Source organism: Prosopis cineraria, unplaced genomic scaffold (assembly GCF_029017545.1).
Source record: "Prosopis cineraria cultivar Desert tree isolate PC_DT_omini unplaced genomic scaffold, ASM2901754v1 PC6, whole genome shotgun sequence".
NCBI lineage: Eukaryota > Viridiplantae > Streptophyta > Magnoliopsida > Fabales > Fabaceae > Prosopis > Prosopis cineraria.
Window position 1 is genome coordinate 15,628,191 of NW_026555337.1, and position 64,264 is coordinate 15,692,454.

Sequence of the window (64,264 nt, forward strand, 5' to 3'; positions counted from 1 at the left end):
AAAATAATTTTTCATTGACGAACTTATTCCAAGATTACTTCTCATCACTTGAGTCTTTAAATATTTTTTTCCCCCTTATTAAATGAAAGATATATTTAAAAGTTTATATGTTTTTAGCAAATAAGATTCACAATTATATTTAACACTCCCTCCATTTAAAAATATAAAATATTTTTAATAAAATCACACTCCTCTAAAAAAGTAGTTTGTTGTTTCTCAAATAACACCATATTTTTATTTACCTCTATTTAATAAAGTGTCTTGCTTTAAACTAAATAAAAAAATAACTTATTTATTAGAAGCACTTCTAATAAAAAGCATATTAATTATACTTTAAAATACTATAAATATTTTATATTTTTTTAATATTTAAATTCTTAAAAATGTTTTACATTTTTGTTTTAAGGGATTACATTTTATAAAATGTAACATGGAGAGCGAGCATTTTCTTTTGGCGAGTGACACCCACGTCCCACATGGCCAGTTGATCAATTCAAGAAATGTCCGCGCTTACCCATGTAAGAAATTAAAAAATAAATTATAAAAGAGCACATGATAATGTAGTTTTTATTAAAATACTTTATAAATTAAGAATGATCTGGAATATTATATATAGAGAGAGATAAGTAATGGGGCAGCACCGTCGCGGGGAAGCGAACAGCGCGGCGATCGAAAGCAAAGGCGATTTTTGGGTGGGAACTCGAAAATGGCGGATGCTCAGATCGAAAGCGAAGGCGACTGTTCAATTGAAACGGCGTCGCATCAGGTTCGTATTTCATCATTTCACGTTGGTTTGTTTGCTTACGTTTTAAAACTTAAAAGGTGAGCATGTTTCTAAATTCAAAAAGTGTTTATAGAAATCTACAAATTATCTATGAATAATGTTGTTATAATGATAGCAGAATCTGATTCCTTTATTTTAAGAATTATAAGTTAAATCTTTACTAATTAAATTAATATTTATTGGTTATTTTTTTATTAAGGATAAATGAGTAAATTATTTCATAAATTTGTCCAATAATTCTATAAACCCTGAAATTTTTTATTGTATAAATTATTTTCCTAACTTTTAAAAGTAATGTAATCTAACACTTGTCATTAATAAAAATTATTTTTATTAGTTAGTTGATAAAAAATGATAAAAAAGAGAACTTCAAAAATTTAAAAAATAAACCAAAAGTGTCTTGTAATGAAGAACAAGAGATATATTTGTCATAAAAAAACGGAGTATTAATTGGCTTTTTTTTAATTTCTATTTACAGTTATTTTAAATCTTTTTTAAATTCATAATTTTAAATAGGGATAAATTAGAAAAATCATTTTTATTCTTAAATAATTTCAACGATTTAATTGGTTTTGGTGATGTAGTTAAAAATTAAAATGTCTTAGGATCCTAGGGAATAAGTTCTAGCTGTTTGATTTAATAAAGAAAATATGAGGGAAGAGAATTTTAGGAACTGTTTGATTTCCTGTTTTCAAAATATTTTTAAGCAAAAATGATAATAACATCTCACTGAAATATATAAATGACAATTAGGTTTGTTAAAATGCTATAATTTGTTTTAAGTTTTTGAATACCTTTTTGACAGTAATGATTTTAGGTTAAATAATTAAATTATCTTTTTTTTTTAAATAACCAGTCCTAATTATAACTTTTGTTTAATTAATTACAATTTTTATTTTATAAATATCAAAAATTGAACAAAAAATCATGATTCTCATATGAAATTTCTTCAATTATTAAGATTCAAGTTTTGAAAGTAACTAGTTACAATTTTTTTTTAGCAATTACAAATTTTATTCACAAATATTAAACAAAAAATCACAACTTCTTAAGTGAAATTTTTTTTATCATTAAAATTCAAGTTATAAAAATCACCAGTCACATCACAACTTTTATTTTGAGTTGTAAATATTAAACAAAAAAAATCACAACTTCCTATGTAAAATTTTTTAAACAAGGGTAATTTAATTATTTAATTTAAAATCATTAATGCTAGAAAGATACTAGGGATTTGGGAGGAATTATTGCATTTAGAGAGATCCAATTGTCATTTATATAGCTGTAGTCATGGATCAGAAGAGTATTTACTCCCTCCTAATGATAATGGAAAACATTTTGTAAAAGTTACTGTTAATCCAAACTTTCAACTCATTAACTGTAAAAAAAAATGTAATGCAAATTTAAAAGTTTTCATTGGTAAAATTTGAAATTTATTTAATTTCTAAATAAAATTAATAACTTAATAACCTTTCCTTAATTTTGGTGAGGTGTTCAGAAATATCTTATAATAAGTAACAGTTGGTTAGAAGTAATTGCATTAAATGGATTTCAATATGCAAAGTCAGTATATTTTGAGAATTGAAGGTTGCTATTGAATTGATTGATTAATTATTGTTTACATTATTAGGACATGAATTCATCTACACCATTAATGCAGCGAGAGATCTCGATTCACATCCCACCAGATTCATTGTCAAGAGAGTGTTGCGGCAAGATTCCTGAGATTCTTCGGATGCTTAATCAAGAAGCTTATACTCCTTTGTTAGTATCCATTGGTCCTATTCACTATGACCATGCTTCTTGTAGGGAAATAAAGAAGCAAAAAGTTAAATACAACAAATACTTCTTCAGTCGTGTGCGGAACATGGAAGCATTGCAACATAACTTTAAAGATTTCATTGAGAGTAATTCTGAAATGATTTTCAATCAGTATCCACATTCCAGTCTTTGGCGCACAAAACTAGAAATTTGTGAAATCATATTGGAGGATGCTGTCTTTATATTGGAGCACTTTCTGAGGAACTCATCACCAGCAGCAAGTCCCAAAGGAGATGATTATCCATTAAATACACCTTCTTTTTCTCATAACATCCAGCGAGACTTGTTACTTGCTGAAAATCAACTTCCGCTTTTCGTCTTAGAGGAGCTATATCAAAGATTTATCGGTCATGATGGTACACCCAAACCAAAAGATCAAGAGCATCCAACGTTTCGAAACCTCTGCCTTGACTACTTCAGCAATCTGCCAATATGTTTAGGGAACCAAAGGGAACAAGAACGCGCAGTACGCCATAATTCCATCAAACACTTCACGGATCTCATCAGATACCTTTACCTTCCAGCTTATTTTCTTTATTTTCCACATGAATCTAGTTCAAACAACAAGAGGGGTCAACAAATCCATAGTCTAAAGAGCGCAACGAAATTGAAGAAGGCAGGGATAAACTTTAAACAAGTCAATGACAGAAGCTTGATGGACATCAGATTCAAGGCTCGGTCTTGTCAACCATGTTTGGATTTCCCGAAAATAATCATAGACGACTTAGCAGAAGTTATTTTCCGAAACATCATTGCTTTCGAACAACATCACTACAATCCGACTCAGCATCACTTTAGCGCCTATGTTCGTTTGCTTAGAGATCTCATTGACACTCCAGAAGATGTGGCTTTGCTTGTTGACAAATATGTTTTGGTCCATACACTGGACACAAATGAGGAAGTGGTCACTTTGATCAAGAAGCTAAACAAAGGATGGGTGATAAACTCAAGCACTTACAACGAAATCATTAGAGCAGTCAGAGAATATTGCGATAGTGCATGGAAGCACCTCAAGTTTACATATTTTCGTGATCTTTGGAGAACAAGTTCGACTATTGTAGGATTCGCTGTCTTCGTCTTCACTACTACAAACACTGTCCGTGCTTTTGTTGATGGCTTTTAGGATCATACTATTAGTATTATATTACTGCTATAATTTTTTTGTGCTTAATTATATCGTCATGTGCTAAGTGCGAATATTAGTTGTTTGGTTTTATCATGTGGCTACTTTGAATTTGGTTTCTCTGCGTTTGGTTTGATTTGAATTGCTTTTGTTCATATTATGATAATCTACATTATATATTAAGCATGTGCTTCTCGCATTTCCATGATTTAGCAGCCAAGTTATGGAAATTTCATCATTCCGGTTTAATTATTTATAACCTAATATTATAATATGAAAATTCAATTATTTGGAAAATTTATACTTTCAAAAATATTAAACATGTACTTCTACATTTCCTACTTCCAAATTTAAAAATCATTGTTGTGTGTCAATATTTCTAGTCAATCGATTTGATTCGGTTTGTTTTGGTGTAATAGAAATAAGAAAACATAAAAAGGATAGAGCAGGCACAGAGATACCAGACAAGAAGGAAATAAGTCATAGAAGGTAAGAGAAGAAAAGCTCCATAATCAATAGATTATGGCCAGAGGGAAGAAGAGAGACACTAAGACAGTGAGATCCTTTGACATCCTTTTGAGCTCGACCATTTACTGCACTCCCAGCCCATACCTCTTTTATTCCAAAAAAGCCCTCTTTCATGACATTTCATTTCCTTTCCCCTCAAAACTAACCTTATCCTCAAGGTCAAAAAAGCATGAATAGTAGAGAATAACAATGATTGAGCATAAATGCATTAAAAGCACCAACGTAGTAGGTACCACAGTAAGCAAAGAAGTGCCAAGATACCCAAGCGGCTAGTAGGTAGTTGAAATATTGAATCGCAAGTCCATTGTTAACCATGCTTTATAACTGCCATTCAAAAAGGTTGAGTGAAAGGTAATCACGAGACAAATAAGTAGAGAATGAACATTAAACAAATCTATTATGGTGTGGCATAATCATGGAACTACCACCTATCAAGTCTCCAATTTTATTAAAGGGCCAGCAATGGTATAAAGTAGATTATAATGACATTTAGTAGACCGTATGGCATTCATAGTGAAAGGAATTAATTTAAAGATCATAAAAAATCCTTCTTGAGTGATTAAGATTGTTTATCTTTGGAGCAGCTGCCTGAAAAACAATGGTTGGATATATGCCTAACTCAATCAACTTCTATAACATAACTACTAATGCAAAAAGTAATTTTCATTATAGTTAAAAATTATTTTCATACCATAAGACGAAGTGTAATAGAAATAAGTATAGTATTAATAAAAGAATTTTTGCAACAGTTTGTAACGAAAATGTCACAAAAATTAAATCAATTATGGCTATAATTCAAGCTCAAAATTGTCACTGTAATTGATACTCTTTGAATTGTCGCCATGATTGGTAATAGTCACCATTTATGGCAACAGTTATAGCCACAACTGTTATCATAAATAGTTATTTTGCTAACAGTTATTTATCATAATTGTTGTGGTAATTGCTATTTTTTTATTTAAAAAACTCACATTTTGTGTGCTTTACATCCCTTACTTATAAAACATACATTTATATAAACAGTAGCTCCAGAGACCGATACAAATATATTCAGTATGGACATATCAACTGAACATCTACATTTTCAATATAAATATCTATCTAAACTATAGTCAAATCTTGTTAATTCTAGGAAGGAACTAGACAAAATATTGCATGTGTGTCTCAACTTTTTCTCAAAATATGGCTCTAAACTGTTGAAATACTACAAATTTATTAAAAATATGTGCATGAATAATAATTCAAGCATAGGGAGAGCTCCAAAATATAAATTACTATTAACAAATTATTACTCTATGAAATGAGTGGATAATACCTTTAGTGATGATTTCTTATATAAAAAGCATCGTATAATAGCCACATTCTACATTTCATGATTATCGAGCACATTATTAAGAAAATAAGAATAATTAAATTCATAAAACTAATAATATAATCTTTATTTTAATTAGGAAAAATAAATTTGAAATACTTACTTGTATATGCACCCATTTGATTTCAGTTCTCTTCTAACCTCCAATACATCATTAAAGATCTATTTGTCAAATATGTACACTTAAAAAAATATTAAATATATGTTAATAATTTTCACAAAATAGAGCTATTTAAAAACTTAAAATTCAAACAATGACTTCATATCACCACTTACTTTCCATTGTAACAAATAGAACTAATATATAATATTTTCATATAGGTAAATAACAGGAAGTATCCAATAATTTCTACACCATATTAGTTTACATTAATATCATATCATTAAGCAAATTTTTTATAAGTTAAGAGATTAATTAGAAATTTAATACTTTTTAATAATGGATGAAAACCAACACCTCTTGTTTAACCCATGCATCGACCTTTCAATATAAGATGTTTTTAGATTCATTTTGCCACATGTAGTTAAAAGTGGAGACAATAATCCATAATTATGATCCACATTGAGTTGGGTACACATATTGTGGAGGTACCTTTGATGATAACAAATATGTTAGCAATAATATAAAAAGTATTAAATATTAAATTAGAAATAAAAACAAACATTTATATGATAAAAACTTAAATTATTAATAAGTCTAACTACTCTAAAATAATGAGATCATTGATATCATTTCTAGCGATTCTATAAGTAATAGACTTCCCTACAATTTTTAGGCTTACTTATATTTCATTGGTAAAGTCATTCATATCAATAATCATCAAAGCCAATTGTTTCAAGTTATCTCAAATCAGTTGGAGATAGAAACTTAGAAATTCTTTTGATTGTTGGACTTCCTAATTAATATATAATGAAAATTAGAAATATCTACCATGTTAATTAATATATTTTAAAAAAATAAATTTTCATATTTAATATGTTGGATTAGCCTTTTCTAACAAAAAAAAAATTAACCAAATATCAGGCTAATAAAAAGATTTAAACCAATGAAAATAATTACCATGGTATACAAGTTTAAAACTAATTTTTAAATATTTTTTAAAAGGTAATCATAGTAGAAAAGAATTTAAATTAAAGTTTAGAGAGCTACCATGGTTATAAAAATATTCATCTTAATATAATTAACATGAGTACCTACTATCATAGAAAAAAGGTTTCAAAACAGCATTACAAGCTATTATAGTAGAAAAGGCTAAAAGTTTTTTTTTTTCCAAACTTATATATTCCAAAGTAAAACAAAAGCAAATGTATTAAACAAACACTCAAATAAAGGTAATTATTCTTATGAGGTGCGCGCGCGCACATAAAAGCATGCTAGAAAAGTTTAAATCATAATTCAAGAAAGCTAGCATGGTTGGAATGAAACACACGCACGCACGCACACACAAAAGCATTAGGTCTCAAAAACAAGCACAACAAGCATGCTAGAAATGTTTAAATCATAATTCAAGAAGGCACAAACAAACATATTAGAAAAGTTTAAATTATAATTCAAGAAAGCTAGCATGCTTGGAAAGAAATAACACCCCACACACACAAGCATTGTATCTCAAACAAGCATAACAAGCATGCTAGAAACACACGTAATCATAATTCAAGAAAGCAACACACACACACACAAAAGCATGCTAGAAACACACATAATCATAATTCAAGAAAGCAACACACACACACACAATATCTCATGGAAATATATATCATAACACTTAATATTCAGATAACAATTATATGATTTCATAAAACAAGCCAAATAAATATCATAACACTTAATATTTAGATAACAATTATTTTGATTTCATAAAGCAAGCCAAATAATATCTCAAAAATTCTTTTTAACAATAGTTATATTTTTATCATTTCTTTATTCCAAGTCAACTTACAATTTTCACAATAAGTATGTCTCAAAATTTACAACATTTATTATTCAATAGACACTATTAAATTTCATATATTATATCAATTCAAACAGCTCAACCAATTCTAACCAATCAAATTATGATTAATGCAAGTCTGTCTGGTCCCAAAAATTTCAAACAAGTAATTATAAAATTTTCAAGGGCTTTCCACTAACCATAGTTTTATATAAAAGTTCCAAAAAATTTACTTTATTAACCATTAGGCCGAGTTTCCAAATAACATTATTATAGACATACTATTTAGGTTCAATTCGATGTTAGCATACAAAAAGATTTAGTTATTTATCCATACTAGCATACAAGGTAACTTAAAAAGAAGTGATCTGAACTCGAATTTATTCAAAGAACCGGAGGTCTCTCAAATCCTTCAACTAATTCAAATGTCGAAGTAAAATTAACGAATCCTTAAGGAAACTCCTAACAGTGTTATAAAATCTCAATCCACTCTTGAAATTACTATGACTTTAAAAATTCCCTCGCCTTGAACGGTCGCTCACGCTCTCTCTCGCGAACCTGCCCCAGTCGCCACGCGCCGAAGCATGCATCCTCGCTGAAGCAACATGGATGAGGGTGTTTATAATACCCTCACCCAACCAAGGGTGGGCCATGAGCCCAACGTTGGTATAGTATATATGTTTATATATATATATATATATATATTATTGTTTTGTTGCTTTCCTTTTCTTAATTTTTTTAAATACTAATATTGCTTTTATATATATATATATAGGTATGTATGTATTTATTTATTTTCTTTTTTATCTTATTTCTTTTCCTCTTTTTTTCACATTATATATATATATATATATATATCTACCTATCTACATATCTTTCAGAGCTTACTTTCTCTCCATATTTTTTTAAATACTTTTAATCCTCTAGTATAACTTATTTACTATTAATTAAAACTCTTTTAAAAATCAAGAATTAAATCTTAATTATATTTGGTTTCAATATAATTTAAATGATATTTAAATAAATATAATTTCTTAAATAAAATATTTAATATCCTATTTGTTTAATCTCTCTCAACTTTATAAATTTTCCCTTCTTCAAAAATATTTTTTATATTAAATTCTCAGAATTTATTTCATTTTGAGTAAATTCTTCTTACTCAAACAATTACATAGTAAATTCAAATTTTCATGGAATAATTTCTTCATAATATTAATTAAGTCATAAAACTTAACATGTTACAATTTTTTCCTCAGCCTAAAATATCTTAAACACGATCTTATATTATCCTTAAATCCAAAATAATCTCAAGGAACTTCTCGAAGGGGGAGGATATTACACTATATGAAATGTTCATGAAATCAAGAGGCAGCATAATACTAATCTTATTGCCCCGAGGAAGAAGCCAACAGTGAGACCATGGTAACAATGCATTGTCCACAATATTATTCATGACGGCAAAGCAGTATGTCTCTCTGTAACACAACTGTGATGTGAAGATTTAACCTAGACTTAGAGAGATAGACATAGATAAATAAATTTGAAATAATTAAGGATCTATAGTGTCTAGATTGTAGCTTCATGGTTTATTTAAGGTTTCAATAGGATTAGCGAGAGCTTATTCAACCTAGATTAGATAAATAAGCCCTAATATACTAAAAGATAATTAGGATACTTTAGTAATAGTTATCATTATAAATAAGTGAAGATATTTAACTGAATTAGAATAAACATCTCAGTAGGTGAATCCTAATCCCTATCACTTTTCTAATTAGTTAGTTCATCACTTTTATCATTTTATTTGCCTTATTTAATTAGTTATTAAATCATTTTCAAAACTCTTATTTGTTTTTATAAATAACAAAAATCACTATCTTCCTCCAAGTTCAACTTGAAATACTCCAGATTTATTATTATATTGATCTTGTAGACTTGTGAGAGTGATCACAATGAAAATTGGATGAAAAACCTTATAGTAGATATATTGTTCTAATACAATTTACAAATGATACAAAGATTCACGCCTAAAAAGAGTTCACATTTGTAAGTGAGAAATATATCCAATGATTAAAAACTTTACTGATACGATATGTCCTTGTAATGTTTGTTTGATGTAATGATTTGCTTGTTATATATACAAGCCTGATATGTCTTGTTAACAAAGAATATATATATATATATATATATATAACAGCTGGTAAAAGAAAATTCCCAATTCAAACTTTTTGCAAATGTTTATTACGTAGTCAATATAAAAAAGAATAACTCCAAACTTGAATTATATATGGAAAAGGATTTTAGAATCGAAAGGTTTTTACTTGAATAGGAGTAAGACGGAGTATATATACTGTAATTTTGATTAAGATGTTATGTAGTTAGTAGTAATTTGAAAGTAAAATTGAAAGATAAGATTTTATCACAAGTAAAAAAGTTTAGATATTTGAAAGCAATTATTCAAAATGATGGTGAAAAATTAATGGAGATGTTACACATAGAATACAAGCTATGTGTGGTTCCAATGGAGAATAAGGCTAGAAGAGTGAAGATACATAATAGATCGAGCACAATGGTATAATGCAATCCTTAATTGTAGTTCACCCACATAGTGGGACAAAGCTTCTTGTTGGTATATAATGGGTGATAAATGTTTTTAATTTTATGATATATTATTAATTATTAATATATTAATTAACTGTGATACCATGCTCTTGATTTGTAAATTATAGAAAGGAGTTTAAAATCAGATAAATAAAGGATGAGAACTATCTAAGCATACAAGGCAATATAGTACTTTCAAAAAATGAGTGAAAGATGATGATATACAATACATGACTCTATACACTAGGACTGGTTCAACAACATTATTCAGAACGTGTGGCTAAGTACTTTTTGGTGTTAATTAAACAATTTAATTACTAGAAAACGCAGGTGATGAGCATTATATTGACGATAGTGTGCATTACAAAACATGGTCAAGCGAGAGGTGTTTATATTTTGTATGAGATATATAAATTATGTTTTGGTGAGCTCAAAGACAAACATTTAGAATTGGTTTTGGTGAAAAAGTTTGTTTTGATGTTAGTTGTTATTGATGAACTTTCCAAAAAATCATGAAAAAATTAATCATTTATTCATTATAATTTTGAATTAGTTATAACTTAATTTCTAAACTTTAACTCATTGTAACTTAATTTTTATAGTTTTGAATCGGTTGTAACTTAATATCTAAAATTTAACTCCCTGTATCTTAGTCTCTATAATTTTAACTATTTAAATATTGGTTCATATATTTTAAAAATAAAATTATTTTGAAATTTATGAAATAATATTTTAAATTACTAAAAAATTTGATCTTTATAAAGATTATAAATATTAAAATTATTTTATATTTATGATTTTAATGTTTATCATTTTATTTTCTAAAATACTGGGCCTAGTATTTTAAATGATTAAAATTAAAAAGACTAAGTTATAGCAAGTCAAACTTCAAAGACTATGTTACAACCCAACCTAAACTAATAGAAATAAGTTATAATGAGTTAAAGTTTAATAGTTGAATTATAATTAAATCAAAATTATATAGACCAAATAATTAATTTACCTTGTAGAAAGTTACTTCCTTCAGATCATAATATATGATATCTTCTAAAAATTTTACTTAGTTCAAAATATAAGGCATTGAGTATTTTTTATAATTGATTTTCAACCATACCCCTACTTCATTTATTACTATTTTTGAAAAAAATGATGTATTGAAATTTTAATTGTTATTACAAGACACTTATATAGGATATTTACTGAGTGTATTATTAGAAAAATGCAAAATTTTCTTAAGAAATTTACATTTTAACTTACATTTTTTGAAAACCATGAATTAATTACTAATATCCTATATTGTGATCCAGAAAAAGTACTTTCAATATATCATTTTTAAAATAAATAAATAAAATCACTATTGATGGGGATTTTTCACATAAACAATTCTCAACCAAAATCAATTTAATAAGTTTGGGGACGTGGATAAATTTTCCCTGTGATTGCGGAGGTTCTAGCTATTATTCAAGGCCTCCAACTATGCTGGTTTTACAAGTTTAAGGATGTGGATATTTACAATAATTGCATTGAAGCTATTTAATTTATTCAAGAAGGTTGTGAAGATGGTCACCTCTTCAAGGATATCATCGATGAAGCTAGGCTGCTATACTATAGAGAGTGGAGGCTAACATCCCATCATTTTAATAGAAATTGTAATTCTTATAGTGATAGATTAGCAAAGCTATTTCATGTATAATTTGAATGTTAATTTTTGTATCTTTAATCAACCTCCACTTCCCCACAGGAGGCGATAGTTGATGAAAATGTAAGCTCGGAGATGATGATCCTGCTTTGAAATTGCTTTTGACTAATGTATGCTTTATTAAAAAAAATTAATGTAATAAGTGACTTTATTTTTTTGCAAGTTGAAACACCAACGCAGAATTGTTCACATATTACATCCCAAGTTTCTATGTCCCTTCATCAATGTAAAAAAATAAAGGCTTTTTGTACTAGCAACATCAACACCCTGAAGATTTGACAAATTCATGTTCACACATCTATTTGGATATAGTTCCTCGCTCCTTCCCAATTAAAAAGATGCTTCTAGATGATTAATCAAATTTATAGTATTATATTAAAATATTATATTATCCTTTTTCACTCATCATAGAGTTTCAATATTGATCTGGTGACTGGACCAACCAAGGTTTTGTGGTCTTTTCTTCAAAGAGCGAAGATGAATAGGGTTATAATTAGAATAATTGAATGCTTTTGGACAAATAAAAACCATGTAACAACTTTTCTTAACCCATATAAAAATGTACGAAACATCTTATAATAAAAGCCAGGGAGTAATTCCTTAAGGTCCCGTTTGGTTAATGAAATAAATTAAAAAAATTAAAATAAAAATGAACTAAATTATTTTTTCATAATAAGTATGATAAAACTCATATTATATACTAAAAATGTGAGAATCACCGTATCTTTTAAAATTCTCATAAATTATGACTCCTAAAATTTCATGAACTAAATCACTATTCTCCCTTAAGAATATGATTCACTTATCTCTCAACACATTTTAATTATCTTATTTTTACATTTATTTTCTTAATCCATTCATTTAATTTTTTTTAATAATCAAAGGAAACCTAAAAGTCAACTATTAATCATGGCCCCCAGAGGTAATTTTTGAACTTCGATAAATAGCTAAAAACTGAAAATTAATTTCTGTATGAATTCTATATATTTATACTATTTTTGAAAATATTATTGATAGGTAATTTATAAATATTTATATACGTTTTTTTTATTTTATTTTATAAGCATGTACGGCCCCTCCTGATGAGTCCCAGGACCCACTTCCACCTAAACTTTTCAGACTACTATTATTATCATGGACATCTCGCTTATCACCATTAATAAAAAAAAAAAATACAATTTGTAGAAAAGTCCAAGACAATAATGCACTTACAAAAAGACGACCCGGGCAGTTGGCAGGTGTGTAAGAAATTATGTAAAATAATTTTATAAAAAATAAACACAAAATATAAAATAAGAATGTCGAGGTCATCATAATCATAAGCTTTTGAAGACTTTTGTTTTCCCACTCCTTGACTTTAGGGATGGAGGTCGAAATGGGGGGGGGGGGGGGGACATTTTCTTGAGATTTTGACACTCATACATTACAAAGATTCAGGCCTAAAAAGTGTTCACATTTGTGAGTGAGAAATATATCCAATGATTAAAAACCTGTACTAATATGGCTATGTTTTTTGTGTCATACATTTCACATTGATGAGGTATATTGAAATGAGGTTTACATGTTCAACAATTCTCTCATTTAATATGTTAGTATTTTGAAATATGTTCTCTCTTTAAATTTATGCTCATATAACACACTTACATTATTAAGAGGCCTACCCACGGAGCTGTGTTTTATCAACAGGAGATTGTTGTCGGCTCTCGAACGAGCTTTCTCCCTTTAGGATTGATATATCTTCTTAATAAAGAATAAATATTATATTATATATATAATATTATAATAAGACAGGTGATTATGTTTTTAAATTATTAGGAAAAATCAATATTTTTTTTTTTTAATGATACATTATTAATCATTATTATTAATATTTATTAATTGTGAGACTTAAAAAGTACCCTCCTATTGGTTTGTAATTTTAGATAGGATATTTATGAAGAGACATCCGTTCAAATATAGATTCAAGGTTTTTTTTTTTTTTCCTCTTAAAAAAAGTGTAGTTTAGATTCTTGTGAAAACAATACTTACCATTATAAAGATATTTTTTTATAGTAATTTGATATTTTATAATATAAGATATTTTTAAAAAATAATTTTTTATTGATGAACTTTATTTCAAGATTATTTCTTTTTTTTTTAACGAATATTTCAGACTACTTCTTATTATTTGATTCTTTAAATATTTTTTGCTCCCAGATTAAACGAATGATATATTAAAAGTTAATATGTTTTTAAAAAATAAGATTCACAATTATATTTAATACTCCCTTCATTAAAAATATAAAACAGTTTTAATAGAATCAAACTTTTTCAATAAAATTATTAGTTGTCTTTTAAATAACATCATCTTTTCATATTTATCCTTATTTAATAAGTTATTTTACTTTAAATAAATAAAAAAGTAACTATTTATTATGGACGCTTTTAATAAAAGCACATTAATTATACTTTAAAATAATAAAAAATCTCATATTTTTAAAATATTCAAAACCTCAAAAAATGTAAGTACATTTTAGTAAATGTAACACAGAGAGCGAGTATTTTCTTTTGGCGAGGGACACCCACGTCCCACATGGGCAGTTGATCAATTCAAGAAATGTTCGCGCTTACCCTTATAAGAAATTTAAAAGTGAATTACAAAAGAGCACATATATGATGTATTTTTTATTAAAACATTTTATAATTTAAGAATTATCTGGAATATTATTCATAGAGAGAGAGAGAGAGAGAGGCAGAGGGGAAGCGCAGTCGCAGGGTAGCGAAGAGCACGGCGATCAAAAGCAAAGGCGATTTTGGGAGGGAACTCGGAAATGGCGGATCCTAAGATCGAAAGAGAAGGCAACTGTTCGTTGGAAGTGGCGGGGCGTCAGGTTCGCATTTCATGATTTCACTTTTGTTGGTTTACTGTTGTTTTAAAATTTAGGCGAGTTCGGTGTGGAAGTTGATGTTTCTAAATTAAAAAGCGCTTGGGAATAAATCATCTGTCAACAAGAGCTTCACATCCTCTATTTTAAGAGTTAAGAGTTAAATATGAACTAATTGAACCAATTTTTTTGGTTGTTTGCTTTATTAAGGGTTAATGAGTAAATTGTTTCATAATTTTGTTGACTAGCTGTATAGATCTTAAAATTTTTTTTATTATATAAATTATTCCATCAACTTTTAAAAATAATATAATATAACCTCTATTATTAACAAAATTGACTTTAAATGTTAGTTAATCAGAAAATAAAAAAAACGAATTTAAAAATTATAAAAATGGATCAAAAATATCTTGTAATGAAGATAAGAGGTATATTTTTTATTAAAAAATGGAGTATTAATTGGTTTTTTTTTAAGTCATTTCTATTTACAGTTTTTTTAAATTCTAATTTTAAACAGGGATAAGTTAGAAAAATCATTTTTATTCTTAAACAATTTTTAACGATTTAATTCATTAATTGCTTTTGGCGATGTAGTTAAAAATTAAAATGTCTCAGGATCCGAGGGAATAATTTCTAGCTCTTACAATTGTTTGATTTAATAAAGAAAATAAGAGGGGAGAGATTTTTGGGAACTGTTTGATTTCCTGTTTTCAAAATATTTTTAAGAAAAAATGACATTAAAATCCTATCAAATATAAGAATGACAATTAGGTCTTTCAAAATATCATAATTCTCTCAAGTTCATGAATACTTTTATAATATTAATAATTTTAGGTTAAATGATTAAATTGCCCCTTATTTATAATAACCAATTCTAATCACAATTTTTATTTTATAAATTATAAAAATGGAACAAGAAATTACAATTTTCACGTGAAATTTGTTTTATCATTAAAGTTTAAATTCAAAAAATAACTTGTCACAACTTTTGTTTTAACAATCATAACTTTTATTTTGTGAATCACAATATTAAACAAGAAATCATAACTTCTGACATGAAATTTTTTTTATCATTAAAATCCAACTTCTAAAAATCACTAGTTACAGCTTTTATCCTATGAATCACAAATATTGAATAAGAAATCATAATTTTTCACGCAAATCTTTTAAACAAAGGCAATTTGGTCATTAATTAAAATAATTAATGCCAAAAAAAGTACCTAGGGACTTGGGAGGAATTATAATATTTTGAAAGATCTGATTATCATTTATATATTTTGATGGAATTTTATTGTCATTTTTTTCTTATTTTAATTTTGAAAAAATGGGTTTGAAATTTGTTTTTTGTTTTATGTCTCAAAAAATAAAAAAAATAAAATTTTTCATGTTTTATTACATAAAAGGTGAAAAATATTATATTTTATTGTTAATGATAATTATGTTAATAAAAACAAATTATTTGTTCACGTTCACTTCACCAATTTAGATATATTTTTAAAAATGATAATTGAAATATTTTTTCAAAAAATATTTTCAAAAATGATTTTAAAAAAATACTCTACAATAATTATATGAAAACATAAAAATAAAAATGACAATATGATAAATTAAAAAACTCCTAATCTCATATCCATCCGTTCGGTTTGGTTAATTATCTCTTCCAATTTCCCATTTGAGAGGAAAGAGGTCCTCTCCCCTCCATTCTTTTTACCAATTAAACAGAAAAATCCTCTCGAATTCAGATCCAATAACTAGCGTAAGTTTACTCTCTCACATAGTAGGATAACAATTATTCAATTGAATCAAACAACTATCAATAATTTTTGTATATAATATTTGGAAAGTATTCAATTTAAATTTTTTGAAAGGACAATGTGATTTATTTAATAGATGTAACTGAAATACTCATTAAGTGAATGGCTGCAAATTCAATTTCCTTCCATTTTGTTGATCACACATGTCTCCATGCAGTCTTTTATTGTTTGATAATTTTTTTGTTTTAATTGTCAATTTCAATTGGATTAAAATGTTGTAAAAAATAATATCTCAAAAAAATTTAAATTATCATCTATTATTTTATCAATGACAATATATTAATTAGGATATGCAATGAGAGCACTCAATTCACATTTCAACCAGACACTACAGAAAAAAAAGACTTTCAACGACGACAATAAAAGCACACTTTCAATGACGACAAGATATAGTTGCCACTGATTGTCAGACTTTCAGTGGCGACATCAAAGTCACACTTTCAGCGATGACTTTTACTGTCGTCGCTGAAAGTTGAGAATCAACGATGACCTTTTAGTGTCGCTGCTGATTGTCAGCATTTTTTAAAATATGTTATAATTTTTTAAAAAAATTATGTTGCAAGTTTCAGCGGCGAAATACAAGTCGCCGTTAAAAGTCAAGAATCAGCGGTGACTATTTAGTGTCGCCGCTGATTGTCATCTTTTTTAATTTTTTTTAAAAAAATTATGTTGCAAGTTTCAGCGGCGACTTGTATATTGCCGTTGAAAGTCTACTTTCAGCGACGACTTTTTGTGTCACCGCTAATTGTCAGTATTTTTTAATTTCTTTTAAAAAATTATGTTGCAAGTTTCAGCGGTGACATACAAGTCACCTCTGAAAGTCGACTTTCAGCAGCTACTTTTTGTATCACCACTGATTGTCAGCATTTTTTAATTTCTTTTAAAAAAATTATGTTGCAAGTTTCAGGCGACATACAAGTCACCACTAAAAGTTGACTTTCAACGGTGACTTTTTAGTGTTGCCATTGATTGTCGGCATTTTTTAATTTCTATTAAAAAAATTATGTTGCAAGTTTCAGCGGCGACATACAAGTCACTGTTGAAAGTCGACTTTCAACGGCAACTTTTTATTGTCACCGCTAATTGTTAGCATTTTTTAATTTTTTTTAAAAAAATTATATTATAAGTTTCAGCGGTGATTTGCATTGACTTTCAGCGGCAACTTTTTATTGTCGCCGTTGATTGTCAGCATTTTTTATTTCTTTTAAAAAATTATGTTGTAAGTTTCAGCGGTGACTTTTTAGTGTCGTCGCTGATTGTCAGCATTTTTAAATTTCTCTTAAAAAAAATTATGTTGCAAGTTTCAGCGGTGACTTTTTGTGTCACTGCTGATTGTCAGCATTTTTTAATTTCTTTTAAAAAAATTATGTTGCAAGTTTCAGCGGCAACATACAAGTCACTGCTAAAAGTCGACTTTCAGTGGTGACTTTTTAGTATCGCCATTGATTGTCAGCATTTTTTAATTTCTTTTAAAAAAATTATGTTGCAAGTTTTAGCGGCGACTTTTTATTGTCGCCGCTGATTGTCAGTATTTTTTAATTTCTTTTAAAAAAATTATGTTGCAAGTTTCAGTGGCAATTGTATCGACTTTCAGCGGCGACTTTTTATTGTTGTCGCTGATTGTCAGCATTTTTTAATTTATTTTAAAAAAATTATGTTGCATGTTTCATTGGCGACTTTTTAGTGTCGCCGTTGATTGTCAGCATTTTTTAATTTCTCTTAAAAAAATTATTTTGCAAGTTTCAATGGCAACATACAAGTCATCACTGATTATAAGCATTTTTTAATTTCTTTTAAAAAAAATTATGTTGTAAGTTTCAGCAACGACATACAAGTCACCGCTGAAAGTCGACTTTCAGTGGCAACTTTTTAGTGTCGCTATTGATTATTAGCATTTTTTAATTTCTTGTAAAAAAAATATGTTGCAAGTTTCAGCGACAACATACAAGTCACCGCTGAAAGTCGACTTTCAGCGGTGACTTTTTATTGTTGTCGCTGATTGTCAGTGTTTTTTAATTTCTTTTAAAAAAATTATGTTGCAAGTTTCAGTGGCGACATTTTAGTGTCGCCGCTGATTGTCAGCATTTTTTAATTTCTTTTAAAAAAATTATGTTGCAAGTTTCAACGGCGACATACAAGTCACCACTGAAAGTCGACTTTCAGTGGTAACTTTTTAGTGTCGTCGCTGATTGTCAGCATTTTTAATTTTTTTAAAAAAATTATGTTGCATGTTTCATCGGCGACATATAAGTCGCCGCTGAAAGTTGACTTTCAACGGTGACTTTTTAGTATCGCCACTGATTATCAACATTTTTTAATTTCTTTAAGAAAATTATATTTCATGTTTCAGCGGCGACATACAAGTCGCCATTGAAAATTGACTTTCATAGGCAACTTTTTACTGTCGCCGCTGATTGTCAGCATTTTTTTATGTTTTCAAAATTAGATTAAAGTATTTTTCATAAGAAAAAATATATTTTTGTTTTACCAATTTCATGATGCTCTTTTTATTTAAATTTCAATATATTTAACCAAGTTGTATGTATGTATGTATGTATGTATGTATGTATTTATGCATAGATACACATACATATCTTGTAATATTACAAGTGGAGAGAGATTTATGTTAAGAGATAGAGAAGGGGCCATTTAACTCAATGCCTGCAAAATCAAAAGTCTTCTGATTTTATAGAAGTTTAGAAAAATTATGGTTAAATTAGCTCTTTTGATTTGTTTCATTTAATTACCTTTTTTGTGCTTAAATTATTTTTTGACAAGATTCAACTCTTGTTTTTCTTTTGCTTTTTCTTTTTCTTCTTTTGTAATATTTGTTTTTCACCCGTGATTTCTTGTGTCTTTTTTTATTTCAAAAGAATTTGGATATTCTACACGAATATCTCTTTCAATTTTTTCTCTTATTTAATTTATTCTATTTTCTATTTTTGAGATTTCTATTTGTTTTTCAATTCTTTTATAATGTATTGCTTTATTTCTACTTCTCCTACTTTTCTTTCAGGTTTACTATTCCTACTATAGACTAAGACTCTTAAGACTTATCTTATTCTTCTTTTTTGACTTAAATCCTAATATCTTATCGAACCATCTCATATTTCTATTTCTACAAGTTTTATTTTCTATTGATATTATTCTTCTTAGGCTTAATAGGAACACCACTGCCTAACTTCCCTATTTTTTCACAGGATTTTTGAATATTATATTTCTTAAATATTCTCTGTTTGTTACTAAACTTACTTAGTAATATCATTTTTTTATAAGTTATATGTGATATTATGTTCATGTATCTTTGTTGATTTATTTCAAAAGGGGTGTTATCTATTTCATTTTCTATATTTTCTTCTGTTTTTTTTTTACTAGTTATAACGAAGAACAATAAATTTTACAGTTTTAACATGTGGACAAATAATTAATATTATAAAACCTTTAGAAAAGATAATTTTAAAAAATATAAAATATAAATAGTTTGTTATAAATGTGAAAAATTTGACCATTTTTATAATTTTTTAAAAAATTATGTTGCAAGTTTCAACGGCGACACTAAAAAGTTGTCACAGTGACTTTTTAGTGTCACCGCTAATTGTTAGCACTTTTATTTTTTTAAAAAAAATTATGTTGTAAGTTTCAGCGGCGACACACAAGTCGTTGCTGAAAGTTGACTTTCAGTGGCGACTTTTTAGTGTCGCCACTGATTGTCAACATTTTTTTATTTCTTTTAGAAAAATTATATTGCAAGTTTCAACAGTGACGTACAAGTCATCGCTAAAAGTTAACTTTCAGCCGTGACTTTTTAATGTCGCCGCTGATTATTAGTATTTTTTAATTTCTTTTAAAAAAATTATGTTGTAAGTTTCAGCGGTGACATACAAGTCGCCGTTGAAAGTCGACTTTCAACGGTAACTTTTTAGTGTTGCCACTAATTGTCTACATTTTTATAATTTTTTTACTAATGTATAATCATTATTATTTTTATTATTTATTCTTAGATATTTTTATATTATAATTATAAATATGAATATTAAAATAAATAATATAACAACCTCAAGAAGTAAAAAAATTAAAATAAAAAATACAAATTATATTGTATTAATTATATTTATAGTTTACTTTAAACAAAATAAATAATATAATTTATAATTTTATAAATTGAAAGAATTAAATTGAAGTATTTAAGGATAGTAATGATATTTTATAATATTTAATATTTAATATATGTGTGTGTTTGTATAGTTTAATAATCTGTGTGTGTGTGTGTGTGTGTGTATTTAATTATGCAATAATAGATTATAGGTTCATTCCAGCTTAGTGGCAAAATGGTTAGACACAAAAGGAAGAGGTCACAGTTTCAAACTTTGGAGGAGACAACTTTTAAAATGAAAATATAAATTGATGACATGATGACACGTGGCGTATGGTGAGAGCGACACATGGAGAGTGACATAGGGCCACATGGCGTGAGGTGAGGGGCGACACATGGAGGATGACATGGCGTCACATGGTGCGAGGTGGGGCCTATGTGGAGGGTGACATGGAGTCACGTTGCGTGTGGTGAGAGCGACACATGAGAGTGACATGGTGCCATGTGGCGTGAGGTGAGGATGACACGTGGAGGATGACATGGCAACACATGGTGCGAGGTGGGGCCTTACGTGGAGGGTGACATGGCACCACGTGGCGTGAGGTGGGGCGCCACGTGAACGGTGATGTGGTGCCATGTGTGTAAGTGAACCAACATTAATTTTTAACGACAACTTTTTGGTAGCTTCAGCGGCAACAACTGTCGCCACTGATACTTAACATTCAGCGACGACAAAAATAGTCGTCGTTGATGCGTGGTTTCTACGGCGATAATTGTTGCTGTTGATTCTCAACTTTCAATGGCGACTTTTATTATCGCCACAGATTGAATCAGCGACAAGAGCTCTCGCGGTGACACTGTGGCGTCTTTTTGTCGCCACTGAAAACTTTGAGGGGCAACTTTTAGACTTTTGGCAGCGACAAATGTCGCCACAAATTCTCAACTTTCAGCGGCGACTTTTTTTGTCACCACAAATTGAATCAGCAACAGAAGCTCTCGCGGCGACATTGTGGAGACCTTTTGTCGCCGCTGAAAACTTTCAACGGCGACTTTTTGACTTTCAGCGGCGACATAGTCAATTTTTTTTTAGTGAGATTTGAAGTTGATAGAGCATTTTGGCAATGTTCCTGGGATTTTCCGGGGTCCGAATTTAAACGCCTATGATCCTTCTTTTTTCCATTAGTCCTAATAAGTTGGCTGGTAGGGAAAACATGAGGATACATAAACTTCATTACAATAAATACTTCTTCAGTCGTATGCAGAACTCGGGTGCACTACGCCGCAACTTTGAAGCTTTCATTGAGAGTAATTCTGTGACAATTGTTTCTCAGTATCCAGATTTAAGTTATCCATTGACAGAGCAAGTTTTTTCTGAAATCATCATGGAGGATGCTATCTTTATTTTGGAGCACTTTCTGAGGAACTCATCACCAAGTCCCAGAGATGATTATCCATTAAATACACCTTCATTTTCCCAGATCATCCACATGAAGACTTGTTACTTGTTGAAAATCAGCTTCCATTTTTCGTCTTAGAGAAGCTATATGAAATATTCATCAGTCAAGTTGATACACCCAAACCCAAAGATCAAAAGTATCCAAGATTATTTCTGGACCTCTGCCTCGACTACTTTAGCTATTTGCCAATATGTTCAGCCAAAGTAACCCAGCATCTAAAAAGACATTCCTTCTTACATTTCACAGATCTTATTAGATGTCTTTGCCTTCCATATTATTTTGATGATACTCCATATGAATATGGTTCAAACAACACCAGGGGTGAAGAGACTGAATCCCGTTCAACCCAAATCCGTGGTTTAAAGAGAGCAGCGAAATTGAAGGAGGCATGGGTAATTAACTTTAAACCAGTTCATGGCACAAGCTTGATTGACATCAGATTCATCTCTCGGAATGTCCTCTGTGGTCGACCATGTTTGGGATTCCCAAGACTAATCATGGACGACCCAACTGAAGTAATATATTATCCAAAACATCATTTCTTTCGAAAAGTATCATTGTAATCGGAATCAGCATCACTTCAGCGCCTATATTCGTTTGCTTAGAGATCTCATTGACACTCCAGAAGATGTGGCTGTGCTTGCTTCCATGGACTGGATACTAATGAGGAAGTGGTCACTTTAATCAAGAAGCTAACAAAAGGATTCTTGGCAAAGTCAAGCACTTACAACAACATCATTGAACAAGTCAGAAGACATTACGACAGTGGGTGGACTCACTTCAGGTTAACTTATTTTCGTGATCTTTGGAGAACAAGTTCGACTATAATGGGACTCGCTGTCTTCATCTTCAGTACTACCAACACCGTCCGTACTTTTTTTAAAGACTTTTAATAATTAGGATCGTGCTATTTAAGTGTTATGCCTAATGTTTGTTTGAGGCTAATAAATGATTTCTCTTGTCTTGGTTTGATTGTGGTTGCTTTTGTTTCTATTAAATTAATATGTTTGATGCTTAATTATATCGTGGAATGCTAAGTGCTAATAAATATATTTCCTTAATTGTTTGGTTTAGCTCGTTTGATTTTGATTTCTCTACTTTTGGTTTGATTATTGGATTACTTCTTTTTTTTTAATATTAATCATCTACATTACATATATAAGCATGTGCCTATTTCATTTTCATGATTTAACAGCTAAGTTATGGCAATTCTATTATTCGTGTTTAATTATTTATAATCTAGTGTTATAATATTTTTAAAAATGTTAAACCTACACTTGTAAAGTTCTAACGGTTGAAACGAATTTCCTACTTTATTTATTGTGTACCAATTGATCGCATATGATGCGTGATCAATCATGAAGATAATTTCCAGAATGAACGAAGTTAGATACCAAAAATTTAATTCAATATCAAAAAACATCGAGTTAAAAAAATATTAATTTACACAATTACAAAAATATAAAAGTCTTAGACTCTTGATTGAAAACATTGATAGTGTTATGAAAATAGATATTCAAAGGAGGAGAGAAGAGAGAAAATTATACTGAGACAATAAAAAAATAAGATAATGAGAGAATTGAGACTTTTCTTATTTTGATGTATAAAATACAACTAAGGTGCCTTCTATTTATAGGCACAAATATATTAATTAAAGAAAATAAAATATACAAAATAATAATAACTACAAATATTATAATAACTGAATGATATTGGAGAATATAAGATAATGAACATCCACATCATATATTAATTTTCATAACACTCCTTCTAGGATGTCTAGATATTAGCCTTATTAAAACCTTACTCGGAAAAACTTAATGGAACAAAAACTTAGTGAAGGAAAATAAGTACATAATATTGTCATATTTATTGAAGTTGCATCATTAAAAACCTTACCAGAAAAGCCCACTGGGATAAAACTTTGCTTAAGGAAAAAATAATATAGCATAAGTTTTATATTCCCCTGATGATGATATCACTCATTGTTTTTGAATTTTCTTGAGTCATTGTATCTTAACTTGTGTGTCAATTTCTTAAATATTATTTGTTGTCGATGCCTGTGCAAGCTGATATTTTCTTACAACTAGACTATATATATGAACCATTGGTTTCATGTAATATTTTGAAACATCTTCCATATACATCTCTTTTGGATATGAAGACATTATCCACTTGTCATATATTTTGTGGGAGAAACAGTAAAAGTCACTAATAAACAATTATAACATACAAGTATTTTCACTAGTAAATAATCTTTGGAAGGTCAACTTGTATAGTTCAAACTATGCATAACAAATGTATAATCAATTAATTTTGTTCCTAAATAAGCTTTTTAAAGCAACTAAACACACTAAAAAAAATGTTGCTATAGCCACAAATAATTGCTACGTTTTTTCTTAAACCGTTGGATAATCCTGCGTTTTTACAAAAAAAACTGCCATTATTAATTTTTTTTCAAAAAAAAACAAGAAGAAGAACTAAATCCATGGTTTTTGAAAAATCATGGATTATTGAGCCACGTTTTCTGTGAAAACCGTGGTTCAACGAGCCATGGTTTCTCATCTGAGAAACCGTGGCTTGTCTGACAAAAAATTAGAAACCAAGCCATGGTTTTTACAAAACCATAGCTCAACGAGCTCGGTTTCTTCTTATTTATACCCACCCATGCTATTTTCAACTTCATGCAGTATATTCAGCATCTCGAGGTATGCATGCTTCATGTCTTTTCCTCTCTTTTTTTCCATTTATTTTATATGTGTTTTTATATTTTATACATTTTATTATATATTTTCAGGAGTTAAAAAAATTCTCAAAGTCATTATAAATTTGACATTTCACTACACATTTGAGGTAATTCATTTTTTATTTTATGTTATATTTCGTTTTTTAATTATATAAAATTTTATGTATGATAATTATTAGTTTGTTTTTAATGTACATTGAATATCTATGAATAGGATAAGATAAAATTAGATATTTAATTTTTTAGGATGAAATATGACATGAATTTATGTTGTTGTATTTTATTAGGTTTAAATTTTTTATTATAAATTTTTATTTTTTATATAGGATAATTTAAATGTTACATTAATGTTAAAATTAAATTTATTTGTTGTGATTAAATTTATGTTGTGCATGTTAGGATTTTTATTTTCATTGTTTATATTTATTCAAATAATAAAAAATATGTTGAAATTTTATGCTTAAATATAATAAATTATAGATATTTTTTTATTTTATATAAAAAACGGATAAACTTTGGATATCTAAACTTCACAACACAAGAGAATATATGAATGGTTTGGAAAGATTGTTAAATTTTGTTTTTGCAAACAGTGGCATTGAGGGTAAAATAATTTGTCCTTACCCTAAGTGTAATTTTAGAAAATGGAATGTTCGGGAAGAGGTGCAGAACCATTTAATTGCTAAATGATTCCCTCTAGATATACATGTTGGGTTTTTCTTGGTAAAAAACGCAAATTCAAAGTAGCTTCTTCCCATGGCCCAGTTAACGTAGGAAATAGAGAACAAGGCAATGAGACTAGTGATTATATTCATAAATTAATTTGTGATACTTTTGGTGTGCAAGATGTAACACACCAATTTTTTTTTTAATAATTTAACTCAACCATAGTTGGGTTACAGCCACCCAACACATTTTTATATCAATAATTTTAATATAAAATATTTTATAATTAGCTTCAACTCACACAATATAACATTTCAGATAAATTTTTACCTCCCACATGCCATTAGGCTAAATCACATTTGTCCATCCTTATACTCCCAACAAGTAAAATAAGTAATTTAGTCAATTTTCAACACAAGCCAGTTATTTGGCCTTATAATCATGCCATTTTAATCAATCCAAAGTAAACCAAATATTAAAATTACAGTCATCCAAATTGTACCAAAAATAGAAATAGTTTGAAAGACATGATTACATTTATATATTTATATAATTGACAATAAATAAAAAGCCCTAATATTGGCAATATAAAACATTATAAATCATAAATCAAATACCTAAAAGAGACAGTGGATCTATGCCACTAAGCCTCTGGGACTCCTCCACGTGTCACTCGTGGCTCTTTTCCTGAAAATTGTTAACCACATAATGAGACTCAAAAGTCTCAGTAACCATAGCCAATTTATGATAGTATATACAAACAGTTAAGTGTGTGCTTACTAAGTGAAAATTAAAAATAATATAATTCCAACAAAATATAAGAAATATTATAATACACACAAATAACCATCCTTATATCCCTCCATTAACCTCGAGCCGTAGCCCTCACTCGGTGCTAAATTACTCAACCAAATATAGATTAGCCCAAGCCCTTACAAGCCACCTATTGAGCTCCAATAGGGGCGTACCACATGGCACATAAATACAATAATAAAAGCAAGTCTCCCAACACCTCCCACAATAATCAAACAAATTCATAATAATATTGCACAATTATACAATATTACAAAATTCATAATTTTCTCAATAATCACCCAATTAACATGAAATAACACTAATCACAAATTAAAAGCATGGTTACCTTGTGGCTTTTTCAATAAATTATTCCTTACAATTTCTCTCCCACCACAATCTTTACCAATAATACAATCTACAAATAACATATTATTTATAAATATTAGTTTTAATTTTTGAAACTAATAAAATAATTCTAATAATAGAATTAAAAATGTAATATAATTTCTCATCTTAATCTTAATACAAATCTAGAGTTAATACTATTAAGTAAAATTTTTAAATTCTCTTTTAATTATCAATAAATATTAATAATCTAAAAAATCAACATCTAAACTAATTTCTATTATCAAAATTTTCTTTTTATTTTATAAATTCACACCTAAAATATCCAAAAATTAAAAATTAAATCTCTAGCTTAGAATCATAATCCTATAGCCATAATAATTCATTTCTCATCCTAAATAATAACCTAAACCTCAATAAATCAATATATATTTTCAGATCTAGTTTAGAATTTGATCCTATAAGCCACAAATTTAAAGATTATCAATAAATTTATACTCTAGAACATTTATTATACTACTAATAACATCAAAAACTATATTTATTCAACATAAATTCATCCCTCTTCCAGATCTTAAATTTTCTACTACTACAAACTCAGAAACCAAAGAAGAAGGATGATTAAGAAAAATTTTCAGAATACTTACTTAATCTTGAAAAGCTTAAAATCACACCCTAAATATCCTATTAAAGACTCTTACCTTGAAAACTCAGATCTTCCGCACCGGCGACTCACGCTCACTCTGCCTCAGCTCACGCACGAAGGAATGAATGAAGAAACGAAGGAAACAGGTGAGTTTTTATAAAAATTCAGTGGGTCTCATTTTTTTTTATTTCTTCTTTCCTCTCTCTCCCTTTTTTTTATTATTATTATATATACGTAATGATTGCAGCACGCGGGGGACGCCGAAAGTGCTTCTCTTCTTCTTCTTCTTCTTCTTCTTTTTTTTCCTTACCTTTTCTTCTTTTCTCTTTTTTTTAATAATAATAATAATAATAATTTAATAATATTTTTTAATTAATTAATTAATAATTTTTTTAAAAAAATTTAATTTAGAATTATATCCTAAGTTAGATTTAATAATTATTTTCTACTAATTTGCTTACCTCTAAATATTTTTCAAAATTTCTATTAATCCAAATTAACTATTAAAATTTAAATTGGGATGTTACACAAGAAGAAAATGAAACTTCAAATCAAGTTGAGGATTCATCACAAAATTAAAATCAAAGGATGAATGAAGAGATCAAAGAATTTTTTAAATTGGTGCAAGATGGACAAGATCAATTATATGATGGGTGTGAGAAAAATTCAAAATTATTATTTTTAATTAGATTGTACCATATTAAATGCTTGTGTGGTGTAAAACAAAGCTTTATCTATGATTCTAGAATTATTAGCATATGCCTTTCCATTTGCTAAAATTTTTTCTTCATTTTATGAAGAAAAAAGGACTATTATCAAGTTAGGATTGGAATATAAAAAAATTGATGTTTGCCCAAATGATTGTATGTTATATTGGGGAAAACTTGCAAAACACATAATACATCAAGATGAAAATTGATATCCAAAAAGTAAAAAACAAGTGAAAAAACCTACAAAAATTTTGAGATACTTCCATTAAAGCCACGATTGCAATGACTGTTTGTGTCATCTAAAACTACAAAGCATATGAGGTGGCGTGCTAATGAAAATAATGTTGATGGTTTGATGAGACATCTAAGGGATTCTAAAGCATGGAAAATTTTTGATATGACTTATCCAAATTTTGCTTTAGAACCTAAAACGTGCAATTGGCATTAGCTACTGATGGTTTCAATCCTTTTAAAACTTTGAGTAGTACTTATAGTATTTGGCTAGTGGCTCTTATGCTTTATAATCTCCCCACATGGATGTGTATGAAACAGGATTCATTCATACTTTCAATGATAACTCCCAAACAAAAAGCTCTACAAAATGACATTAATGTGTATTTGCAGCCCTTAATTCAAGAACTTTTAGATTTGTGGAATGTTAGAGTGGAAACATATGATTCTTATTCCAATAAAATGTTAGAATGTGTGTAGCACTACTTGTGACAATTAGTGATTTTCCTGGCTTTGGGACATTGTTTGGATGGAATGTTCATACAAGATTAGCATGTCTGACTTGTAATTTTGATTGCTCGTCATTTTGACTATCTAATATTCAAAAATGGTGTTTATAAGTCATCGACACTTTTTAGATGGTACACACAGATTTAGGTTAGCTCATGCTTGATTTTATGGAAAATCAAAGTTGAAAATGCCACTTGAGGTTCGGTCATGGTGAGGAATTTTGAGCCAAGTTGAATTGCTAATATGATTTTTAGCATGGGCAATGGTGAAAGATCTTAAAAAGGGGCTCAAAATTCAAGTGGTAAGGATTCTCAACAGTGGCGTAAGAGAAGTATATTTTTTAATTTACCTTATTGATCAAATAACATGCTTCGCTATTGTCTAGATGTGATGCATATTGAAAAGAATGTTTGTGATAATGTCCTTTTTATATCATTGAATGAATCTGATAAATCAAAAGATCATTTACAATCATGAAAAGATTTGAAAGAAATGGGCATTCAACCAAAATTGCAGCTAGATGATAATGGTAAATTTCATCCAATCAAGTTTACATTGAGCAAGTCTAATAAAGATGTTTTTCTTAAAACATTAAAAAATATCAATATACCAAATGGATATTCAAGTAACATTTCTAGATGCATTAATTTGAGACAATAGAAGATTGGGGGCTACAAAGTCATGATTCTTATGTTTTGATGCAGTAATTGCTTCCATTAGCAATTAAAAATACTCTTCAAAAAGAAGTATCAATTGTGCTTATTGATTTGTGTTTTATTTTTAAAAAATTGTGTGAAAAGGTTGTGAATGTGGGTGATCTTGACGAGCTTCAAAGCCGAGTTGTCATCACTCTATTTAAATTTTTGAAATTTGTAATATTTAAATAACTCAAAAACTTTATGAAATATTTAAATTTCCAAAAATTTTTTATTAAAATAAGCCAGTAGCTATGTTTTTTTTAAACGTGGCTTTAATATAGTAATATTTAGCTTTTAAATTATTGAAAAGCTTTTTAAAATATTTAAATTACTAAAAAAATTTATCAAATTTTTTTAAATATAACCCAATAGCCACATTTTTTACACCATGTGGCTTTGAGCCTACAGAACTCTGACAATCTAATAACTAAACAAGAGGCACGGTTTTTATAGAATGTTTTAAGCCATATTTTGTTTTACCATGGCTATATTCTTCGCACGATTGATATAGCCACGCTTTCCTACAATTGTTGGAAGAAAGCTTTGCTACGTTTTAAAAACATGGCTACTGAACAAGTAAAACTGTGCCAACATATTAGTTTTGTTGTAGTGACATAATAATTCCTTAGGCATATCAAGTATATAACTTCATTGTAAATCAACAGAATATCATAAACTATAATATGAAAGTATTTATATTTGGTGCTTTGGAACCTTATTTCAATATCCTCTTGAAGAAAAATGACCTTAATTCACATCTAACTATGCCCAATATTTTAACATCTTTTTTGAACAATCAAGTGCTCATATAAACTCTTTAGAATATTCAATGATGCTCAATCAATAAATTTTTGTATATAATCATGTGAACAAAGGAAACTTCTCGAGAATCTTTATAAGCCTTTGTCATATTGAATCCTTTGAAATTTTCAAATAAATGCTATAGTATAGAGAGCCATATCAATAAGCTAGCATTTATGACATGCATATCAGATTTCTATACTACCAACCAAATAATGTCAAAAAATCATTTTATCCATCATAAAATAATGCATTAATCCATATTTTGAATTTTTGCAAGACATTTTTATATTAAAAGTCGAGATTTGCATGTGACATTTCATATTTCTCTTTCACATAAATGCTCATGTATAATATTGCACTTCACGTGCTTAAACAATAAATTCATAACTTTCATACATTGAACAAGTGAACTCAATTCTAACTATATCACGCCTTTTTCTTTAAATTTGATTAACTTTTTATTCACATTCTATCAAGATCCTTTTGATTTCAATTTTGTTTTCATCCTTATTGAAAGTGTTGTTGACAACTCTTATTTTTTCAGTCTCATCATTTCTCATATTGATATAACTTTTCGAGATATATTTATTGTTATCAGGCACTTGATCCTCTTTGGAAAACTTAATGTCAGTTATGTCTTAGACTTTTTTAGAATGCTAACCTCCTTAATATGATCATTTTAATAATTATCTGCTCCTTTTTTTCTTTTTGTAGTATTATTTTGTATTTCTTTTTGTAATTGTATATTTGATTAGCAACTCGCATCTAATTTGTATTGTTGTAATTCTACTGTAACGCTATTTCATAACAATAATAGTAGGAGTGTATTTTCAATTTTAATAGTTCTATACTATTGTTTACTGTTTATTTTTTAATACAATTTCAAATTATAGTTGAAATAGATTTTATTTAATTTATTTGATAGGGAACCAGAAGTACATTTTTCATTATTACAAAACTATACTAATTATTTTCTAGTATATGAACACGATCATTTTGAGATGAGAGTTAAAATGATAAGTTCGTTCAAACAAATAATCTGATCAGTTTTGTCAAACACATATAACAAGAAGTCTATATACTTGTAATCGATTTGTTAGCGCTAAAAATCAGGAGATTTTATTGGCATAAAATCATGAAATGATTATAAATGTCTATTACTTAAGGCTAACCAATGAGATCTCTTAGCTTAGAAGCTTGGCAAAATCGAACACACACACACAGAGTTAGCCAAAATTGCCTACTTTCCCACCAAAGAAAGCCCAATAACATGAAAGAGGGCCTGTTGGATCTGTCCAAATTCTATCAATGGCACATGATGTTTGTTAGTCAATTAATTATGACATCTCCATGGCAAGTGATCATAAGAGAATTTTTTAAATAAATTGATTGTATCATATTATTCGTAATTTATCTAATAAAAATATAATATTTAAATAATATTAAATATAAATTGATTATGAAATTAATGATAATATTAAAAGAAAACGTAATTAAATATGCATTATGTTAAAATTAATTAAAATAATATTATATAAGATTTTATTTAGATAACTTAAGGTATTCTAATTAAATAGGCAAAAAATGACGTGATATATTCTGTCTATCTAAAAATTTCTGGTGATGATAATTATGATTAGTTGGTCATCAATTTTTAAATTTTTATGAATGAAAAAATTACGTAATAATAGTTAACTAATTTAATTTGACAGTGCTTAGATCTAACTTGATATCATTGGAGATTAGACACGTGGGGGATAAGAACAATTTATCCTTCTTATATACTATTTTAAATAATTAATTAGTAGCAAATGAAACAGTTTGGGAGAAAAAAAGCAAATATAACAGTTAACAAATCAAATCCAAAGCATTAACAATATGAAACCAGTTTCAACACCCATCATACAAAGAAATACTAAATGCTTATTATATTTGGATCATTCAAATCTAATTTTTATGGTTTAGATTTATAATTTTTCAACTGGTATTTTTATTTTTTTGGAAAACTGATAGTCAAAAGATTGTCTTTATTTTAAATTCTATATCAATTAAAATAATAATTTTAAAAAAAATAAAAGTAAAAAAATTGTAACTTTGGACCATCTACATTAGATTTGAACGGTCCAAAAGTAACGAGTTCTCAATACTCATTTATATGATGAGAATTGAAACTGATCTCTTAGCAACACAATGAAAACGAGCTTAATTAATTATGATTGAGTTCAAAGCCTATAGATAAAAGAATAATGGGCCTTTTGGCTTTTAGTTGCATTGCAAGATAAATGTCTCTTTTTTCTTTTTGCCCCGATTCAGATTTTGTTAGTAATCTAAATTTACTTATTTAATAAATGTCTTATGTAACACAATAACAATCATCTGATTTAATTAAAGATGTTTTCATTTAATATTAAAAAAATACATGAGATTTAATCAAATCTCAAATTTTTTAAAAGGATAATATATGAGAGAAGCATTTAGATGGTGAAAATTGTTTTGAATACTTTGAGAAAAAATACATTTTATTAATTTTTACGTAATGATAAAATTTAATTATTATAATTAAGATATTCATTAAATAAGTTAAATTAAATCACTTATTGAAACATATGTTTCTTTCTTATGGCAAAAAAATTGGATATAAAGCTAGTTTTGAGCGTATACAAATAATATACAAGCTAACTTTAGTTTTAATTAATGATAACCTAACAAAGTGGGTGTGACACTGGCGTCCACCCTTGTCCGCCCACGTCGGTGATCGAGTTCTCCCGTCACGCCTTTGCCTTTGTGGCTCGTGTCATAGCCTCTGTCTCTGCCGCCCGCCCGTGCGTCCCCTCTGTCCGTGTCGCCACCTTTGTTCACCAGCCGGCCCACCAGCTTCTTCTTCTACTTGTTTTTTTTTCCCCAGAACACCATCAATAGATAGAGTCAAGAATAAAGATTGAACTTAGAGAGCCAAATTTAGAGGCCTTATTTACATAAGGGTTTGAGTTTGAAAAATTGATGATTTTTTTAGAAAATGGGATTTTTAGGCCCAGCCTTGATAGGCCCTGAAAAAAGGACTCGACTTGGGTTCAGGCAGCTCTCCAAACCTTGTTTTTCAAAAGATTGATGATTTTTCAAGTATTGTGTTATCAAAATAATTAATGTTGGTTCTTTTGCCATATTTTAACACAATATTGATATATTTTTATTATTTTTTTAAACACGATTACTTTATAAGGTTTATTTCTTGGTTTTGATAAATGTTATACTCTATGATACATAAGTTTTTATATTTATCGGATTTGATGAGGTTGATCTATATTAAAAATTTCAATCTTCATTTTAAAACTTAATTAAGATTCTATATCTTTATTTTTATTTTTTTATTTTATTAAATTTTTTATTATTTTTTAATTTTTTTAAAAAATAAAACAAGCTTATAAGCCCAACTCTAAATCTTTCAAATAAAGATCAGACTTTAAAAATTAATTATTTTTTAAAAAATAAGTTCAAGAATTTAAGCTTGTAAGGATCGAGTTTATAAAAGACAAGCTCTTCCATTTTTCCACCTCCATCAATAGACTTTGTGAGAAGTAGTGAGGCGAGACATCTGATTTTCATGCAGGGGCATTCAAGTCAATTGACATAATACTTAAATTACAGCCAAAAGTCTAGGGATCACGGGCTCATTTCAGCATTTGGTGAGACTTTTAGGTAATAAAAATGGTTATAGGAAACTTAACAGTGATTTTTGCAAAAAGACAATTCTACTTAAATTTCTTCTATCACTTTTCTTTCTACCATTAGTGTACTGTTCCCTACCAACAAGCATGCTGACACAAATTGCAGTAACCAACAAATCGGTTGGTTTGAAACATTGTGACCCTCACATGTCTTTACTGTATATCGTTGTAATGAAGTAAATGAGGGGCCACTAAATCAAAAAATTTATGAAAATTTCAAGTAACGCCAAATTAAAGGAGATACTGATAATATATTGATAATGATGTTGCAACCAGAAATTTCAATTTCTTTCAGTGGATGTAAAGAGCATTTCTCAGAGCCTATATATATATATATATATATAGATGCAATCACTAGGTTTAAGAACGAACGTATATATATGTCATGTCAACCACTATAGTAATTTGATGGGTCCCGTAGGATTGCATATTGGCGTGACAGCATTTTTGTTGTTTTATAAATTTTATAATTCTCAAATGCGGATGCGGTGCTTGGTTAAATTCATCAGACTCATTATTACTTTATATGGATGCCATTGTTAAATGGGAAAACGTCACTGGAGGACCACTAAAGGCATTTTATATCGAAACAAGACCTCAATATTCTAATTTTTCATTGCACCCTCTTGGTCTTTAGCTGAATATAAATTTTTATGAAAAATAACTTAATTGCCTTTCTTAATGAAAAAAAAAATAAACAAGAATTGATTATTAATGTTTAAATGTATTATTGTCAATAATAAATTAATTACTGTCAAAACTCAAATACCTTGTTGTTCATGTAAAGTTAACAAATGTTTCATAAAACTAATGTTGCTAGTTTTTTAATCTTGTTAAAATTTAAATGTGTTGTTATCAATTATAAATTGATTATTATCAAAATTCAAATTGCTTGTTATTTATACAAGGTAAACACTTATTCTATTAAACATGTATTGTCAGTTTTTCAATTTTTTTAAATTCTAAATGTGTTGTTAGTCATGAATTGGTTGCTGTCAAAATTTAAATAGTTTGTTGTTTATGTGAACAATGATTCTATTAAATCTATTACAAATTTATTATTGTCAAAATACGAATGGCTTGTTATTTATATAGAGTGAACACTTATTATTTTAAACTTTAGAGATAATTCGATCATTTTCTACAAAAATTTATTTTCAACCAAGGATTAAGGGGTGTAAAAGTAAGAATTTTAAGGTCTTTCTTTGATATAAAATACCCCCAATGATTCTTTAGTGATAGTTTCCCTTGTTAAATTCTTTAGCCTTCCGTCAAAGTACGTAGATACCTTTTTATTGCTGGTTTAACTTAGTATTTTATTTTCTATATTGCACGGTTTTTATAATCATGTATTTCAATGAATTTGTATTTGATTTAATAAATATCTCAATTACAGTCATTAAATTTTATCAATACTTCAAAATTATTAGGATATATTTTTCTATAAAAAATTAAAATAATCATCACTATTAGAATACTCCTCATATCCCCCTCCAAAAAATAAATCTGATAATATCTGAATATTATATATATACACAAAACAAAATTTCTTATAACTGTTTGATTAAATTGAACAATTATTATCATACCACATGATATATTTATTAAATGAGTAAATTTAAGCTACTCGTTAAATTTAAATCTGTATTTCAATAGTATGTGTGCACATGCACACCCACTCTTTTTTTTTACATTATAATCAGGAAAAATGCAACTCTCATAGTTTATATATTCATCTATTGAGATAAGGAGTGACTCAAGAAAATATAATTATACATGAATTCTTATGTCATTACTATGTTAATACATTTTTACTTTGAGCATACTGCATACATACATATTATATCTGACTGAATTGAAAGGAGTAATATCTGTTATATAATTGCTGGCCAAAAAAAAAATCTATTAGTGTGTGTATAGAATTTATCGTACGTAATTTTTTTTTTTTTGGCTTTTGACCTTTATTTACAAATAAATATATAGAGTTTCTTTTGAATCCTTTATTTGAGGAGGAAAGTTGTAAAAAAGTAACCATAGAAAAGGTAAATCAGTGTTCCCGCAGATTTTTGTCTGGTTTGGTCGGTTGTGTTAAAATCATGAATCTTTTGGAACCCAGGCGCACCAAAGAGACAAGGATTAACGTTGTGCTAAAATTTCAAGCCATAGTTGACTTATCCCACAATTTTAAATACTTGATCAGTCTAGCAATACATGAAGGACTGGATGCATATGATGAATGTTGTTATAGCCTATTTATTTGGCTCACTCAATAATGATGTTTACAAGAAAATTATTCAAATTATCAAAAGCATACGTGCAATTCATATTCTTGAAAACAATATTCAATTAAGTTAAATAAATCTCTTTATGGATTAAAGTAATCCGGACATATCTAGTATAATCGTCTTTGTAAATATTTGATGAATAAAGGATGTAACAATGTCCCTGTTTGTCTATGTATTTTCATGAAAAAAAAAATCTTGAAATGAATAAACTATAATTGCAGTTTTTGTTAGTGGCATAAATATAATTAAAACTCTTAAAAAGCTTTCAAAAACTATAAACGTCTCAAAGCAAGAGCTTGAGATAAAGGATTTAGGAAGAACGCAATTCTACCATTTGAAATGATGGTTTTTTTTTGTCCATGAAGAAGTATATACAAAAGAGGCCCTAAAATGATTTTATATATGCAAATTTTATCCTTTGAGCACTCTCTAATAGTGGTCGTAGGCTTTTAGCACTTGTTTGTAGTTTTAAACACTCTAAAAGTATTTAAGTGAGAAAAACAAGTTGTTTCAGTTTTGGACATCCAATCTACTGATTTGTTAATGTTTAAAAATGAAAACAATGACATTAACTAGATTATTGAATAAGCTTTTTAGACACCTATATTACCTCAATTGCACGTGAGAACAAAAATTTATGCATGTCAAATATTTGATTAGATATGCTAGCATAACAACATTGCTGTCATGCAATATCTACCTTAGCAAATTTGCACATTGGCCATGGCGGATTGTCCTAAAAGTGATATTTTAACTTATTTTCAATTCTAACATTTGATTTTGTTTGAAGGAGGGGAGGTTAATGAAAGGGAGGAAAGAGAAGGTGAGAGGAGGGTTTAGTTTTAACGAACTCTTTCTAAATCTTATTAACCATACAAAACCTTCAAACTAGCCTTTTGATTTTTTTTACTATGGTCAGATGTTTTTAAATACAGTTGAGTTTTCTCTATCATAGTTAGATAACTGAGATTAGTTACTTTTAATTATCATGGTGGAGTTTAGTATTTGTAGTTACATGTGGTGATATTACACAAAGTACTTCATACTTCAACATATGAGGAGCTAAGCTTGCCTATAACATCCCGGGGTTTGCATGTTCAACACTGTTAACAAATTTAGTCATGAAAGGGAGTTTATATACATACGTGGATATTCATTATCTTATCATATAATTTAATTTCTCCATTATCTTATAATATCTTTTAGTTATCATTAATGTATATATTTTTATTTTCTTGAAGTTATTTACCTATGCCTGTAAATAAAGGACATTTCAGTTATATTTGACGGAGAGATATATAGGAAAGCTTTCCTTTATCTCTTTTCCCCCTCCTTCTAAGTCTCCCTTCTCTCATCCTCTGTATCTATATTATTTGTAACAATTATCTTTTTATTAGAATGCATTAATGCATAATAAAAAGGGTCAAATTTATTTTGTTAGCATCTATTCTTGTCTATTTGTTTATTTTATTTCATATTTTTTATAGTTTCGCAAATTTTTATCACAAACCTCAATTCGCAAAAATTTTAGTATCTCGCACCTATCTAAGATAGTGTTAACTTGTTCAATAAAATTCATGGTCATTTTGATTAACTTGGCTCAATGGAGCATGGACTTGTACCTTTCCATCTAGTTGTCAATTACAACATCAACAAGGCCAATTGGGCTAATAAAGTGGGCCAAAAGTACAATTATCCATTTGGGTCAAAAGGTAAATTAGTGAGCCGTTGATTTCTATTTTTAGAAATTGTTTTATATTTTTTTTAAAAAATATTTGGATAAGTATTTTGAATTTAAATATTTTAAGAGCTGTTATTTATTATTTCTTTTAAAAGTGAAAACATCACAAAATTTTTTTGGTTTCTTTTAAAGCACAATACACTTAACTTTGTACATTATCTTTAACGATAGTCTAACATAGTTCATCTCTATTAACTACAGGTGAATACTACTATCACCTATGTTTAATTCTAAAATTATTTCTAAATTAACATAATAAAACAAATTTTATTTTTTTTATTTTGAAAATTAATTTTAAATTACAAAAATAATTTTTAAAAACAAAAAGTGAGTTCAAAACCGAACTAGCGCTAAATCATCATCTGATAATTTGAAACCAGTTTTGTAATTCTCCCATTTTTCTTTTACTTTTTTCAGCAATTATTAATATTTCGTACCAACATGCATGCTTTCGTAAGTCACAGTTCTCCTCAAATTGGTTGACTTCAAGAATGCCACGGGCCACATGTCTAATTGGTTTTTAATTAAATAGACTTGAGCTCTGGCAAAAAATAAAATATAAAAAGACATGAGGTTGTGCAAATGGGTCAGAAGCTTGAACCCATCTAATAATTAAGTTTACATAATAAGCTTTAAAAATTTCATATAAATTTTAGGATTATAAAAACTTATATATGTACACATTGATTTACCAACTAAAATGCATACTTTTTCTGTTAAGAATTATAAAGCATTTTTAACTGAATCTCATCATTAATAAAGTAGTTTTTTATTTTCAAACTAACAATATTTTTTCATATTTACCTCTATTTAATAGGGTGTTTCACCTAAAATAACCACAAAGTGATTTATTTAATAGGAATACTTTAAAAAAAAAGGTAATGATTACACTTTAAAAAATAAAAAATATCTTATATTTTTTAATATCAAACCCATTAAAAATGTCTTATATTGTTGAACAAAAGCAGTAATAAGTAAGAGGACTTATTAATTATAACATAGTAACAAAATTGAAATCAATACATGCGTAAGTCAATCAAATTAAAAACATAACCAAAAAATTAAAAATGAAAAAAAGAATAGATTGATTAAAAATAAAATAGTGAAATTGGTATATCATAAATAATCAAATTATTCTTTAAACTTTAGGTCTAGTAATGCCATGGACCTTTCACTCGTTTATTGTGCAAATTCTTCCATCAATTTCTGAAAATGACGTACTCTAACTTTTATATTAACAAAAGTTAATTTTAACTATTAATTTATTAAAAAATGATGAAAAAGGACCTAAAATTTAAAGAAAATGATCAAAAAATTACAAACCAAACATTTTTTAGTTCTGTTAATTATTATAAAATTTTAGGTCCTTTTTCTATCAAAGTTAACTCTTGTTAACTCTTATTAATGATAGATGTCATATCTCACTGTTTTTAAAAGTTGAAGGAACAGTTTATACAGTAAAAAAGTTCAAAGTTTATGGTATTATTGGATCTAAAGCTCATGGAATAATTTTCAAATTTACCTTATATAATAATACACATGTAAATAAACTTGCCTATGAAGCTTGTAGGTTAGATCTAACCTATTTATCGAAATAGGCCTAATTGGGGTTTAAATTTGCCCTTGCTTGGCTTGAAGTAGGCCAGCCCATAAGGTGTGATAGGGGCTTATCCTATATTCACCCTAAAATCTTGCCAACTATCATTGTGGTTGTTCTTAATTTGACCAAGATTACTTGATTTGATTTAAAAAACGAGGATGAAATTCCAATTGACAAAAATGCCAACTCCTCATGTTCTATTCATAGGATAAAGAAAAAGTATTTATTTTAATTTTATTTATAGAGCATCTCAATAATTATTATGATTATATTTACTCTTTTATCCAATGATAAAAATGGGATTAAATACTAAAAATATCTCATTTTTAAAATATGTATATTTTAAAGGGATGAAGTTTGAAACTTGATAAATTTTTAAAGATTTAATAAGGTTTAATTTTTTTTTTTTTTTATTGAAACATGTTAAAAGTGATTTATAAATAAAATTAAAGAGATCAGTATATATTTACGTACAGGTTAAAAGTTTTGGAAGCCTTAATTGAAAATCTTTTAGAGGCCTAATTAGAATCGTTTTCAATTAAGAATTTTTTTTTTCCATATTTCTTTCAATATTTACTACGTGCATACAATATTGTTTTTCAACTTAGCTGTTGGCATCTTTAACTTTAAACATGAATAATGAATATAAAATCTGCTTAATAGAAAAAAGGTATTTCAACTGAGCCTTTTAGGATTTCTACCTCATAAAATTTTCTATTGAAACTTTTTAAGATTTCAAACTCACACACGTGAACGAGCACATTTTTGTCAATTAGCCTTTTTTTTTTAATGTGTAAGTAATAAAGGGACTAATATCCTTAATTGATATTTTAAAATTTGGGAGTTCTCAAGTGTCATTATCCTTTTTATTTGTCTGAAAGTGTGATTCCCCAAATTACAAAGATTAATTTGAAATATTATAGGGAAAACCATGCATGTTTCTTTTCTTTTTTCCTTTTGGGTTGAAACTGTCATTCATTTCCTTGTAAAAACCAAACCAAACATATACAAATATGAGATCCCAACTCCATTGATGAAATAAATATATAGAATCCTCTAGGAAAAATGATAATTACACACCTTGTGAATGTACGAATAATAATTGAAAATCTTAAATTATTGAATTATTAAAATAATTAATGGGCTATGGCTCATGAATTTAAGTAATATGGCTTATGAATTTAAGAAATATTATTAGTGAATCAATGAGTAATCACCTGTGAATGAATAGATACTTTCATAAATTTATATATCGTCACTGTATGCATGAATTTAAGGATTATTACTTGCAAATTTTTAAGAAAATACTAGTAAATTTATGAAAATTTTATTGTGAATGAATAAATAGTCTTATATATTTACACATTACTTGTGATTTAGGGATGGTCAGTTATGAATGAATATAAATAGTCTTAATTATAACTTAATTAGAGACCCTCTCATATTTCTAAATATTCATTTACAATTGATTTTTCATAAATTCACTAATAGTTATTCTTAAATTCACAAGTAACAATATATATATATATATATATTTATGAAATTATTTATCTATTCACAATTAATTTTTCATGTATTTACAAGTGAGCTTTCTTAAATTCACAACTAATATTTCTTAAATTCATGAGTGGCTTTTTATTAATTATTTTAATGATTAAAAATATTTTAATTATAAATAAAGACTATGATCCTTTTCTGGCATTGCAATATAAAGAGGTCTTTAGTTGTTATTAATATCTTTACATGATCCATAACTGTCATTTCTCAAATCTTCTGTACCCCGTACTTAATAATCTCTTTTGCTTTTGACCTCTACGCACAAACCGATTTATAGCTTCTTTGAATCTTTCCCACGAGGAGGAAAGTTTTGAAAAAGTAATCATAAAAAAGCTGGAGTAGTTTTCGGAGAGATTTTTGTCTAGCTTGGTCGGTTGTATTAAAATCAAAGAATCTTTTTAAAACCCGAGCGCACCAAAGAGACCAAGAAATTAAGATGGTGCTAAAAATTCAAGCCAGAGTTAACCTTATCCCACAAACTAAATCCATTCATTGTTTTGATTATTTAACTTGCATTGGCCAACCAAGTATATGCTAAAATACATAAAACTCTCTTAAATTTTGAGATAATTGCTATGACCTCCATTTTTTAACATTTAAAATTAACTTCTCTAAACTTTAATTTTATTTTTAAAAACTCCTTGCCATTAATTAATTATTATTTTATTAATATAATTATTGTCATATCATATTAATGCAATACACATGGCACATGATATGAAAATTATTTTTTATTATTTTTAACACAATTTAAGAAAGGGTAAAATTATAATTTTTACTTCTAACACAAATGATGATGCTCTCTTTTTTTTTTATAGTTGAGTGACATTGTTGTCATTGTTCACAGTCAATAAAATTTAAGAAAAATATTATAATTTTATTATTCTTTATCAATTAAAACATCCTTTTATTTAAACAAATGAAAAAAAAATGTCTAAAAGATGCCATTGATAAGAGTCATATAAATTTTGTTATCTTCTTTGTTTATTTTTTTTTTCATATTTTTATTTGTTTGTAGCTACTATTTTCTCATTTGAATGAAGTTTACAATACTTATTCAAATATATATATATATATATATATATATTACTGGTATGTTACAGCGCAGCTTTAGAACAAGATATTTTTTTTTACTATTGGTGTTCTGTATTGATTTTGTTAAAAATAACTTGTAATATATCATAGTTTTTTTGTATTAAAAGATAAATTCTTATTTATATGATTATTTTCAATGATAGCTTTTAATTATCAATGACAACTTGTAAAATTTTTTTCCATGTCATGTGCCATGTTTATTACATTAATATGACAAAGTAATAACTATATTAATAAAATAATAATTAATTAATGTTAAGATGTTTTGGAAAACAAAATTCAAGGGGAGAGTTGATTTTAAACATTAAAAGGTGATGGGGATCATACGTAACTATCTCAAAGCTTTGAGAGTTTTATGCATTTTAGCCTTAAATGTAAAGCCTTTTGATTTATGATGTGTTTGGATTAATAAAAATTTAAATTTGAATTTGGACCAAATCACTCATTTTTATAGACAAAATTTTTTAATTTGGATTTAATTTAAATCCAAATTTATTTTAAATTATAATTTTTTTATAATTTTAAATTCTCTTTACCTCTATATTTTAATTATTTAAAATTCTAATAACTTTAAACTTTTAATTCTCGTCACTCTTGTGCTATTAATATATTTTTTCTCATCTTTTATTGATTAAAAAATCAAACTAAATTCATCATTTTTAACTTTTTATTTTCATTTTAAATCTCGATTCATCTCTATTTTTTATTTGAAAATTTTTAAAGTATCCAAATAAATGATTTTAAATACATGAATGTTTGCAACCACTTTTTGGGATGACAAAATGTGGTTTTGGCATAAGCAATACAAATGCTGTTTCTTTCAAAATGTTATTTTGGAACTCCAATGTTTGCAATCACCATTTAGGATTTAGGAATGCATATTAAAAGTTTACCTAGCCCCCTCTATTTATTTAACTCAAATCATGTGATCATAAGTATTAGGGACAGGTCTGTTTATGTTCATCATCTGTTTATATTACATTTGCTATAACAAGTAGCAATGTTAATTTTTTTTCTTATGCTTACCAAACATTTATTTATTTCAATTTGCCGAACATATATATATCATTATTATCTTGTATATCCATCCTATACATGACAAAATCACTCAAAACAATAGCAAATTGTGTCTTTTTACGTGTGTGGCCTAAATTCATGCTAGAATTAGCATTTTCCAATTAAATTCATGGTAATTTTGATTAACATGACTCCATGATATCTTTCCATCTAGTTCTCAATGACAACACCAACTAGGGCATTTGGTTAAACTTGGGCCGAAAGTATAATTTACGAAAATATTTTAATGGGTCCAATGGAAAATTAGTCATTTTTTTCATGGGCTGAATATTTTAATATTCTTTAATAAAGATTAAAAATTTTCTTAGAAATTTTTTTTTGGTGTTACTATTGTTACCAAATTCACATATATAATCTATAATATTTATTTCCATGTTTCTAAATATAATATTAAATTAACTCATGTTAAAGTTGAGAATATTGGCCTGGTCTAGCTAGCCTATCCCAGTTAATTAGCCCATAAAAAGGGGGAGAATTACTATAAAGTCCACCATAATAATCTTAATTAATGGAAAAAGTCTCACGAATACTAAATCCCTTATTTATAAATATGTTTTTATATGCAATTACCAAAATATCCATCTTTCATTAAAATAATAAAAAAAAAGAGTTGACTTGGTTTTTGGTTCCCTACTTCCACCAGGATCACCCATTCCCAAAATTAACCAACCACCCGATCCTCACAAGCCCTTTAATTAAAAATGCGAAATGGAAAGTGAATTTAGTAAAGGATCATCTATCCTTCTCTAAACTATTAAATTAGTGAAAAAATTAGTAAGGAATATTAATTTTGTAGATCAACTTAAATTAATAAGGAAAAATAACAAGGGACTATCAATTATTTTTTAAAATAAAATAATTAATGAGAAAAATAGTGAGGCATTTTTATGCCTATCTAAACTGAGAACATTAGTGATGAATTTTATCCTTAGCTAATTACAGCAAAACAATAACTCTTGGCAATAACTTTTAATTATATACACAATTATTTTCATTTAAAAATAAAACCATATTTAAAAATTAAATAAAATTTCATAAAAGAATATTTAATATTTGCTTCATTTTCCTAACAAAAAGTATTTTTTAAAAAAGTATAGGTAAACATAACTTTTGATTAATGTACTTTACTCTTATTTTGTTTTTGGTCCCTGCATTTTTTTCAATGTTTTAGGTCCTTACATTTTTATTTTTTATTATTTATGTCTTTTCAAGGTCCTTATACTTTGCTCATATAGGGATCAAAAATAATGGAAGTCAAAAGTGTAGGGACCTAAAATATTAAAAAAAAAATATAAGGACCAAAGGCAAAATACAAGTAAAGTACATGGATTAAAAGTTATGTTTACCCAAAAGTATAATATAAAGAGTCATATAGATATAAATAATTTTATCATCATAATAATTGAGAATAAGATATAATATAGATGTGTATTTTTCAAACTATATTATACATGCTTATAATTGAATAACATATATATTTAATTTTTTATATAATGACTATAGTTGCATTTCAGTTCAATTGGCAAAAAAATAAGACATAAGACTTGAAAGGTTGGTCAATGGTTCAAATCTTAACCTTGAGACATGGTAGTGGGTGGATGACAAGGCACATGTGATGGGTGATAAGGTACAAGGTGATAGGTGATATAGCATGAGTTAATGCACAGATGACGTTGCACAAGGTGATAGTATGATGTGGCATTAGATAATCATTTTTAAATATAGACATGTTTAGTGAGGAATTTAGCGGGAGATTAAATCTATTGTTAAATTTAGCAAGGGATTGATTCCCTCACTAAATACTTTGATAAATTAGCGAGGGAATGCATTCGTATCTAAAATTAGCAAGCCTATTTTTTGCTATGAAGTTAGTGAGGGACATGGCATATAAATTAGTGAGAGATTTTGTCCCTTGTTAAATCAGTTTTTTTCTTGTAGTTTGGTGCTATCGATAGTGGTCAACTAAAGCTCTATAGTGACTGGCAATAGAGATTAACCTTTTTATTTTAGTGAAAGAAGGATATTTTGGTAATTGCACATAAAAAATTATTTATAAATAAGAGACTCAAGACTTAAGAGCAATTATGCATTTCATGTAACATTTTAGTTAATACAATTCTTACGAGGGACTTCACAATAATTCTTTCAAAAAATATAAAAAGGGTTGGATTGTCAAATATATCAACCCATATTAAAACATGCTAATTTCCGTCTAGCCCACTTAGCTTGTGAATTAATTGAGCCAACCTACTTCAACATCCAGCTTAACCCCTTTTCTGTTTTCTTAAATTTAATTATTTAGAAGGGTTGTTGGTGTTAAATTTTCACTCTGTAAGAGAACATGCAAATAATTTCATTAGCCATATGGAGAAATGAGGAAGGACCCCTTAAGAAAATTAATGTCAAATTAAGATTTCTTTATAACTGAAATTTCCAAATTCAATACCCTTTATTCCATGTTTCAATACTAAATTTTTTAATTTGACATTAATTTTTTTATGAGGTTTTTCCTTATCATTCTCCCTGTTAATTATCCCTTTAACCTACTTACTGCAGCTTATAGAGAGAGGAGAAGAATATACAAGGCTTTTGCCTGAAACAATGAGTACCGTTGCCAGTCTTTTGCATCGTTTATAAACTAAAGTGTTGGCTAAGAAATTTTGGGAATTCAAATGAAGGAATAATGATAACAAAATAATAATAAAAAAAGAAAGAGCCCCAACTCACTTGTCATTATATGGGTTTTATTGCCGCTCTTTTTATCTCCTTATTGTCCCATCCAATCACTCAATATATGTCCAAATTTAAATTATTGAATTATTGAACATGTCTTATACATCATAACAAGCTGCACAGTTCAAATAGTGAATAATGCATTATTCAAAATAGTGATTCGCGAAAGCCTGTGTTCGTGGGTAATTGATTCTTCAAAATTAAATGTTTGCCACTAAAAAATGAAAATCTTTCCGAAATATTATGGACATGTCGGGGCAAATCAAGGACCAAAACTATAACTGTAATGCCACTGAACATATGGTGAAAAGCTCTTGTCAACTTGCGTCCATCGTGCCACCTTCTGCTTATTTTTAGTTTATTTCAACCTTGGTATTCATGGGTGAAACAATCTTAATTAGTGCTGTCCACGTTATCCATAATATAGTAGAAAGAAATTCGAATCGATCATGCAAGATATAGATAAAGATTTGAATTGATTATATAGCGTCAGTCCATGAGAGTATACTTAGTATAGTTACAGTGGTGAAAATTTACAAGATGTTGCTATAGGGTAATTTTTTTTTTTTTTAAGTTAACAACCATTTTTCGGCCTAATTTTTTTTTTAGGCGCACGGGGTGCCCTGTATTGAGGGGTGGACAATATTTTCCCAAAATAATTTTTCAAAAGCAATATTGCCCTTCTATTAAAGACCTATCATATCTTTTATGTTATCTATTGATGTGAAAAAGTTATGGGATTCACGTATAGTAATAGCAAGGCATTTTGGTCCATCTTGCTGTTATTTTGTTGCTAAAATCAAGCTTAGTTCCTATCACTGCTACTACCACTTCAAGCCCTTTAAGCCAATGTTAAATGATCAAAGTAAGTAAAATACTTTGTTGTCACTGTGCATGAACTCTATAACTATTCCATGTCAACACATAATGGAGAAAATAATGACTCTCTAATGGAAAAGTGATTTTGCTCTTGAAAAAATTGTTTAGGGGGCACATAGCTCCACCCTTCAATACAAGGTGTTCAATGCTCCTAAAAAATATTTAGAGAAAAAACGATGATCTTTATCCCTCATTTTAAATAAGACACACACACATTAAATATGCAGAAATTCATTAAATCAAACGAGACTAGCCAATTGACTTTCCTTTGGAGGAAGCGTAAGGGGTTATATTAATGTTCATGAACTATGAATAGAAATGTCAATAAAGGCTAGTTCAACTTTATAGCTAAGCTTTTATAAACTTATCCCTTTACTGTGAAAGCCCTTAAGCCCTTTTTCTTAAAATCAACACCTTTTTTCAAGCCCAATCCTTATTGATAGGTTTAAGGGTCCATAAAGTCACATAATTTTTTTTATTTTTTAAAAAGTTTAAATTTCTCATCATATAGATACATATATAAATTGCAAAGTACCTTAACTAAATATTTAAAAGACAATAATAAGCTCCAAAATATAATTAAAATAATAAACTATTGGTTGGGAGTGTCTATGATCTTAAATTTATTATTGGTGTAATGTTTCTCTTCAACTTTTGAAAAGTATACAATGTTGCCTCTATTGTTAACAAAAAATGACAGAAAAGGACCTAAAAATTATAGAAAATGACCACGGAAATTTAAAGGTCCTATTCTATAATTTTTTTGTTCTTTTTTTAATTACTTGGTCAATTAACAGTTAAAGTTAATATTTGTTAATGATAAAGGTCATATTGCACCATTTTGAAATGTTGAAGGAAACATTATACTAAAAATGAGTTGAAGGTTCTAGATGCTCTTAGATCTATAATTTAAGGGTCAATTTTCTATTTAACCCATTAAAACAATATAAAACCAAAATATAATATAAACTAACAAGTCCAAATTGTGTATATTTCAAAATGTAAATATTCTTTATTACTTATCAATAAGTCTTGTTGTGACATGCATTTAATAGCATAAGAGACTTAGTTTATGCATTTAATTGTGTTAAAAGGTGTTCTTATGCTATTTTGCCTAAGTATTGAAGTCGTTCATTAAGAGCATTTTAAGTATAAAAGTAACTTTTTACTCAAATTCCACTTAAAATTTGATCTTATGTCTTTTAATGAAATATTCTGATTGGTTCAATTAATTTTAATTGATTCTTACTAGGTTGAGAATTATTTGGAAAAGACATAAATATTAGGATGTTTTGTGAAGGAAGTGTAAAATTGCCTTCCTTTTGAATCAAATGTGTGAGAATTCATGTTACTATCTACACTTATGTCTTAAACTTGCATTTCACTTCACATTATTGAATTAAATATTCCTACCTAAGTTGAATTGAATTGTCACATACTATGTTTTATTTGGTTATTATATTCTCTTGGATTTTAGGTTGAATGAATAAAGAGAATAAAGTTGTGTATGACTTGATATCAATTGGTCACTTAAGTCGATGATGAAGATGGTATCACATTCATGTGAACAAGAGGTAGAAAATAGACCTTAGATGGTAGTTTACACTTGATCAAAGGTAGTATTGGAATTATCATATTTCCCTCCAAAATCCTCACACTTGCACACAAGTTGGTTAGGCCATGTGATGTAGTTGACACAAGATTCACATCTCTAGCTTATATTCACAACTTTCTCTTATTTTCGTAGACATTCATTCTTCCAATTTTGTTTCTTACATTCTCTTCATATTTTCTCTTAAATTTTCTTTATTTTCCCATCACTTTACCTCACCATAACTCTTTCAATTCGCCACCAAATCACACAAGACCACTCTCATTCTTCTCATCATTAGAAATTCATCCAAACCCTTTTAATCTCAAAAGGATGCATGGCTTGATCATTTACGGAGAAAGCAATCTGGTTTGTGATCTTGGAGGTAGTTCAAGAAGGCTTGAAGATGGGGATTCAAGGCTAATGATCATGTGGCTTCCTAGGAGGAGGATGGATTGAAGGATGAATTCTAAGTCTACAATTGGCTAATATTTCCTTTTCTCTAGTCTTCTCCTTTCAATTCAATGTTTTGATACTTGTTTAGTATTTTGACATTATGGCTATATAGCCTTTGGTTAGGGTTCATCTCGTGTTCAAGTGAGAAAGCTTGTTTTGTACTCTTCCATTGTTGAATCTTGTGACTCTTGATCTATAAATATAAGGGAAAATCACTTCAAAGTCCCTTGTAAGGATCTTAATTATCAAGCGATCTCATGAAATGCACAAAATACTCCCAAATCCTAAATCCTATGCAATTATAACTTAGCAAAGGATTTGGACTTAGTAGTAATTTGTACATTTTAGAGGACTTTAAGGTAATTGAAATACTTGTGTTGGACTATTTAGTAATTTCCCCTAAATAAAATGATTTCATGGTTTTTACATGATGTTATATTGATAGTTTTGGATTTGCATTGCATGGTTTGTGAGTTGATTTTTGACTTGGTCAAGTTTTCATAGTTTTTAACCTTCACTAAACACACTAGTGTGTCACAGCCTAAATAAGGGAGACCACTTAACACATTAGCATAATTGAACCTAACTAGAGAACTTGCACTAAGACCATTTGGTTAATGGAAGTAGTAAGAGGGAACTAGTTAATAACTCTAGGTTTGGTTAACTTAGGTCACTAATTGACCAATGAGAAACATCAATAAAGCAACTCCATAATTGGGATAAGGATTCTTTCACCAGCTAATTCCTAAGAACCACATTCATTCATAAGAGAATCACACACTCACTTTGCTAGTTTGTTACTTAGTGTTTTGGCATAGTCGTAGTCTTTAATCACATCCTTAGGTAACTTGTAACACTTGAAAACAACCTCATAATCAACTTGGCATAGTTTCTAGGAAGATAACCTAGGTTGCACCCTAGCTACACTTGGGGTTAAGCTTAGAATTTAATTTGATGCAAAGTGACATTGCTTATTAAATTTTGGTACTGTTGTCAGGGATCGAACCTAGGTCACCCGCATGCCAAACATGAATACTTATCACTATACTCATCAATCTTTATCTATAAATATAACACTAGACTCTTCATAGGGAGGTCTACTTGGAGGAGGTGGTGCTATTTCAACATTCTCACTAGCTTCATCTTTATCACCTAAAATAAATATTCAACAAATTATTTTATTATCATATAATGAGAAAATTAATCTTCCAATACTTATAGTTTTACTAAAATTTAAATCCACTACTACAAAATAGACTTTTCACATAACATTTTTAGGCCTTTTCACGTCACAACTGTAGGGGACATCATACTAGACGACTTAAAATAATGGCTTATCCATGTCACAAATAATGGAGACACGAAAAAGAATAAACCATGTCCCTTTTAATACTAAGAGAGGTAGAGACGTGATTTTCATATAAACCACATCTCCAATTATAAGATTTGGACGTGGTTTATAAACAAACCACGTCCCTCCTAAGTAAAGGGACGTGGTTTCTCATATTGTCAGTACAGTAGAGAAACCATGTTCTACATAATTCACGTCCCCATTTTACTAGATAGAGACGTGATTTTCATATAAATCATGTCCCCAATTATAAGATTTGGACGTGGTTTCTCATGTTGTCAATACAGTAGAGAAAACATGTTCTACATAATTCATGTCCCCATTTTACCAGATAAAAACATGATTTTCATATAAACCACGTCCCCAATTATAAGATTTGGATGTGGTTCATAAACAAACTATGTCCCCAATTATAAGATTTAGACGTGGTTTATAAACAAACCACGTCCCCCCTAAGTAAGGGGGAAATGGTTTTTCATATTGTTAGTACAGCAGAGAAACCACGTCCCTCATTTGTGAGGGGGAAGTGGTTTTTTTGAGAAACCACGTCCCCCTCTATAATGGGGGATGTAGTTTGTTAACAACCCACTTCTCCCCACCAATTAAGGGAGGTGATTCACTTATTGTTACGTCCCTCCTTTAATAATGTGACGTGGTTTTTGTAATTTTTTATATATAATTTGTATTTGCTTGACAGTCAAAATAGAATCTGTCAAAGTATGCTACAGAAATAGCCAATTCATATAACAAAAGTTCAGCAAATAGAAATTCATTTATAGCCATTCATAAACTATTAAAACAAAATATACCAAATGCATTGGAACAACAAAACTATTATCACCTATTCAAGTGTCAATATTTACAACCAAATTCCAACAAACTACTTGAATACATTAAGGTTTATATCCTTCTATCTAACTATGTGGATAAACTATAAAATCACTATGTAAATAGCTTTTAAAGAAGATAACCTGCTAAATTGTTTCGAATGTCAATTATGTCTTCACTGGTATAGGGGTACTCATTGTTAAAAAGTTACAAATTTTTATCAAATGTTCATTAGATATTCAAATTCTAAAGCCTTGTGAAACTAATATTATTAAAATAAATAATAATGTAACTTACCATGTGTAAATTTTCATTAGTTTTGGATTGAATAATCTTATACATATAATGAATAATATAATATCCACACTCTGTACTCCCCATTTGCATCACTAGGCAAGTTGTCATATGCATGTGATTGTGCAAATGATGTCATCCCAACATCACGAATCATATCCTCTATTCTATCATCCCAGTCATTCACAATTCACCCATTTTGGGACATAAAAGTTATTCCTGCCTCCCCATGCCATACCCATCTTATATACCTTAAATTTATCCTATCACAAATTAAATGCTCTTTTATTTCATCAATACCCAATTCAATCTTATTCATGCAGTTGACATAAAGACAACAATACTTTTCATTTTTGCTAGGAACATTTTTCCTAGCAAATTCAAGAAATTGGTCCACACCATTCTCATACTCCTCAGTCATTCTACTAGCATTCATCCAACTATGATCCATTTTATTTTTCCATAATAAATCATCACAAAATCTATCAAATTAACAATTCACTATCTTACTTGTACTTCAATTAGACTCATTTTTTTTAAAAAAATCGATAGAGTTGCCCCTTAAAGATTGAACATCCTAAAATTATAAAAACCAAAAAATCAATAGAATCAACAATAAGCAGTTGAATAAATATTTACATATTAAAGCTAGAAAACATCAAACTTTAAACTTATCCATGTTTAATTTCTAAATAAAAAAAATTAGCAGAGTCTTCTAAAAATCTTATATATATATATATATTCTAATTAGATTGGATGTATTTATCAAACTCCTCACCTCTCTAACAAAAACACAAATTAAACCACTAAACTTTTTAATTGAAGATAGAAATTGATACAATGCCATCAATCACATTCAATTTTTGATAGTTATTACTTTCATGGTGTCATGGGTAGCGTTGCAACGACACTAGTGAAAGTGATGATGAAGGAGGAGGGGTTATTTGAACTAAAGTAAAAGAGAAGAAGGAACCAAGTAGTGAGAGAAAGAGATAGAAAGGAGAAGAGTGTACTATATGTTAGGAGTGAGAATAGAAGTGGAGAGGTAGGGATCTTTGAGTTTAGAAAAGCTCTCTAATTTGAAGGTTCATGGTGGATCAATTACTAAAGTTGATGATGGCTTTCTAAATAGGATAGAGAAGAAGAAGAAAAAGAATAAGAAGAAAGATAGGGGGAAATATGGAGAGTGAGAAGGCTAAACACACATTGGCAATCTTTGTTTGCTAACAAGGCTTATTTAATATCATATCGTCTACTTCTAATACAAACTAACAGTGTCTAAGATGGAAGGACTAAAATCTTTAATAGTATAAATTAAAAGGATCCAATAAAAAGAAAAAAAATTATAAGAACCTAATTCAAAATTTGGTAAGACTATAAGGATTAATGGATTAATTTTCCCTATATTAATTTAAAAATTTAAGTAAACTATATAAATAAAGCTATAAAATGAGAGATTTCAGAGAAAGTGAGAGATGAGTGAAGCATCCAAATGAAGGAACTGAAGATGGAGTATTGCACAATGGAGATTGAGGAGATGATGAGTAATGGAGAAGGAAGGAGACGAGCACCAAAGATGACAAGTGAGGGTGAAGGTGACAATTAATGAGCCATTGTTTGTTGTTTATTGAAGAGTAATTGTGAAAAGGATGAGGCAAGGAGACCATGTGCAAATGATGTTGACAATAAAGGTGTAATGTACCTTAAACCTGGTAACAATAATATCATTATTTGAAGTAGACAACATTAACTCCTTACAAATGACTTGAAAAAAAATGGCTATAAAATATATTTATTAGTTTCTATAAGTGGATTATTTACCTGACAAGTTCTACAAACAAGAATATCTTTATCATTTACAGTTGGTTTAGCATCACATAGACCACATCTAACATAACAACAACTATTAGAAATTTCTAACTTTAATATCTTCTCTATAATTACAACTTAAGGAAACACAAGAATAACTAAATATTCTTAAACTAAATAGAGCTTGGGAGATATTTATACTAGATCTATGTGAGAACTCATGTAGAGATTAGACTACTTGAGTCTTATTTATGAGGGACAATAGATGCAGCTTATAAGAAATAGAGACATAAGAGAAGAGCGAAATATGATAAAGGTATTTAGCTTTGGGATGACTTTCTCATTTAGTCAACTACCTCTATATATAGCATAGAAGGCTAATCCAAATTAGAAAATCTCATCATGGTAAATCCATCTCATTATGGGAAGATGATTATGATACAATATTGTCTATTGATCAAGATTCTGTCAAGAATTAATTCTCAATTCCAGTCAAAATTCATCAAACCAAAATATATCAAATTACTACTAATTAATTCAATATATTATCAGATTCCTAATCACGAGAGAATATAGCAATCCAACATCTTCCACTCACACTTAATGGGATTACCATTGTGCGTTTGCCACATCTCTCTTTTTTCATACTTGATGCTTTATCTTGATCATGTGGGCATGGCATCCTTAATGTAAATTAGAGTTGTCAATTAGGGTTAGGTTGACCCTAAAAGGCTGGCCTTTGAAGGGTTAGGGCCTAAGCAGGCTTGCCCTGCTAAGTTCGATTACACGTTAGGGCTCTATTTTGGCTAACCCATCCCTGGCCCTCAGGATCGAAGACCCTATTTTTTTCATTTTTTTAATTTAAAAAATTTAAAAATATATTTAAAATCACAAAAAATTTACTACACATAATATTAAGTCTAGAAAAAGAAATTTAAGACAATTCACACAACAACAAATTTAAGTCTGATAAAAATAGCAACATCATAAAATTAGCACCAAGAATAATTAAACTTTGCTAGCATTATTTTCATCAACATTAATATAATTTGATCTCTTCTTGGGTTAAAGCTTGGAGGTTGATTGAAGGGAGAAGGAATAAGAACATACTCAATGACCAAATGAAATGAAACTAGGTTTTAGACTTTTAGTGGTATTTAATTTTTTTATATTAATATATATATATATATATATATTAATGTAACGGCTTAAATGAGGGTGGCCCTTTTATTTTAGGGCTTAGCCCTTTTAAGCCTAATTTATCATTTTACACAGTAAAGTAGCAACATAGCCCTAAATTTTTTTAAGATTAAAAGGATCGATCTGACAAGCATGGCCATAATTGACAACTCTATTTTGAATGTTTGTGTAATAGAAATCCTATAATAAGACCAACACACAAAGACACCCTTTATGTACTTGTATTATAGTTATAGGTTGTCTTAAGTGCCCTCAATTCACCTTTTGGCACATCTAATTCTTCTCAAGTTAACTATCTCTAACTCATATTACCTTCTCATATACTTAACACTTGAATTTATAAGTTAACCTCATAACTTGTAAGGGACATGTCTTAAACACTAGCACAGTTGTGTACCTTAGAGTAAATCTTCCTTTAAGCTAGATATCAAGTAAGTATGATTTATTTGCTTTCCTAATACTCGACTTATTAGATCAATCACCCATGATTATGGGGTATAAGCTAAGATAGTTGTTACTAGACCAACATAACACCCTAATTCACTATACAATAAATACATAACTTTTTTTTTGAAGTAAATCACTTTTAACCAGGATCTTACCTTGAGGAGTCCAATAGAAGCATACAAATAGTGCCTACTTAGTAGAGGGAGTTTTTACTCAAGCAAGCCAAACTGCAACAATAATAAAACAAGATGTTAAAGTCAAGGAATAGAAACCTAGAATAGTTTAATAATCCAAAATAATAGACTAAACATCAATCAAATGTCAAAAATAGAAATGTTTAACAAAATGTTACAATTTTTTAATAACCTCAAAAGTCATTATTATCCCTAACACTTGACATTGTACAATAACTCTTTATTATAGTATATATATAAAAATATATGGTGTAATACGGTGTCTAATGTGACAAGGGGAGGTTTATGGTCCAATGCCTTCTTGGCACCATTAGAGTTATCACCTAAAAATGGCAAACGAGGGGTGAGATAGATGATCATCTCAGTAACTAAAAGTAAAATTTTTAATTACCTTAACCACAATTAATTTACCATTCAATTATGCCAAAGTAATAGTTTCTAACATCTTTTAGAGTGAACACCCAATTTAATGATTTCTTTCAAAGGCACCTTTTCCCTTTTATTATAGGTAGTTCAGGATTTAGGCACTATTAGGTGTATGCCTTTTGGAAGCTTGTGAGCTCTAATTTGGTGACACCAACCCCAAAAATTTCCATTACTGGGTCATAGGCATGCTTTAATGAAACAGGCCAAAACATAGGTCACATACTCCTTTTACCACTTGGCCGTAGGTGCAATAGTTTAGAGTCATGTACTATTACCATGTGATAATAAAAAGGATAAACATATCACAAAATAATCCATCTCAACTAGAATGTGTGTGTGTGTATTTATACGAATAATCAAAATAGTCCAATCTATTATCTATCATCTAGATTATAACTGATAATAACATTGAGATTCAATTATTGATTCAAGTTTGTGATCAAGAATAAAAAGAAATAACATGCCTAATTACCTTTATCCTTCATATTAGAAGGGAAACTACTATACAAAACTAAGCTCCAAACCTATACAAATACCCACAAATAGATAATCTCACCCTTACAAGTGCAAAGTATTACTATTTAGTCTCCTTGTAACAAAATCATCATTTTTCATCATTATTTTTAAAAATTAAAAAATCTCAAATTCAAAACAAGAAACCAAATCAATTCAAATTCTAATAAAATTTTAGACATAACTTCTTTATCATTTAAACTTGCTAGCCAAAATAAAAAATAATCCAACACATAATCGAATCGTTTGAATAAAAAAAACCTCTAAAAATTTAGATTTAAATATCAAAAAAATTCAAATCTCCATATATTATCCAACCCAACCATGGATTCTAGTTTCACAAGTATCTTTAGGATAAAACAAGTCTTTAAACTAATCCAAACTCAAAAATTAGTCCAAAAATTCAAAATCCACTTCTTATAACCTAGGGTTTCATCCATAACCCTTAAATCCTAAAAATCCACCAACTAAAATCTAAAATGGAGTTAGTGGAACCCTAAACTTACCTCTAGGACTTAAGAACCTTCTTCAACCACCAAGGAATTCAAATCTAAGGGTTCCATACAACCACACATCTATATTCAACCATTCATAGCATTAGAAAGGAAGGAAAAGGGGAATAAATCATTACTACTCACCATGAATAAACAATGGAGGACTTAAGAACCTCAGGTCTTTGCCTATTCCCCTTAAAGAATCACCTTCCCTATCTACTCTCCAACCAAACCAAAATTTCCCTCATTTAGATATGATTTTAAAAATTTAAGCATTAATTTTGTGCTCATCTACTACCAGTTGTGCCTTCAAAAAACACATATCTCCAACTTTTGACAAATTAATGTGAAGCTAGTGTTTAGTGACAGACAACTCTAACACTAGTCTTGTTCGGTTCTAGATATAAACATAAATGTCACTTTTCCTACTTTTGTTGATGTCCACGATCGATTGTCCCTTATTGAATCCTTATCCATGATTGGTCATGGACAACAACGTTAATCTTCACCAAAATTATGCTATGTTTATTGGAGATCAGAAAATCAACCTTTAAATCGCCATTAAATTGAATTTAAATAGTTGGAGTGTTACATTCACCTCACCTTAAGAATTTGGGTCCTTTAAAATTTAATCTACTTAAAGGAAAAATTAAAGGTAATACCTCCACATTGAACCCTCATCTTTGAGGTAACATCCTTAGAAGTTACTTTACCAAGCAAATAGTCATATTTTTTAGCTTCATTTCTTTAATGTTAGTAATTCTTAATAGCTCAACCATATAGGATAAATTAGGCTATAGCTGAACCTCTTCATACTCCAACATATGAAAGGGGTCTAGTTGGTACTTTTTCAATTGAAACATATAAAAGACATCTTAAAGGTTACAGAGGTTAGGTGGCAAGGCGATCTAGTATGCTATTAGTCCTACCCTTTATAGTACCTGATATACACCCATAAGCCTAAGGTTAAGCATCTTAGCCCGAATGGCTTTCGTAACTCTCATCACTAGGTTTACTCTTAGAAATACATGATCGCTTACCTCAAACTCTAATGACCTCCTTTAATTTACGTAGCTCTTTTACTTACTTTAAGCAGTGAACAAATTTCATCTTATCATTTCAATATGTTAAGTAGTTTGTTCTACTAAATTAGGCTCTAAAAGTCCCCTCTCACCTATATCGATCTAATAAATTAGGGATCTACACTTGCTTTCATATAAGGCTTCGTAAGGTGTCATTTAATACTTATATGGTTGTTATACATAAACTCTACTAATGGTAGGTAGTCTTCCTACATCTCCTTGAATTCTAAAGTACAAGCACAATACATGTCTTTCAATGTTTGCATTGTCCTTTTAGTCTATCCTCTTAGTGTAGAAGCCTTAAACAATCATTAGGCCTTCAATCTTTAATCATCTTTAGCCTGAATGTAGTAAAATACTTAGATAGGCTGATAAACTAGGAAGTAATTGCATCCTCATATAGGGATCCATGCCAAAAGAGTGGAACTCTACCTCTTTAGCGGCCCTCAAGGATTATGGAAAATAGTACTCTAAGAAAAGATGTTGGAATGCCTCTTAAGTTAAAGCATTGCCACTGAGCCCATATTTCAATTTCCTAATTTTACACTAATCCCTACCAACTCTAATTAATTGATATGCTGCCAGTCATGCCTTTTACTTAGAAGTGTAGATCAAGAATTCAAAAATTCTTTCTAAAGAATTAATACATTCCTCAACCTCTTTAGCCTTCATCTAGCCATTAAAAGTTGGAGGATTTATTCTTTGAAATTTCGTCAATAGAGTTGTGGGACAATTTGGACCTTTGAGTATGTTCATAGCCAATAGTGCTGTCCCTAATATTGGCACTACCACTAAGGCTGTTATCAATAGCTTCGATACTACGGTGATCATTCTCCCCATAATTTTTAAAGCAATATGTGTTATGTAATTTTTCTCAACCTTTCTTTTTGGATACCATTTTTATCATAACAAAGCTTGAGTAAGGTTTTATTTGATGTAGATTATAAGATTAATTATGACAAAACCAATTCAAGAGAGCAAAGGATGAAGAATAAGAGAAGTTTAGATTTATAGGTTTAATCTTTTTGTTTCTTTTAGTCAATTTATTAAAACCCTTGAAATATGTGAGCTTGTATTTGCATTCTGGTAAAACATTTTTGATCAACAAGTATTAAGATCACAGACACACACACACACACACACACACACACACACACACAGAGACACTCTTATAGATTTTGAACTTAGAAAAAATCTTTGTGCAATTCATTATCTTGACATGATCCTTATAAGGGACTAATCCACCCATATGAGTTCTAGTAGAATGTGTCTTAGATTATTTTTTAAGTGTTGCATCTCTTACACATAATTTTCTAAATGTTCCTTTATAAGTTTTAGATTTCATAACACCTTTGGTTCTATGACGCTCAACCACATAAGTTTCAGTCTAAAACACACCAGGTTTAAAGCTTGAGAGAAGAAGGAACTTCTAAAGTGCTTGAACTCATACGGTCATGGTGTAACCTACATAAATTTTAATCACTAAAAACATGCAATGTCTAATAATAACCTACATAAATTTTAGTATATCAGTGTTAACTAACATTCTAAACTTCTTATCCTCACGAGGTTGAAATTCTTACCCTCACGACTATTAAGTTTTTATTTGCACCTTGAGTTCCTAAACCCTTTCATCTCATAAAGGCAAGTTTGACCAATGTAAGATCTAGTTTATTGCTCAATATTGCCTAAGTTTAAGCCTTGAACACTTGAGCTATGTCAATTCATTCTAAATGTTCAACACTTATCATTGTCACACTCACATGCTCTAGCTATTACCCATGTATTTTTCAATGTATTTAAGAGGTTTTTTATTTCTTGAACCTATTCTTCATGTGGCCCAAATTACACCCCATGTGAATTTTTGAGTTTTAGAGAAGCTTGTGCTTCTGCCTAACTCATCCTTACAGTGTTAGGATAGCCTCTTTGTGTGTTCTAGTCTAAATCTTCCTTAAAGTATTTCTAAGCTACTCATCCTTATGAGGGTGAACCACTTCCATTTGAATTTTTAGGTTTTGACAAGCATTTAATGCATTTCATAAAAAAAAAGTGCTTTTGCTTAGTTTCTATTTTTATACACAAAATGTAACGGCTTCAAATGTCTAGTTGAGGTCTTTAACTATTATAACCATCTTTGTACTATATATAGAACATCATTTAAGTGAATGAGTAAGAAATTAACACATTTTATTCCTTGTTTTACCTATTGCATTTAATTTTGTGAAAAGCTCCCTATTTTACTAGTTTATGAGCTTTCATTGTATTCCATTCAAATCTTTTAAGACTTTGTGAGTTGTAAAGCTTATCTACACTTCTAAAATCTTAGAGAAGGTTTTTCTCTAAGTGTTTGATTGCTTACAAGGTCTATAAGTGTTTGTAAAATGAAATCAAGGCTAACGTAGTCTTGTGTTTGTACAATGATTGTAAGCACCCACTGAAGCTTGTATTTTTAGTGAAAAATCTCAAGTGTGATTTTAAAAATTGGACATAGGCTAAGTGGTTAGGCTGATCTCTTATTTCAAGCTTCTTCTTCTTTGAACTTTATTTTGGTACAAAACTTTGTTTTTTCATTTGGGAAAATTAAGACCCCCAATTCACCCCTTCTTGGTTGAACAACTTATTTAACAATTCTATTAGTATCACTAAGTGGTTGATGATTATATGATGATGTCTTCTTTGCTCATCATAAGCATTGAAAGTGATTATTCATGTGATAGAACCAACATTTTTGATTTATACAACACACTTAACATTGTATACCTTTGCTTATGTATTTGAGAGAAAAATTGCATGCATTTTTAGTCATCACTGCCAAGTTGAACTCATGACTTGATAGTTGAAAGCAAAAGACTCATGTAATATCACCTACAATAACCATATGCTTATCCATATAATCCACAGGTTACCATGGTAATTAGAGAACAACCACCCTAGTAGCCTTACCATGATAACTAAGACTTAACAACTACTATAAAAAATAACTAATCATAGTAGAAAGAGAAATGCTTAGTTAAAATATCTAATATATTTAAATAGTTTAAAACCAAGTAATTTGACTTCATTATAGTATAAAAGCTAAAAACTCAATTGATAATAAAATTCTTTAGTAATAACGGGATCCTTAGTTCAATAATAAAGAAATAAAATTTTGAAAGTGAGAAACTAGTGTATGTCGAAGTTGTAAAACATAAGAAGTATGGAATACCAATTAGAATTGCAAACATTTGAAAAAAAAAAGTTAAAAATGTGATTTTTCAAAATTTGGACACATGTGTTATAGCTAATAAAATGTCTACTATGGTGCATCCTTCACTATACTATGCATTGTGGCAAAGGTGCCATCCATTGCAACGCATTCCACAAAACTATGATAGCAAATTACTATCAAATATAGACTTATAGGCCAAACTTTTGACATGTCCTAAATCTCTGTCTAACTTCCTATTAATGTGATCTAGGTGTTCGTAAAAAGCTTATTCAGTTGACTAGTTAACGACACTAATTTCGTTTCGAAATAATATCATACTATAAAGTTCGACACCAGAATCATAACAATCACACATTCACTCCTAAACCCTTCCAAAAGTCAAAAGCCAAAACCAAAACCTAGACCATACTCAATTGACTTAGGACAACTTATATAATGCACCAACATAAACAATTTTCAATAATTAACCCCCTATTTAACCAAAATCAAGAAGGGGAGGTTTTTATGTGATTTTCCAACATCTTAAGTCAATATTCATCAAAATAATTAAAGAGAATCATATTCAAGGACTACTTAAGAAACTTATTCATAAATAAGAACTAATAACAAGTTACATTAAAAAAAAAGTCCATGTTCCCATTTTAACAACAATCTATTTTGTATCAATCCTTACTTATGAATAAGTTTTTTTAGTGGTTCTTGGATGTTATTCTCTCAAATAATTATAATCACACTTGCATCTATATTTTGACTTTTTCTAAACAATTAAATTCATACCATACATAACCTAGGGCCTAAAATACAACCAAATTATAAATAAGATGTAATGGTGCACGTATAACAAAACAAATGTTTTATTTGGCATTATCATTTAAATTCACATATATAACTCAACATAGACAAGGCATTTACAATAGGAATCTCAAATCCCATGCCTCTACCTGTTCCATTTTACCCTTTCTTAAGTCAGATCTTATAATATATTAAAAGATGGCTAAGTATAACCACTCAATAACTAAGGTACTTTAAATCATACACATGCAAATGAATTTATCATAGGCATGTAAAATAGTCAAGTTTGACAATCATTCACATGATAAACATTCATATCATGTTAATCAATAAGATGCATGATTGATAACCTTTTGTTATATCCTTTTGATTCCTCCAACTAAATCTGTTAGCTATTAAATAATATAGGGCTACGTTCATGTGAATGGACTAACTTAAGCTCACTAATTGTGAGAGATAACTTGGCTAAAGGTGCCACATTTACTCTCAAACCATGGATTCCCCTATCTGAAATCTCTAGGGTCTCGTAAACCTCACCCCACACCCAATTAAGATGATATTAAGGACTAAGGGATCCAGGTAACCTAACTTACACCTAATCCAAGGTGATATTAATGAATGCCAAACCCACATCAAACACTAAGGCCAGTCATAATGTTGGTAATATCCACATGGACATAAAATAATAACTCTTTTAAGGCAAACTCCTACCATCATGCCACAAGAATCATGCTTTTCGGCATATAGCATACTTTATAATTCTCATTACAATTATACTCATCATCAAAAATTCTCATTTAATATCACAATATTCAAAATACTCATTTTCAATAAATAATCATCACTTTCATCATTAACCTTTTCTCATTTATATGAAAAAGGCCACACTTGCATTTTCAATTTTCTAAAGCATAAAACAAATAAACTTAACTATGAAAATATGTTCAGAACTTCACAAAATCCCATAATCAATTAAACAAGCTACAATAAATGAATTAGATTTCCCTATTTACCTTAAACTTTTGGGATACTAAAGGTTACCTCACAATCAACTTGCTTCTCAAGCTAATTAATCTCCAAGCTTAAATGGTACATAATGTGGTTAGTCTATAATTTACAACAACCATCATCAATATTTTTCCCATATTAACTCACTTCCAATAATCTAATTCATACTTAGTCAACCTAAAATCCCAACCTCTTAGATTTTCTTAGAACCAATGGATACATTAACTCCCATCAACTCTATTTAGCTCTCTTCAACTTAAATAACATAAATTATAACACCTAATAAACAAAAATCATCATCTCTATGCCTAAAGTTTGTCCAAAATGGATAATCCAAGCATCAAGCCATACAAAATTATCAAACTTAGGTTTAGAATAATTAAACAACTCTAATTAATCCCATTAGACCAATGGGCTTGAACTCAAAGCCTTAGAGTCCAAAAATCATCATCCCAGTGCAAACTCCAAGTTAAAAACTAAATAGAGAGGTAAAGGAATGGGATTAAGAGACAAAAATAAGTGATTAAAACCCTAACAGAAGCTCTTAAAAACTCAAAGCCTTATTTCTCTCCACTTTCTTTAGTTTTCAAAGACTATACATGCATGTTTAATTCAATTTTTTAGCCATCCAGTGTAAAGCATGGCACATCCATTGTGATGAATGGTATAGAGAAGGCTAACCTATTTTAAATCCTCTAATTGGGCCCAGGTGGCACAATTCCCTTTTGAGCCTAATTCAAAAGCTGTATATAGATCCTAATAGACTCATTAGCTAGCTCTAACTATCTTCACATTAATTAACACATAAATTTACATAATTGCCCTTAATCACTTCATTTAATCTTGAGATTTAATTCCAAGATGTTATAGCTCACACCAACAAGAAAAGAGTTGAATTGGCAAGAAATGTATAATTTTATTGATAAGAAAAGTTCAATGCATCATACTCTGCACATACCCAAAGCTTTCACATGTTTTACAAATGGGTCTCTAGCTATTAGATTGGTAAGGGGATTAGCTAACATCTTATCAATAGATAGGTACTAAATAGTAATTACTTATTTCACAGTGATCATATCTCTTACAAAATAATACTTTATGTCTATATATTTAGTCTCAATGTGATATTTAAGGTTCTTAGCAAGAGCTTTTGTTGCTTGACCATCATAATTTGTTAGAATTGGACCCTTTTCTCTATGGTTTATTCTCATTTTTTTTAGAAATCTCTTATGCCACACAGCTTCTTGAACCATAATAGAGAAAGCTACATACTTTGATTTCATGGAAGACAGAGACTCACATGTTTGTTTTTTATTGCTACAGGAGATGGCTCCATTGTTCAACCAGAATTCATACCCCAAAGTTAAATATTGTTCATCTAAATCTCCTACCTAGTCAGCATTAGAGTATCCTTCCAAGCTTAAGTTTTTCCCTTAGAAGCACAACTTGTAATCTATGGTTTCTTTTAGGTATCTTATAATCTTCTTCATAACTTCCTAATGCTTGACTCCTCGGTTAGACTGGAACTGACTCATAAGTTTGACTGCATAATTGACTTTGGGTTTAGATTGATGGATTTAAATTTAAATTTTAGATTTAAAACCTTATAATTAAAATCTCACAATTAAAATCCATATATTTAAAATT

The 64,264-nt window shown here is 28.8% G+C and overlaps 1 protein-coding gene and 1 long non-coding RNA gene across 2 annotated transcripts; both read left to right on the forward strand.

Moving 5' to 3' along the window:
• Window positions 1-670: 670 nt before the first annotated feature.
• Window positions 671-3,845, forward strand: LOC129312521 (UPF0481 protein At3g47200-like). Its single transcript, XM_054955165.1, has 2 exons — window positions 671-766; window positions 2,412-3,845. Exons 1-2 carry the CDS (start codon window positions 707-709, stop codon window positions 3,723-3,725), a joined length of 1,374 nt encoding a protein of 457 aa, XP_054811140.1. The 5' UTR covers window positions 671-706; the 3' UTR covers window positions 3,726-3,845.
• Window positions 3,846-24,709: 20,864 nt separating this feature from the next.
• LOC129313097 (uncharacterized) lies at window positions 24,710-30,146 on the forward strand. Its single transcript, XR_008593861.1, has 3 exons — window positions 24,710-24,789; window positions 24,879-24,934; window positions 27,348-30,146. It is a non-coding gene; the product is annotated as an uncharacterized LOC129313097 (long non-coding RNA).
• The last annotated feature ends 34,118 nt before the right edge of the window (window positions 30,147-64,264 follow it).

Bases quoted from the DNA above. Each gene is read 5' to 3' on its own strand.
- LOC129312521 (XM_054955165.1), top strand. From the start codon at position 707: ATGGCGGATGCTCAGATCGAAAGCGAAGGCGACTGTTCAATTGAAACG. The intron at 767-2,411 runs GTTCGTATTTCA...TTACATTATTAG, and splicing joins TTGAAACGGCGTCGCATCAG to GACATGAATTCATCTACACC.